Genomic DNA, 72,089 nt, shown 5'->3' on the forward strand with positions numbered 1-72,089 from the left:
CTTCCTCACTGGCAGAACTCAGGTGGTGAGGGTGGGCAGGTGCTTCTCCAACAGCATCACCATCAACACAGGAGCACCTCAGGGATGTGTCCTCTCGCCACTGCTCTACTCCCTCTACACTTCAGACTGTGTGGCCACCCATGGCTCCAACACCATTGTGAATTTTGCTGACGACACAGTGGTGTTGGGTGCCATCTCCAACAACGATGAGACGGCCTACATGGATGAAGTGAAGAATCTGGCATCGTGGTGCCAGGACAACCACCTCCAGCTGAATGTCAGCAAGACCAAGGAGCTGGTGGTGGACTTCAGAAGGAGTCAGCACAGAGACTACAAGCCCATTATCATCAATGGAGCTCCAGTGGAGAGGGTGCAGTCCTTCAAGTATCTTGGTGTCCACATCTCCTCAGACCTGACATGGGCTGCCCACATTCAGGTCCAGACCAAAAAGGCTAGGCAGCGCCTGTATCACCTACGACAACTGAGGAAGTTCAGGGTCTCTCCAAAGATCCTCAGGATTTTCTATACAGGCGCTGTGGAGAGCATCCTCACACAGAACATGACATCGTGGTTTGGGAACAGCTGTGTGAAGGACCAAAAAGCTCTCCAGAGAGTGATCCATACAGCAGAACGCTGCTGCAGGATTGCTCTCCCCCCGCTTCAGGACACCTACACCAGGAGATGCCGGACTAGAGCAGCGGAGATACTGAAGGACCCGTCCCATCCTGGCAACAAACTGTTCCAACTTCTGCAATCTGGTCGAAGGCTCCGCATCTTCCGGGCAAGGACAGAGAGACTCAAGAGGAGCTTCTATCCCCAAGCCATCCGGGCCCTAAACACACACACCCGCCCTCTCACATCATCTATAATTGACTGAGTCAGGACTCTTCCAGACACTAAACCAAGGCACAATGTACATTTCAATTCCTTTAATTTTAAATATGTTTATATTGTCTATCCTGTAAAATAGTCAAATGTCTATTCATATTAATGTACAGAATTCACCTGCTTGCTGCTACTGCTGCACATTCACCCAATGTATATACTATATATATATATATATATATAATGTTTTTCCTCTACACCCCCCCCCCCCCCCCCCCCCAATTTTTTTGCACATGTCGAGGAGCGTGTCAGGCTACATTTCACTGTGTGTTATACTTGTATAACTATGCATGTGACAAATAAAGAACCTTGAACCTTGAACCCTTGAACCTGTACTGCTATATAGCTGTATATAGTTGTTATTTTTTGGACCATAATGCGCACCGCATTAAGCGAAACAAAACACTTAGATAAGTCAGACTTTATTCAACTCATTCTTCTTGCTTCCTCCACTTACGTACCATTGATTCATTAATGTTAAATTCTCTCACAGCTGCTCTATTCCCATGTTGTTGCAGTATATTAATGACTAACCTCGTATTGTGGATGGATTATCTCAGTTGTTCTCCTGACTAAAGTTTGGTCCGTTTACAAGCATTGGGAACCCTCACGTTAACTTTTATCGAGTGGAAACAAGTTAGCATTAATCCTCCAGCTTCACTGTATTTGTTATGCTAACATAGCTGTGCCGCTAGCGATCACGTAGCACATCATTATATACCAGCTAGTCCAACTTCAGCAACCCTACAAATGTCACTACTGTTTAGTTTTCTGTCTTCCTTTATGTTGGAAGTGATAGCAGACTTTTTAATTTTTTTCAGAAATCTCTCTGTCAGAACATGGTCTATCATGTTTAGGTGGAAACTAGCAAGCTAACTTCCTGCTAACTTCTAACTCTGTTAAATGTAATAAATTCTGTTTTCATGGATACCTGGATGTTAAACTTAATTTTTGCACCGGGTAAAGCAGCAACGCTGATCATTTTATCAAATATGAAAGAATTTAGACATGGAAAATTTTGTCAGGCATCACACCAACTAAGCTGAGTAGGTATGCGAGTCAACACATGATGAAAAGGGCATTGGAAATATTACCAGAGGACCAAAGAACCAGCTACGTGTTGACAAGGACTCTCTAGGTTAACTCTAGGTTAACTACATGAAAGCCTACAACTCAATTCCCACACGCGGATACTGGAGTGCTTGATACAGTACAAGGCTAATAGCGGACTAATTGTCTTCATCAGGAATTCAGTGGAGAAGACAATATTGGATGCCAACTCCAAGGCAATCACACAAATCAGCATCAAATGCTGATTTGTCAGCATCAAATCAGCATCAAATGCTGATTTGTCCCTGCTGCTTAGCCCTTAATCCCCATAGCCAGCTTTTTCACTAACAGTTATTATGGATATAAATTTAGGAGTGGAGTAACAAGATGACAAAGGAAAGATGCAAATGTGCCCTGGATACAGACATAACAGCAAGATGTAAGATCCAAGCTGGGGCTACATGCATTGAAAGGCCCATCTAAGTGGCTTTAATAGTGTACAGGAACATGTGTGCCACATATGGATTTGAAGTTCCCAACTCTATATGGGAGTGGCTTCTCAACCACCGCCAATGGTGGTTGAGAAGACAGGGGTAAGGTCCTGTGGGACCTCAAGTTCCAGACAGACAAGCAGGTGCAGGCAAACTAACAAGACACTGTGGTGGCTGACAAGGAGCAGAAGACCACAGTTCTGACAGACGTGGCAATCCCAGTAGACAGAAACATCTGGAAAAGGGAGCAAGACAAAACTGAGAAGTGCCAGGAGCTGAAGGAACAATTGAAGCTGATGTGGGAGGTAAAGTCCAAGGTATTCCCAGTGGTAACAGAAGCATTAGGAACTTTACCCCAAAAGTAGAAGATTGACTCTAGCAGATTCCAGGCACAATATCAAAGGTCTCTTTCCAGAAGAGTATAGTCCTAAGAACAGCTAAACAGCCCCATTAAAAGTCTCCAGTCATAATTGTTTTTCAATATCCATCCCATGTTCTTCCTAATGTGCAATATGACAGCCTATTTAAATAGAAGTGCCTCCCATATCTCATTTCAGGAAAGCTAGGCTATGTCAGATAGTAGGAATAAATGACCTACATTTAAAGCAGAACAAAGCTTTTATATTGCGACATTAAGCATTAAACTCTACTATCACTGTTGTTTTCTTCTCAGCTTTATTTACTTTAGTTTTTGTCTCACCTTCTGCCTCTGTCGTCTGGAATCACTGACAATCCCTTCTTCTTCCCTGGTGTTCACATTCCTCATTCACTTCACTTTGCCTGCTTCTGTCTCTCTCAGAGCAAGATGTTGTGTTCTGCTCGTATTATCATCATCATGGTATTTCTTTAAGAACTAAAAAACTAAAGCTTGCTTTATAAGTTTGGATTTTCAAGTTGTTAAGTCTACAATTACTAAAGATGGAAAAAAAGACGGCAGACCATGATGATGTAAAGGTGAATTAATATGAAAGGTAAATTTGTGGTACATATATTTAGATTCTTATATACTTATTTATTGTTATATAAGTATTTTTTATGTGTGCTTTTATGGTGCAAGTGTATTTCCCAAGATTTTCTTTTTATATTTCTGTAAAAACAAATGAATATCTTTAAATGCTGTGAGCATCTCAAACTAAATTTCAGTGCCTCTGTCTTGTATTTGGATTAAGGTGGAAATGGCATGAGTGAACAAAAGGCAGGTCCTTAGCTCCATGCCCTGCTTTCTGTTCTATTGGCTAACTTCATCAGGTGGTAATCAGTGCCATCCAATCGCTTCTACCTCCCAGTGCTCTTGATTCCCAAAGGTTTAGTAATCTTCCCAGAAGAATTTAAGAAGTGGTTCATTTGCTGATATCTTTGGGTATCACAGCAGGACAAACATAGTTAGCATGTGCTTTCCATGTGTGGAACCTTCTGGCTGAGCATGCTGCCAGTTATGCTTGTTGTGCTTATTCTACTCATTGGGGAATCTTGTACAGCCTTCCTGAATTTCCCATTTGGCTTGCAGCCGTGTGTCATTTGGTGATCATACAAGTTAATAAATGCAACAGATATCTTTCAATCTTTCAGTGTGAACGCAGCAAACCAAAATCCACAGTTTAATACTCTGACAACAAAAAACACAACTTAACTGTATACCCTGAATTCCTCAGCTAACCCCTGCAGGCATGACAAATTGGAATCTCACCAATAACTTTTAATTGCAGTTTGCTTGTGAGCAAAGTGCAGTACACGCCAACTGCAAGTCGCTTACCTCCTCTTCTCTGCCTGAAGCTCTAAACCCCTCCAAAAACTGTGTAATTCTACAGCGTTAATGAGCTTGGACTTGAAATCAACACTATCCCAAAGAACAGTGCTACTGGTCCTTACTTTTAGCTTGACAGAGTAGTATTTCCTTGTTGTACAAACGGTCTGCAAAGGGACTGAAACCTTTAACATCTTATCTGCTCTAAACCTTTAAATACATTCCTTATCAAGGAAGCCTTCACTTCCACTCATCTTGGTTTGGCTAAGCAAACATGTCTTACTCAGTTATTTTGCTGCTTCCTCTTTAAGCTCCAAAGTACCTACTGTCTTTATTTTAAACCCTTAGACTTCCCAGTCTTTGACTTTTTCCTTATGGAGTACATCATTCATGTGCTATGAACACTACCGTTCAGACCAAAGAGGTTTTCACCCATCTTGACTCATTTGGTGACGTGCGAGGCCACACTCCAGTCATAGCCTGCCCTTCCCATAATTGTTAATTTAAAAAATTGAAATTATTGTGTTTAGAATGGTGTGAAAAAAATAAAGTTAAATAAATATTTTCTTGTCCATATTTCCTTTACCACACCAAAGACTTCTGATGTATTGACATAAAGGGTGGCAAATTCAAACCGCTTACTCACTGACTTCACAGTCAGTAAACAGCACCATAGCAACTTTAAAAATGAAACTAAAACATGAAGCTGTACCAAGAATGAGGGTGCAGCAAGCTTTAAAGGTAAAGCTTTCTTCTATGTCTGCACAGTTGTGCAACAATCTGAGAAGAGAGGACAGTAATGCATTTTACAGTAACCTTCATAAAGAATCCCTGCCATCTGCCATAATAAGTACAGGGTGGGCCATTTATATAGATCCACCGTAATAACATGGGAATGGTTGGTGATATTAAAGTCTTGTTTGTGGCACATTAGTATATGTGAGGGGGCAAACTCCTCAAGATGGGTGGTGACCATGGTGGCCATTTAGAAGTCGGCCATCTTGGATACAACTTTTGTTTTTTCAATAGGAAGAGTCCATGTGACACATCAAACTTATTGGTAATGTCACAAGAAAAACAATGGTGTGCTTGGTTTCAACGTAACTTTATTCTTTCATGAGTTATTTACAAGTTTCTGACCACTTATAAAATGTGTTCAATGTGCTGCCCATTGTGTTGGATTGTTAATGCAACCCTCTTCTCCCACTCTTCACACACTGATAGCCAGTGTTGGTCAAGTTACTTGAAAAAAGTAATCAGTAACTAATTACTGATTACTTCCCCAAAAAAGTAATCCCGTTACTTTACTGATTACTTATTTTCAAAAGTAATTAATTACTTAGTTACTTAGTTACTTTTTAAAAACACGATTTACAACCTGAGTAGGTGATAAAGCGATAGATCTTTCAGCCCAATTCTACTTTTTCTACATAATCCATCATACAAAATGTAATCAAATGGAAAAGTCTCTTTTTAAAACTTGTTTTATTAGTTTTAACCTTTTAACTTTGTGCATCAAGCAAAAATTTAATTATATGCAACATTCTCTGACTGGAAGAAATTTGTTTAATATTTAAACCTATTTTCTGCACATTCCAGCACATCATTTTTTTGTGTGTGTGTGTTTACACTCACTCTTTCAAATAGATGCAAGTAAAACACAGCAGAAAATAAATAAAATCAAAGACTAGCGGTCCTTTTGCTCTATTTTCACCTGTAAAGCAGGAGTAGGGTAGGCAGAGGTTTACCCTGGTGCAGGTGTGCCGCGGCGGTCAGTGGACGAATCCGCGAGTTTCTCTGTGAATTTTCCATTACGTCGTTGCGCACTCGGTGCTTGCTTGGAAGTTTAGGGGGGGTTTTTTCGCTGTAAAAAGAAGTTTTCTTCCCACGCACAATGGACGCTAATGTTTTTGTCACTTTTTATGGAATCAAACTTAAAGGAAGGTCAGTACTTCCACGCTTTAAACGCTGCACGCTCATACTCTCTCCCGCACTCGATATATGTTGATCTGCAGACAGCTGTTGTCACAAACGTCGCACTTGCTTACGTCACTGTTATGTTATGAGACATTCTCGCAAAAAAATCACGGTTTTAGTAACGCAGCGTTCCTAAGGGAAAGTAACGGTAATCTAATTACCGTTTTTGCAATAGTAATCCCTTACTTTACTCGTTACTTGAAAAAAGTAATCGGATTACAGTAACGCGTCTGCTGATAGCAACACAGCAAGAGAAAGGCCAGCACAGGCATCCAGTATCCGTAGTTTCAGGTGCTGCACATCTCGTATCTTCACACCATAGACAATTGCCTTCAGACGACCCCAAAGATAAAAGTCTAAGGGGGTCAGATCGGGAGACCTCGGGGGCCATTCAACTGGCCCACGACGACCAATCCACTTTCCAGGAAACTGTTCATCTAGGAATGCTCGGACCTGGCACCCATAATGTGGTGCTGCACCATCTTGCTGGAAAAACTCAGGGAACGTGCCAGCTTCAGTGCATAAAGAGGGAAACACATCATCATGTAGTAATTTCAAATATCCAGTGGCCTTGAGATTTCCATTGATGAAGAATGGACCCACTATCGTTGTACCCCATATACCACACCAAACCATCACTTTTGTTGTTCCAACAGTCTTGGAGGGATCCATCCAATGTGGGCTAGTGTCAGACCAATAGTGGTGGTTTTGTTTGTTAACTTCACCATTCACATAAAAGTTTGCCTCATCACTGAACAAAATCTTCTGCGTGAACTGAGGGTCCTGTTCCAATTTTTGTTTTCGTTGAGATGGTGCAGAAGCTGGAGTTTGTAAGGGTGCCATTTGTGAGTAGCAAATACCGCCGAAGGGATGTTCGACTAATGCCACTCTCCAGTGACATGCGGCGAGTGCTACGCTGTGGGCTCTTGCTGAATGAAGCTAGGACAGCCACTGATGTTTCTTCATTAGTGACCGTTTTCTTGCGTCCACATTTTGGCAAATTCAACACTGAACCATTTTCACAAAACTTAGCAAGCAGTTTGCTAACTGTAGCATGGGAGATGGGTGGTCTCGTTGGTTGTCTTGCATTGAAATCTGCTGCAATGACTCGGTTACTGCGTTCACCAGATATCAACACAATTTCGATCCGCTCCTCACGTGTTAACCTCTTCGACATGTCAATGGCTGTAAACAAAGAGAAACTTGTAAATAACTCATGAAAGAATAAAGTTACGTTAAAACCAAGCACACCATTGTTTTTCTTGTGACATTACCAATAAGTTTGATGTGTCACATGGCTCTCTTCCTATTGAAAAAATAAAAGTTGTATCCAAGATGGCTGACTTCTAAATGGTCACCACCCATCTTGAGGAGTTTGCCCCCTCACATATACTAATGTGCCACAAACAGGACTTTAATATCACCAACCATTCCCATGTTATTACGGTGTATCCATATAAATGGCCCACCCTGTAATGAAGAGTAGTAATGAAGAGGAATCAAATACAACGACTATACTGGCACTCATAGTCATGTGATCAGTACATTGATATTCATTGTGACACTTTACAATTACTCATAATTTATGCTATCTAAAGCTCCAACAGTATAAAATTTACCTAAGACAGTTAATTCCATAATCTATGTCAAGTATTAACAAGAGGCTTGTTGAGCCTCACACACTCTACTTTGGAAAGGTGTAGAAGAAGGGTATGAGCAATCAAAACTGCTGTTTGCATAGCCCCTGCAGGTGAAACTACTGCAGATCGGGTACTGAGGACCGCGCAAAGTCACTTTGATGTGTGCCATCTGACATTTCTGACCCAGATCTAGTCATCTGTACTCTCTTTTTCAACAGCTGGACTTGTCCTTAGAGCCATAATGAGACACGGAACCTCCAAACCAAATGGCACCACAGTGAGTGTAGTGTATACTGAATAGTACTAATCGCTGTTCTGTCACACAAAAAATGCATTGAAATTGATTCACTGACACCCCCAACCTTGCAATGTTCAAGATTTTTATGGTATGCTCATATAAATTACAGAGAAACTGTTTAATCAGAGTATAGCATCAAATCATTTATCATTTTAGCATATTGATCTGGTCAGTTATGTATCAGGGGAGGATTTTAATCAGTTTCTGCTGCTGTGGTGTAAATGAAATTAACAACAGGTGCAGTAGGAGAAGCAGCAGAGACAACCCCCAAAACAGGAATGGTTTTACAGGTGGAGGATGCTGACTTTTTTCCCCTCATCATCTTTTCTGAGTGTTTTCTCACAAGTGTTGCATTCTGCTAAGGTCAGTGTCAATACTGGTAGGTTTGCTGTGTCTCCCAGCACAGTCTCAAGAGCATGGATTAGACTCCAGGAGACATGCAGTTACTCTAGCAGAGCTTGACAGGACTGTAGAAGGTCCTTAACTCATCAGCAGGACTGGTACCTGCTGTTTTGTGCAAGGAGAAAACAGCATGAGCACTGCCAGAGGTACAAAATTACCTCCAGCAGGTCACTGGTGTGAATGTCTGTGACCAAAAAAGACCAACATCCTCTGGTGGGCCTTGTGCTTACTGCCTTGCACCATGGAGCCTGATTGGCATTTGCCATAGAATATCAAAATTGCCAGGTTCCCTCTGAGCACACGTGACAGACGTGAAAGGGTCTGCAGAAGCAGTGGAGAACGTTGTGCTGCCTTGTTTAGCATGACAGGTTTAATTGTTGGCTCAGTTATGGTTTGAGGAGGCATATCCATTGAGGTCCACGCTGACCTGTACAGTCTAAATGGCACTCAATCAAAAAAAACAAACAAAAAACCCCCAAACCAAAACAAGCACAGGTTGTTGTGTGCCTTCACTATCTAGCCATCTATAACCTGTCTTCATAAAGACAAACATTAAAGCCACAGCTGGGTCAAATTTGATTCTCTGCTGTTATTTTCCATGAATGCATACACATATTACCTTTTATAGTCCTTAATAGCATGTATTTTACAGGAAATAATGGAGGTATGCTCTTTGTAAACTGCACAACCTTACACACTAAACATGCATTCTTTTCACTTGTCTCTCAAGACCACAATCAGCAGAGACATTATGTCAACACAAATACACTCAGTGTGGGGTCTGTGTTCAAAGTGTTCCACTTTGTCAAAGCCACAGGTTTTATGAAGATTAGTATACACACACATTTTGTGTCGGTAACCTAAAGCCATCACTGTCTTCTTCTGCTGTTTTATTTGTCTACATGTCTGGGAAGCTGTAGAACTCAGTATTACAGTAACTCTCTTCACCTTCTCTTCAGTGCCCTCGCTCCCTTTCCACCTTACCTCTTCTCTCCATTCTGTGCTCAATTTCCTTAGTGCCTCCTTTCTGTCATTTAGCTTTCTTCCTCCATCCTATCCCAAACTCGCTCCTTACACTACTTTCAGCTCTCCATCCTCATGCGTTTTCATGTTGTGTTTTCCCTGTCCGCCTGCAGACATCTGTCTGTGTTAATTATGTGCGTGTTTGTCATCCTATTTTGTTTAAATAAGATTGCATGTGCTGAATTCATCCCTTTCCATAAATGCATTCATCAGCACTGCTGTTTAATTTTCCATGAAGCAAAGGGTGGCATGTTACCCAGAAGGCTGTGATGAAACCACTGTCCCATCAATTACCTGTTGTTGATATTTTTCAACAGGAGAAGTGTTTGCTATTGGTGATCAGGACTGTTCGCTGATGCCCTAGCACACTCCAAACAAAAACAAACGCACTGCGCTTAAGATCTTTCTGTGTGGAGTTTGCATGTTCTCCCCGTGTTTGCGTGGGTTCTCTCCGGGTACTCCGGCTTCCTCCCACCGTCCAAAGACATGCAGCTTGTGGGGTTAGGTTAATTGAATAATCCAAATTGCCACTAGGTGTGAATGTGAGTGTGAATGGTTGTCTGTCCCTATGTGTTAGCCCTGCGACAGACTGGCGACCTGTCCAGGGTGTACCCCGCCTTTCGCCCTATGACAGCTGGGATAGGCTCCAGCGCCCCCCGCGACCCTGAAAAGGATAAGTGGAAGCGAATGGATGGATGGATGGAGTTTCAAACAATCTTAAGGACAGACAACACAAAAGCAAAGCAGGGACAGCAAGAAAAGCACCCAGACTCTAATTTCCACCGGAAGTACTGTAAATGTATGCTCCCTGAAGGAATTTCACTGTAGAACAAAACTTACATGAGTATGGATTATGTTCTTGTGGTCAAGGAAAAGAGGTTAGGATTGGGACATAGGAGGTCCTCTTGGACCGCATCCAACCTCTCTCAAAGGCTTCAGGGGGATCTACCAGGCCCAGGAGCTATTGCCAATCCTCAATGAGGCCTTCCCCAAACGCAGCCTCTGGCATAGCTTGTTGCTCCATTATAAACAAGAAGCACTCCAAGAGTGCAAACCTTACACAAGGCCGCTCACTCTGGGGTAGTGTTTACTTTTAATGGAACAGTTTTGTATTTTATATACATTAATTTTGTTTCCTTTTATAAGGCTGTAAAACAAATTGCAAACTGCAAGTTTTTGTTATTTGCTCTGTTCAATCCCATTTTAATGTATTTAACATAATCCTTTTCTTTGTATTATTATAGGGTCTTTACCTCACAATAAAAAGCACCTTGAGGCAACCAGTGTTGGCGATTTTGAGCCATATAAATAAAACTGAATTAAACTGAATTGGCAGATGTGAATTGTAAAAGTGAAGTCAGGGGTCCAAAGTAACATGATGTTTAGAATCCCCAAATATCATTCCCATATATGCCTATATGCTATCCATACAAACACTGACAGAAACCGACGCAGCAATGTATAGCCACTATGTGGCTAGTGGTAGGTTCTCATTGGGAAGAGGTCATTTTTCAGTCACTTATCACTACGGTTCACGTCTCTCAGAGGGATTTGGTAACCTTAATGTAGCTTTCTCATTGACAAGACATCGGAAAAACGTTGCTTACCTTCACTTCACTCACTCTGTTTTGCACATTATGGAACCAGCTTCCAGTTTGGATTCAGGAGACACTATCTCTACTTTTAAGATTAGGCTGAAACTTTCCTTTTTGCTAAAGCATATAGTTAGGGCTGGACCAGGTGACCCTGAATCCTCCCTTAGTTATGCTGCAATAAATGTAGGCTGCCGGGGGATTCCCATGATGCATTGAGTTTTTCCTTTCCAGTCACCTTTCTCACTCACTATGTATTAATAGACCTCTCTGCATTGAATCATATCTGTTATTAATCTCTGTCTCTCTTCCACAGCATGTCTTTCATCCTATTTTCCTTCTCTGACCCCAACCGGTCGCAGCAGATGGCCCCGCCCCTCCCTGAGCCTGATTCTGCCGGAGGTTTCTTTCTGTTAAAAGGGAGTTTTTCCTTCCCACTGTCGCCAAAGTGCTTGCTCATAGGGGGTCATATGATTGTTGGGTTTTCTCTGTATGTATTATTGTACGATCTACTGTACAATATGAAGCGCCTTGAGGCGACTGTTGTTGTGATTTGGTGCTATATAAATAAAATTGAATTGAATTGTGTCACACCAGCTAGACTTTTTTGTGAAGCAGCATCATTGCGGTTTATTATGCAGCAGTTTTTAGCAGTTTTCTGTTGAAAGGGGATATTTTCCAAGCTTGGAGGATGCCCACTCGGTGAACGACTAGCATGTCTGTTCTTTTTTTCAACTACAAATTTAAGAATTTTTACAAACTGTCCCACTCGCTTCTCACCACCAGTACTACATTCACATCCACAAATAGAAAACTGTTCTGGAAATTATCCATAATGAAACAACAACGCTAGGGAGTGACTTGTAACAGCTGTTCTCCCAAAAATAACAAAAAAAATATAAAAGACAATGTATTGCACGCCACCCTTTCCTGGCTGAGATGCTGATTCTCATTCCCACTGCTTGAAATTTGGCTATGAAATATTCCAGTGCAAGCTGGAGGCTATCACCTAGTGAAGCCAACAGAACCACATCATCTGTGAAAAACAGAGACGCAATTCTGAGACCACCCAAGTGGAAGATTTGTGCCAAATTGATATGCCTAAAAATTCTGTCCATAAAAATTATGGTCAGAATCGGTGAGAAAGGGCAGCCATGGCCGAATCCAAAACTCACTGGAACAAGTCCGAGTTATTGTTGGCAATGCGAAGCAAGCTCTTGCAATGGTTGCATAAGAACCAGACACCTCGAAGTACCTCTCATAGATACTCCAAGGGACAAGGTCTACTGCCTTCTCCAAGTCCACAAAGAGGTAAAGAGCTGGTCCAGTGTTCCATGACCTGGATGAAAACTGTGTTGTTTCTTCTCCTTGGAACTTGAAACTGATACTGCCGCTTAATTGACCCCCAAGTTTAATTGATGCTTTGATTAAAGAGTGCTCCCTTCATAAAGTGTCTACCTTACAATATAAAGTCCCTTGAAGCTACTGTTGTTGTGATTTGTGATAAATAAACTTGAATTGAAATAAATAAATTGAATTGTTGTTGGTGCAATAACGAAATAATATTACAACATTAATAATAATAATAATAATGAGCAAATGTGAACTAACATTAACACAGAGGAGAGGATGGAAACTTCCTCTCCTGCTGCAATAGTGGATAATTCGTGCAGGTCAGATGAAGATCTTTTACGACATCACAGAAAAATGTCTGAGAGACATTTCTGAAAATATCTCAAGGTTACTTTTCACTCTGTGCCTCATCTACTTCTCCTCCACTTTCACATAATTCCTCTTCAATAGATTCTACTTTCACTCAACCCTTTCTTCCTCTCACCTCCTGTCCTCACTCGTGCTTTTCCTCTTTTTCATCGGCCTCTCTTTTCTCTACTGACTCCTTTTCTACTTCTCTGCCTCTCCATCCATGTCACTCTTCCAAATCACCCAACTTTGTGCATATTTGATGATTTCACTGCCGTCCAGGATAATTATTACACAGTTTTCATGTCACGTGGGGGGCCTGTGGGACCTGCAGGAGATGTGTGTTGCCACTGTTCTGATTAAAAATTTACAGACTGCTTTACAGTGATGATGCTGAACAAAAGGGACTTCTTGTGATGTATGACTAGTGCTTAGTCATACAAAGGAAAAAAACACACACACAGTATAGTCATAATTTTGCTACAGCTCTCAATTGTGTTATAAAATCTTTAATTTTGCAGACATGTAATTGTTTTAACTTAAAATAAGTAGAGACCTCCATCCATCCATCCATCTTCATCCGCTTTGTCCGGGGCCGGGTCGCGGGGGCAGCAGCCTAAGCAAAGAGGCCCAGACCTCCCTCTCCCCAGCCACCTCCTCCAGCTTATCCGGGGGAACACCAAGGCGTTCCCAGGCCAGCCGAGAGATATAATCTCTCCAGCGTGTCCTGGGTCTGCCCTGGGGCCTCCTCCCGGTGGGACATGCCCGGAACACCTCACCCAGGAGGCGCCCAGGAGGCATCCTTGTCAGATGCCCGAACCACCTCAGCTGGCTCCTTTCGATGTGGAGCAGCAGCTGCTCTACTCTGAGCCCCTCCCGGATGGCCGAACTTCTCACCCTATCTCTAAGGGAGAGGCCAGCCACCCTTCGGAGGAAGCTCATTTCTGCCGCTTGTATCCGCGATCTCGTTCTTTCGGTCACTACCCACAGCTCGTGGCCATAGGTGAGGGTAGGGACATAGATCGACCGGTAAATTGAGAGCTTCGCTTTTACACTCAGCTCCCTCTTCACCACGACGGGCCGGTGCAGCGTCCGCATTACTGCAGCTGCAGCCCCAATCCGTCTGTCGATCTCCCTTCTCCCATCACTCGCGAACAAGACCCCGAGATACTTGAACTCCTCCACTTGTGGCAGGAACTCATCCCCGACCCGGAGTGGGCACTCCACCCTTTTCCGGCTCAGCACACCCTCACTACGCGTTTAGGTGCACCAGGTCTGTCCAGTGTCCTCCCCCGCCACCTGATCCAACTCACCACCAGGTGGTGATCAGTTGACAGCTCAGCCCCTCTCTTTACCCGAGTGTCCAGAACATATGGTCGCAGGTCTGCTGATACGATTACAAAATCGATCATTGACCTACGGCCTAGAGCGTCCTGGTGCCACGTGCACTTATGGACACTCTTATGTTCGAACAGGGTGTTCGTTATGGCCAAACTGTGGTTAGCACAGAAGTCCAATAACAGAGCACCGCTCGGGTTCAGATCAGGGAGGCCGTTCCTCCCAATCACGCCCCTCCAGGTCTCGCTGTCGTTACCCACGTGAGCATTGAAGTCTCCCAGCAGGACAACAGAGTCTCCAGGTGGAGCACCCTCCAGCACCCCCCCCCAGGGACTCTAAGAAGGCTGGGTACTCTGAACTGCCACTCGGCGCATAAGCGCAGATGACAGTCAGGACCCGTTCCCCGACCCTAAGGCGCAGGGAACAAACCCTCTCGTCCACCGGGAAAAACCCCAACGTACCGGCAGCAAGCCGAGGGGATATTAGGATACCCACCCCAGCCCGCCGCCTCTCACCAGGGGCAACTCCAGACTGAGACAGAGTCCAGCCCCTCTCCAGGAGACTGGTTCCAGAGCCCAAGCCATGTGTAGAGGTGAGCCCGACTATATAGGGCCCCGGAAACCCTATCCCGGGCAGGGTAAACTGTTCCCTCGGTGTCCTTTTCATAAGGGTCTTATGAATCGCTCTTTGTCTGGTCCCTCACCCAGGGCCAATTTGCCATGGGAGACCCTACCAGGGGGCAAAAGTCCCCAGACAACATAGCCCCTGGGATCCCTGGGACACACAAACCCCTTCACCACGATAAGGTAGCGATTCAAGGAGGGGAAAGTAGAGACCTATTTCTCCCTAATATCCTCAACAAAAATGTTGTTGCGTGACATAAAACATACACGTGGTTTAAAGAAGTTATTACATCACCTGTCATAAAAACAAAAAATATTAGGAATTGTGCTTAAAACTAAAACTGACATAGTTATGTATCGGGCAAATAACAAAGTGTTTTATGCACCAGTTTGAGCCAGCACACTGGACTAATTTTTCTCTCCAGGAATACAAATAAATGTGTTTTTACTATTTCTTCTGTTTTCTTTGTGAAGCAGAAAATAAACATAAAAAATGTCTTTGGTAATCACCAATCCTGTTACAGTAAGTAGAGCAGCTGTGTGTCATCATTTACAAGGTTATCAAATCGCAGGTTTTATTATTTATTTTCTGCTTTAATATTAAGTAAAAATTTAAACTTCAAATTTAAACTTTAACATGTTACAAATTTGCCTGTGTACAAATCAAGGGTCAAACTCCACGGCTGAAAAATGAAGACACGGTGTAAGTCTGAACATTTGCATTTCCTTAGGTGGACACTAGAGGCTAACTCAACAAATGACTTAATTCCCCCAAAATCTTATGTTAAAACACCCCAATTTATAGGAAAATAAACAGGTTTATGAAGCGGTACAAAATTGGTTTTGCTATTTATCATTTCTGTTTTTTCTCAGCAAAACAACTGTACACATTTTGATGTAACTCAGTCATTCTTAAGTCTTAACAATAGACCTACTGCTGCTTTGAGTGACAGGTGGATATGCTAGCTGTTTCCTGGAACTGGACCTCTCAATCAATGGTGCCTTTTGAACGTTTTGATGTAAATATCTAAAAAATAACTTGGATGTACAGTCACCAACCAACTCTAGAGTTTACACATAGTCCAAAAAAGAGAAAATATTCAATGAGTGGAAGTTGGAAGTGTTTTGTTGATCAGGGTCACAGATAGGCTGAAACCTATCCCAGCTGTCGCAAGTCAAGAGATGCTCTATGCACTCTCTGTACAGCTCAGCAGGGCTAACACAAAGATAACCACTAAAACACACACTTACACCAATTATCCTAACCCAATCCATGTCTTTGGATGCACTGTTCCAAAAAATAGTAATGTCAAAGTATCTTTACAGTTTTGTACTGTCTTTCTAGAATATCAATAAGTAGACTGTGATTTTACATGTCGAAGGTAACATAACATCACTGTAAATATAGTAAAACACAATTTACTTGTTTTTTAAATATATTTTTTTGTACATATGCATATTTAGATTGTAAAAATACATTCAGAAATGTATCATAATTTCACAAATATTTGTCTGTTATGTGAGAGAAGGATCTGTTAAATCCAAATGTAATACTATGGAAAAATATATAAAATGGTTGAAAATTAATGAGAATAATCAATAATTAAAGGAGTATTTGAATCATAATTTTGCTGAAAATTTCATGTCATCTAGGTCTGATTCAATAATTCAGAGGTAACAAGTGAAAATATAATTAATAGGAATGAAAACTAAAAAAAAACATATAAAACATTGCACGGACACGCTGTGCTAATTATATATTTTAAAAAATAAATGTAGAGGTAGGAATTGCAATTAATATAAATCTCAAAGTATTCACAACATTCCTGAACAGAAATAGGCCTCTGCACCTGGGGTGAGGGTGTGGCCATGAAAACAATGTGACATGCCATTGGATGTTGGGACACATAATAACATGACGCTAAGCATCGGCCAGTGAATGTGAACTAACAACCACAAGGTCGCAGGTATGGCTGTACTGTAGGAAAAAATCCTAATATAAAAATATTCTACTGTGCATTTTACAGTTTTGTTCTGTTCTTCTAGAATATCATTAAAGTTACGTAAATAGACTGTGATTAACGTTAAATCACTGTAATGTAATAAAAACATTTTCATGATTATTAAATGTATCTGTCTGTACATATGCATTTTAGATTGTTAAAATACATTCACAAATGTATCATGATTTCACAAATATCTGTCCGTTATTTGAAAGATTGAACTGTTGAATTCAAATGTAATGCTATGGAAAAGTATATAACATGATTCCTATAAGCTTGTGTTACATCACATAAGTATTATTATCTTTGCTATTTAGGGCGATCGTGGCTCAAGAGTTGGCAGCTCGCCTTGTGATCAGAAGGTTGCCGGTTCGAGCCCCGGCTCTGACACTCTCGGTATTGTGTCCGTGGTCAAGACTCTTCACCTACTAGTGATGGCCAGAGGGGCCGATGGTGCGATATGGCAGCCTCACCTCTGTCAGTCTGTCCCAGGGCATGCAATCCATTATTATTTAAACCAACTGTTAACTGTATATTTCTGTACATATACGTATTATGATTCATATTGCCACATTCATTGACCTTGTTTATAGGTAATTTCATTGTTTGATCACGTTAAAATGTTCCTAATTTAATGTCTAAAAGCACTTGGAAAAGGCAGAATCCCATGTAAAATTAGCGCAAACTCTATTTTCATTACTGAAAATAACCGTATTTTTATGGGACAGTTATTTTCTGTTATTTTACGGTCGTATTTTGGCGCCCCAGCTGCCGGAATATTACCGTTTTTTTAAGATGTTTTTTTTAACAGTGTGGTGGAATAAAGTTGGAGTACCCGGAGAGAACCTGTAAGCTACAGAAAGGCCTCAGACTGGATTGAAAACTATGGACCTTTTTGCTGTGACGTGGCGATGCCGCCATAACTAAATATGCTGTAATGTATCTCTATTTATTCATTTCTATTCATCTCCTAGTTTTTTTAATGTGTTATTATTATTTCCTAAACAACCCGATGTTATTGGTCTGGTCCCTTAGGATGAGGAGGATGTACACAAACTCCTTGAAGACAAAATTACGCTTAGTTAGCTTGCTGGCTAAAGCTGAAGATAATTTATCTGTTCTGGGGTTAAAATAATCTTGAGCGATATTATCCGTCTTTGCCAAAATGGAGAGCAAAACAGGTATAGCACCAGTTACTGGGTGGGGCAGGGCATTGTCAATGGTTGGTTGAATTAAATTACAAAGTAATAGTGTAGTCTACAGCCTATTTGGTTACAGTCAAACATCCACTGAGATCCTTTGGTGTCATTGCTGGCAATGCAGGGTAGCATCTTGTCGAATGAGGTTGAATCTATGCAGGTGCAAGTTTGAGTAACTTTGTAGTAGACTGGTGGACACAGAAACTACAACAAGCCTTTAAGTAGAATGCCTTATCCTACAGACACTGAAGCTAGGAGATAGCCAAGGCCTAATCCAACTCTGAGTTTTATTATTTTCCTCATTTAAGAATTATTTTTTATTTACATTATGCTGATCTCTACAAATGCATAGCAAAAATGCTGAAAGTTATCATATTATACTGATAATATTATACCGTGTTCACTCAAGGTAAACATGACAATGATATAACAATAATATGTGCAGTATATGAACAAAACTACTGGGCCACCGACACATCACACCTACAGCAGCTGTTCAACAGTGCCATCAATGAAGCTCCTGGCACACAGTTTTTGAATTGATGTTTGGCGGTTTGGTGTGTGTGCTACAGCACTCTGTAACTTGGTATTTCATTTCATTTTATTCATTTATAAAGCACATTTAATAACAACAGAGCGTTGACCAAAGTGCTGTACAACATAACAATTAAAGTTAGTGGTCTGCCACTTCATGGGTGAGCTCCTGTGGTTCCAAAAGGTTCCACTTTGAAATAATAGCACTTACAGTTGATCATTCTATATCTACGAGGGAAGAAACTGACTTGTTATAGAGCTGGCACGCTAATGCTGTACCACGCTCAAATTCAGTGAGCTCTGTAGAATGGCCCATTTGTTTCTTTAGAAATGTTTGTAAAGGCAGACTGCATGGCTAGATGTTTGGTGATTTCTTTTTTTAGATTTACTTATAGGCTTGTTGCCTTTATTTGATAGGTCAGCAGTGGAGAAAAGAGGGGGAGAAAGAGCAGGAGAACACACAGCGAAGGCCCACAGGTCAACTTCAAACTGCATTTTAGCCACAGGACATATGAGTGATGCTAAGCCAGTAAGCTAAACTGGCAGCTCTGGTGATTTATTTCATAAATCTGTGGCAGTGGTACTGAAAACACCTGAATTTCAAGATTAAGCATTGTGTCCCGATATCGTTATCCATGGTGTCAGGAGCCTATCCCAGCTGCCACAGGATGAGAAGCGGGGTACACCTTGGACAGGCGGCCAACAATAATTCTCCTGTGAGGACTAACAGGACTTTGTCCTCTTTAGCAAAGTCTGATGTGTTTTAGAATTAAATAAAGTGCTTGAAACTGACTCTTACAAGAAGCTGAGTCAGATTTTTTAGGAACTTGCAAATAAAAGTTTGACACACTAATGTTGCCCAAATTACAATGATTTACCAGTTTTTATAGACTATAAAACAATCTGAATGAAATTTTCTGTCTAAAACTTGTACTGTTACTCAGACTGCAGTTTAATCTTAGTTTTAGGCTTTGAAGAATTTGACCAATAAAAGCCAGAACTACATACAGACAAACTGAAAGAGAGCATTAATCACACGCGCGGCACGCACACACTCACACGCTCCTAATTCTGTGTCCTAATTCATGTCAGTAGGCTTGCTTCGCTGACAGACAGTGGCCGCATGCATGCATGCAGGTCTTTGCTCTTTGCTGCTGCATGCGCCAAGAGCCATCTGTCCTGTAACAGAAAGAGCGGCGTAGATTATGTTGTCCAGAGAGAGAGAGAGAGAGAGAGAGAGAGAGAGAGAGAGAGAGTGTGAGAGAGAGAGAGAGAGAGAGAGAGAGAGAGAGAGAGAGCGAGTGTGAGTGTGTTTTTGTGTGTGTGTGTGTGTGTGTGTGTGTGTGTGTGTGTGTGTGTGTGTGAGAGAGAGAGAGAGAGAGAGAGAGAGAGAGAGAGAGAGCATTACGCACACCCTGATCTTGTCCACACAGAACTAGTGTGGCGCACAGACAAGCGGCAGCCCTCACAAAGTGGGAAGTTTTCGCCGAAGGATTCAGTGTAAAAATTAATCACCTTCATGTCGACTCTGTTGGATACTAACCCGCCGATGCTATGGTTACCTTTATTACGGTAGGAACAACTGATTTCATTTAACTGGGAACTTAGTGGAGTATTTTTGTCGCTGCAAAACTCTTTGGTTCTTTGACACCAGGTATAAGCCAAAGTGTGCGACTTGCTCAACATTATTTAAACGATGGTAACAGACTCAGATGCTCAGAGCTGCTGGATTTACAACTTGTACAAATGGCTTTAAAAAGTTTCAGAAATCCTGAATTTGGTAGAGAATCGCGTCTAAATATGTGCTGAAGATTTCGTATTTAGTTTAAAAAAAACTGTGTTATTTTGTGTTCACCGACTATTTCACCTTCTAACTTTAAGCTTTGGTCAGTAAAACCAAGTAAAAAGGGAAACTACCCAGAATGGACAAAGTAACGTATGTTGCACGTTTTCCTCGGAGTTTGGAACAGGTAGACTTGAAGGTTGGCTATTTACAAAGTTGGTTTACGCATACAAATGTTTGGAACTCCTGTTGTTTAGTCACACGCGGGAGTTTTACCAGCGGATCTGGCCGAATGCGCACGAGAACGATGTGCCTCTGGATTACCCACGCGCTAATTGCTCCTCAGATCGCGGTTAGTGGCTGTGAAAGTTGATGTGTCACGGATGACTCCTACAATAAAGGTGGCCTGTGCGCACTGCTCTCCCTCTTTGCTTGTTGCTCGTTCCGTGTGTGTGCGTGCCCGTTGTTTGTATACGCATGCAGACTAAAACCTGTTAGACCTAAGAAGAAAAAAAAAAGAAAAGAAAAAGTGAGAGCTCTCCGGGCGCAAAGATACCCTCTCCAGAATCTTCATACGTACTGAACTTCAGTACTTTAAATTAGTATTTTGTTAAAAATGCGCATGCAAGAAACATTCCCAACTCGTTTAAAATGAATGTGAAAACATACTTAAAATATTTGAATTGGGGTTGGAGTAGGTGCACGTGGGTACATTGTATAACCTTGTTCCCTTCCATCAAACCACCTCAGACTTCAGATTTCATTGTTGGCAGGTGTTAAATGAGTCGCATAATCCTCCCAGAAATACTGATGCTGTTAGCGGGTGCGTGGACTAACATGATGGCCCGATGAGGCGCGTGTATTGTAGGATCTGTGGTCTGGGCAGCTTTGTGTAATGGCGCGCATCTGTGGGCGTATTCAGCCTTTTTGGTGGATGAGTCCCTGCTGCTGCTTCTCGTACACTTTTCTGAGTACGTGCGTGCGTCGAAGTGTGTATGCACGCCAAGAGGCCGCCGGAGCAGCTGTTGCGGTGGCGGATTTGAGCCTTTCCTGACATCCAGACACACAGCAGGACTGGGAAATTAGGACACATGGAAGGAGGCGAGAGAGGGAGACACCGGCTCAATTCCGTAACTTTATGGGCACTTGAGTCAATGATGGCCTCCCAGGAATCCTGAGAGAAGCTGCTGCTCCAGCTGTGAGCTGTTGCGTGCGGGCATGCCATGCAGCTGCAGTTTAACAGCGTTCATTTTGTGCTTTACTGCAGGAAGAATGGAGAAAAAATAAGGAGTTAGGGTTGTGAACAGCGTAGGGGCGGTGCTCAGTGTAAGAACATGAAGTACAGTAGATATGGTTAAAAACACTATACTTTTATTGTGGATAGTTTAACTTTTTTCTCTTGTTTATGCATCTCATCTCATAACTTGTTTGTATAGTTTTTGTTCTACTTTCATTTCTTGTGGCAGTTTTTCTTTTAAATCACCTTGGTTTAAATTCCAAGAGTAGCTTGAGAAAACATGTCGGGAAATTATGAATGCGCAGCTATCAAAGGACTGCCGCCAAAAACACAACAACCAAAGATCAAAATCAGAGCGAGCTTATTTCAACAGAAACAAACGTAATGAGGCATAAAATCAACTTTAACGAATGTGCAGAGTGAAAATGGCAGAGATCGTGCCAAGAAGTTTGGAGGTGTAAAAATGTGCGACTGTAACTATACAACACCAAAAAGTGTGCTTAGTACATTTTTCCTCACCAGATAGAAACTTAAATAAAGAAACAGATGAAATCACTGTTCTGTTTAATTGGTCTCTTGTTGACCAATGGAGTTGGATTGGAGCATCAGCCAGGAAAAGGCAGTCTGGGTGGGTCACCAGTGTTATCCCATCACAGATGTTTTGTGACATTTCCAGATGGACTGACCAGAAGCTGTAGTGTCCCCGAACCCCCTTCTTCTTCTGGAAATCTGTTCCCCTCAACATGTGATGTTTTTTCACCTCTCCTGCAGGATTATGTATAATTCACTTTACAACTGGCATTTTTCTACATATCCAGAAACTGTACAATTAAATCTTTCCAAAAATGGCAAATTAGTTTTATTAGATCACAGAAAACAAAAAATCCAACAGATGTATGAGGGAAGGATAAAGCGAAAATGTATATATCAAAAAATGCAACCCTCTCAGGCTCAAATTAAACTTTTTGTTGCTAATGCACAACCAAGTCCTGCAGTGGTACTTCTGAGTAAAAAAACACTCATAAAATATGTATGTGGGGTTGTTAGTTTTTAACTCTTGCAAATCGACAACGCCTGCCTTGAGAGGGTTAACAACTTTTACCATGGAAATGAAAGTAGTACATTATCTTTTAAATGCAAGCAGGCTTTTACAGAATCAGTGTTGGGATATATTTAGTGGGACAAACCCAGAGAATCAATCTTGGATCCCATTCTCAGCTTTTTGTGGCTGTAACAAATTTCAAATTCATTTAGAGTTATGCAGAAATCACTACCGACAAGTCCTGTGCTATTAACATACTTTGGCTAAAAAACAAATTATTTAAAAACATGTATAGTGTGCTCATTTGGTATATTTTCCTGAAATAAACTTGTTTTAATTCAGTTATTATTAACTAACAGTGATGAGGGTATTCTTTCAGGATGGGCCTACTGCTCGTACTCAGCTTAAGGTCCATGCAAAATTCACAAAGGGTGATGGGCAGCAGGAAAAAAAAAATCATTATATTCATCATGTTTCTTTTCAGTACGTTCACATGTGAGCTGAGTGCTCTGGCTGAGAGCACAGAAGCCAAAATGCCTTAATGTTCAAATATTCTTGTTGTGAAGTTAGTTAGTTTAAAGCAGTGGTTTTTAAACTGTGGGTCCCACTAGTGGGACATAGATGACCAAAAAGGAATATCAACAGGTATCTGCTTCTGTACTCGGATACGCCACTTTTCTGATATCTAGCATTGGAAAATGTGCTAATTACCAATATATTCACAAAGGCATTTATGTGTGCAGCACAACCTCCCACACTGAGGGGGAAAAACAATTAAACAATTAAATCATGAGGGTACAAAGCCTGTAATATGCGATGGTGCCTGTGGAAAAACTAGCAAAAGTCGGCTAGCTTATCTAGCATGGGACAGCTTCCTATCTTAGAACTTTGTGGGATTATGGAAATGGAGATTTCTACACTAGCGCTTTGTTCTCCAGTACTCAACTTCTACCACACAATAGGAGGCCATTACGACATACGCTTCGTCAGTGTCTGTGTACAACTAAAAACTCAAACTCAAACACAAATAGGAAAATGGCACCACCTTATGGAGCTGTTCAGCAACTGCATTTTACAAGTTAATTATTAATTGAGATAAATTCCAAATTCCAAATAAATCCGATAGTTGAAACAACAAATAAAGTCACAAAAAATCATGCAAAGTCCTTGCTCAGGTTTCTGACCGTGTTTTCCAGTTTCTGGTTCTGTACTAAAAAAAAAACATCTGAAAAGGTTCTGTTTGGTCTGTTTGAGCCTGTTACTGTTTGTAAATTAAACTTTCAAAATAAAAAAAGATGCAACAAGAAGCTGCAAATTAAAACAAATGAAAAATATTCAGAAATTATGAATTTAATTTCTCATTTATTTTCATTACATCGTGTTCTGCAATCATCTTTTCTACATTTTTGGTCAACCATTGAAACTTTAATGCAGTATTATGGACTTGGATTAAACAGAAAGTTGGCAGAACATGTTCAATCTAGCATTACTATTCCATAAAATAGTTGGAGAAGTGAAAGTGAAGAAATGTCACCTTCACAAGGACCAGTAGTAACTTTTCTGGTCCCAGAGGTCCATCTATAATGCCGACATCCCCAAAAGCCCTCGACTATGTTTGGTTTGAGATGCTTTTTGAGTGTTTTGTAATTAAAGTCAAGTACTCGAGACTTCAAGCACTTTTCTTAAAAGATTTCTGGTCATCAACATGCAGTTAAAGCCTAAATGTCAAGCAAATGAATCAAGAGCAGTCTTAATACCAAAAGGGTGAGGAAAGCAAAGTATTAGTGGGTTTACCACGATCTTTAATTTCCCTCCTGTCTTCCCTTGGTCTTTGGTGTGGACCAAGCTGATTCTTTCATCCTATGGTCACAGATTCTCAGCCTCGCCTGCTCTGACATGGTTTACACATTTAGCAGAGTGTTTACGCTGCACATTTTTATGACTAGTTAGAGCAAAACATACTGTAAGGATGGGGATTAGGCAGCTCTGCTCTGTAGAACAGAAACGACACAAAGCAGGGGAGTTGCAGACGCATGCACGTATACATCCTCCACAATTCATTTAAGATGTTCATTACTTTGACCTGTAACCTTGAGTCTTGCTGTGATATAAAAGGCTCTAAATGGAAATCCTCATTAGCACAATTCTGTTTGCTTGTCTATTTTTTTTTCTTCATTTTCTTTAACGGTAATTCCCACAATTCCCAGAGAGTCAGAGTAGATAGAGATCATGAGGTTTCAAGGTGAGGCTTGGCCTTCCTTGCAGTGCAGTCATATGACAGTCCAGCTGTCCTCTTTCTGTTAGTTTTGAGACGGTAATCTTCCTCCCTGTCTCAACGATTTTCTTTATCTCCCTCACCTCCACTGTCTAGATCGTTATGTCCTTCATTCTTCACTCTTTACGTCTCCTTCCCAGACAGTTTTCTTTCCACTCACACTATTCCAAATTAAGAGGGAAACTCTGTGATGAATTCCCATAAAAAGCTTTTTAAGTGGTTATTTATGTATATACATAAAACCTGCCTGGCTAAACATAAGAGAGCCAGTATTCGGCTTTGCTGTCTTATGACCTTTCAAAATGTCAGTTTTTCCAGAACAAATTAATATCTATTTAATGGAGTTAAAACAGTAGCAGAAGTACCTAAATACCTCACTTTTTTGTCACTAAATTTAGAGACTGTGGCTGACTGAAAGCACTAAATGAAATCCTTTCAAACATCTCCTAACGCTCCTAATCTGACCTTGCACACAGAACATTTATGGGAAGTAGGTAACTAATCACAACGACTGCTTCCCGTTGGACTTGCAAGGCGAATTATTTAACTTGTTTATTTATTTCTGGCTATGCAAATTTGAGACATAAATCTGATACACAATCTTAGCTAATATAGCTTAGCTCCTCTCTGGAGGTCAATGCCAGCACCAGGGTGACTAGATCCCCAAAAAACAAATGTGGGCCAAAAACTGTTTCTGTGGAACAATGTGGGGCCTGTTACTAATGCTGGGAGGTAGTCTGAAATTTTCTTATCTAACTTAGAAATAAAAATAGAACTAAACTGTGCAGACGCACATCACACAGAGCCAGTCAAAATGTGGGACATCGACTCAGTTTGTGGGACAGGGGCAAAAGGCCGTATAGTCCCACATAAAGAGGGACATCAGGTCACCCTAGTCAGCACTGAGAGGTAACATTTGCATCCATATTTTTTTAATTTTTGTTTAACTTTTAGTGTTCCTTATTAAACAGAAAAGATTATGAGCTTTTCAAGTAAAAATTCATATCATGTGGAGATATGCTCTGCTGAATATCTTAGATTTACCAGGAGCACAGATATATCGGCATCTGTAGTAAAAGTACTCAATAGGGGATGCAGGGGTCGGATTGAGGGGCAACCACAGACAAGCCTGGCTACAAAACACAACCATTAGTTAACCAGTGACTTTTTTTAAATGCCAGATTGTTTTATGAAACCATTTGTCTGTGTTGTTTATCTCACAGGGTCAAAATAAATAAATAAGACAAAAAAAAATGAACTAAACTAAAAATAACAATTCTATGCTATATTCCATATCTTTTGTATTTAGCTACTCGACTATTCCCTTCGTCAAAAGGAGTCTGACGGTCAGATGGTGTCTAAAAAGATTATGTACACGTTTTCATTATTTTTGGTCACACTAATCCAATTTGCAACCTGATTTCATTTAGTTGTTATATCAGATTAAGATCTGGGGTCTTTCACCATTAAGATGATTATGGTTTCCCCGCTAAAACTATAAAACTGCAGGCAAAGTCAGGTCACATTCTCTTCCAATCTGTCAGTTTCAGCAGAGATTTATAGCACCCAAGTGGCCCATGCGTAATCTATGGTGCTTCTCACATCTGCTAAATTAACAGTCATTATTTGATTTGCCAAGACATGACATGGAGGTGCTGCTTTTACTACAGATTATGTTGTCTTTCATTTCTTAACGTCACTTCCATGAAAAATGACTCCCTTGGAGGAAGAGTTTTGTGTTTTTCTCTACTTTTTAGCAGCAGCGGGATCCCACTCAACTTTAATGTTTCATTGAAAAAATGAAAAAAAAGCACACATGTCCAATGTGTCTAAGATGATGCGCAATCTTCTTTTTCTCCGTATAGAATGAAATGCCTATAGGTGACGTCTGTGAGGACTGATGTGGCCACCTTTGATATTTGAGCTGGCAGTTGTTCAGGTGGCCTCGGGGAGAAACCTGCTGCCTGGTGTTTTTAACACAGACTCATAGTCATTGTACACAAACTCAGTTCCCTATACATGTCCCCTCATATGGTTTAATTCTAAACCAAACATAATACTAATCCCAACTAATGTTTATCTCAAAGCCCAGAAACCCCAAATTTGGGGTAATCATCAAAGAAATGTTTCCAGTGGTGTGAAACACATTGGCACTAACACTAACATGTTTTGCCATCTTTCTTTCTTTCTTTTTTTTTAAATTCTAGGTAGCCATCATTAGTGTATGACATAATATGGGTTTTGTCACATTTAAGCTAAAACTAAGTAACAGACGAACAAAAAGGTAGAAATTAAGTCAGCAAAATTTATGCACAGAATTCTGTGGTGGTCTATACCAAAACAGTAAGCCTTAATGTTAGTCAAATAACCCATTAAAATGCTCCTGAAGGTATCAACACTACGAACAATTAGTGAAGAGGTCTAATTCAATGTCTGAGGCCTAGCAGACGTTGGCCTGGCTTCCAGCTGCCTGTGACAGGACTCCCATAATCAGTTTGGCCACACCTCTAACTCAGTAATCTAGGTGGATGACTTAAAAACATCCAACTTCCTCAGAGTTAAAGTGAAGCTGTTCATAGAGGCTGAAAATGAATACTGTCTCAAGTGGCTCAAGAGGAACTGGAGTTTTTACCACTTCCACAGTGGCTTCATTTTTCAGCATTCTTCAGCCGTCCCTGGATTCCATTGTTGGCCTATCCATGCTTTTATCACTCAGGAATAAAGGACTGATTTTACTGATCTCTCTGTTGCATTAGTGACATTGGCTGGGGGCAAACACACCCTGTGGATACATTTCTGACTGTATGCTAAATTAGCAATTCAAGTTCCTGTTTACAGGGTACTCCTGAATGTACAGGCAACTATGATTTGATTACTTGATAGGGAAGAAAAAACAAAAGCATAATCATTCTCAGCCAAGTACTGAACTATGTTTTGTTTCTGTGATTTCCAAGTGAAGTGCATTTTTGATGCAAACTATAACTTACACTGAATGCGATGTGTTTCCTGTCTGTGTGTCAAGATTTGACTGAGTTATGATGAATGAGCGAGAAGAAGAAGCTTGGATTTATGACTTGGGTTTACCACACACATTATGTTTGACTCCCCAGTATAACTGGTCAGTAGGTTCATATTTGTGTAGCATTAAATCCATCATTCAAACATCTGAGTGAAGTAACAATAATCAAAGAACACTTTAAGTGAAAGGAGGCTTGTATAAATGTGGGGTGGTAATGCACTGGAAAGGCTGTTTGAATGATGTGTTTATGTGGCAGTTGGAAACATGAGAGCAATGCACGCTAACCCTATCACTAGACAAGGACGCTACAATTGGACTATTCTTCAAAAATCTGCATTAAATATTTATGAAATATACGGAGCTTGGAACTATGGTGCAGTGTGTATTAAATCAGAATGAAACCAGCTTCCATACCCTTGTCTTCCACCGTATTACTTCCACTGATGGCTGGCCTCTTATGGTCCAATGTAGTCATAATTCTAGTACTAGTTGCACAGGCTTTGCATGCTATAAAGGTGACTCACTCTTCGTCTGTGCTTTGCCTGGTGGTTTGCCTGACAGTAAGTTTATTTCCTGAGAGTCCTGTGCAGTATTGGGGAGTAACAGAATACATGTAACAGAAACAGGAGGTGGAAGCATGTAAATATAATAATAACCACTGCAGCCAAAAAGAGTGCCTGATGAGCCCAGTTGTAAGTGAGCTATTAAGACTCAACTTTACGCTGTGTTTGTGTTTTCCTCCGAAACAAAAAGTTCCGTTGAAGCAGCCTTTCAATCCCTCTCTCTGTCTCTCATTAGAAAAGTTGACCCAGACAACAAAGTAAAGCTAGTTTTCGGCTATGAGCCCGACACGAACCCGATGTATTAGCCAGAGGTCCCTTTATATACGCACGGAATAGTTTTCTATAGGAGATCGCTGCAAAAAGTGCAGCCTTACCTAATGTCCACACTACTGTTACTCATTTATATTAAAATTTAAACATCTAGTTGGTATTGGTATGGCAAGTAACCTTTAGTAATAGTAATAAATCACACAGCAATAGTACATTCATGTAGTTGTAAAAAGCATGATAATACACTCAACAAAAATATAAACGCAACACCTTTGTTACTGCTCCCATTCCCCATGGGATGGACGTAGAGACCTAAAATTCATTCCAGATACACAATATAACCATCCCTCCCAAACAGTGGTCACAAATCAGTCCAAATGTGTGGTAGTGGGCACATCTGCTATATTGAGATAATCCATCCCACCTCACAGGTGTGCCACATCAGGATGCTGATCTGACATCATGAGTAGTGCACAGGTGTACCTCAGACTGCCCACAACAAAAGGCCACCCTGGAATGTGCAGTTTTGTCTCACAGCAAAATGCCACAGATGCCACAAGCAATGAGGGAGCGTGCAATTGGCATGCTGACAGCAGGAATGTCAACCAGATCTGTCGCCCGTGCATTGAATGTTCATTTCTCAACCATAAGCCGTCTCCACAGGCGTTTCAGAGAATATGGCAGCACATCCAACTGGCCTCACAACCGCAGACCTCGTGTAACCACACCAGCCCAGGACCTCCACATCCAGCAGGTTCACCTCCAAGATCGTCTGAGACCAGCCACCCAGACAGCTGCTGGAACAATTGGTTTGCACAACCAAACAATTTCTGCACAAACTGTCAGAAACCGTCTCAGGGACGCTCAACTGCATGCCCATCGTCCTCATCGGGGTCTTCACCTGACTCCAGCTCGTCGCCGTAACAGACTTGTGTGGGCAAATGCTCACATTCGATGGCGTCTGGCACGTTGGAGAGGTGTGCGCTTCACGGATGAATCATGGTTCACATTGTTCAGGGCAGTTGGCAGCTGAGTTGGCAGCTCCCAGTTCTTGCATGGCCAGCATACTCACCGGACATGTCACCCATTGAGCATGTTCGGGATGTGCTTGACCAGCGTATACGACAGCGTGTACCAGTTCCCACGAATATCCAACAACCTCGCACAGCCATTGAAGTGGAGTGGACCAACATTCCACAGGCCACAATTGACAATCTGATAGACTCCATGCGACGATGTGTTGCACTGCATGAGGCAAATGGTGGTCACACCAGATACTGACCGGTTCTGGGTCCCCAGACCCCCAATAGCGCAAAAAACTGCACATTCCAGGGTGGCCTTTTGTTGTGGGCAGTCTGAGGTACACCTGTGCACTACTCATGATGTCAGATCAGCATCCTGATGTGGCACACCTGTGAGGTGGGATGGATTATCTCAATATAGCAGATGTGCCCACTACCACACATTTGGACTGATTTGTGACCACTGTTTGGGAGGGATGGTTATATTGTGTATCTGGAATGAATTTTAGGTCTCTACGTCCATCCCATGGGGAATGGGAGCAGTAACAAAGGTGTTGCGTTTATATTTTTGTTGAGTGTATATTAAGTAATCCAAAGTATTCAGAATACGTTACTCTCATTGAGTAAAGTAATGGAATACATTACAAAATACATTTTGGGGCATGTATTCTGTAATCGGTAGTGGAATACATTTTAAAAGTAACCTTCCCAACCCTGGTCCTGTGTTCCTTTTCAAGACTGACTGGATGCTTAATCTGTAATCTGCACTATATCTGCTGCAAGTATTTGAGGCCTTTAATCTCACTTGTATTTCTATTCCGAGACCATTTAGTGATTTTACAAGCTACTTCACTTTTCAGTTGTTTCAGTTTAAGATCTGAAACACAACATGACCTGAACTGATTCTGCAATACTATTCCTTTTTTCACATTTAAACATGAACAGTCTGAGTTATGTCTGGATAATGAAAGATAAACACATTAAAGGCGTTGCACTTACTCATTTCAGTTTTTGGGTTTAGTAAAACCAAAGGGAAAGACAGCCCAGCTGATATAGCGTATATCATTTGGTATCTAATATCATGACTTCTTGCTGCAAGCATGTGGAAGGACAATAGTGGTTAATTTGCCTGCATCTAATAAGCATTGCAAAACTAATGATAAAGCAGAGGTTAGGCAATGCCTGACTTCCTCGAGAAACATGTTGCAAGTGATGTGGTGTGCTGCAACCCAGCAGTCAATAGATGTGTGAAGGCAAATTAAAAACTTCATGGGATATTCAAATGACTCAAATCTTTCAAATGATAAAAAACAGTCATTTGTCATAGTGTTTTCCCTGAGTGTAAAGGTCTTTATATGACTCTCAAACTATTTTTCTTAATGCCAGTAACATGTACAATTAGTGGCACTATGCTTTTTGCATGTGACCATATTTGACAGGAGTTATCATTTAAACACCACTGTTGGGTGTAACACGTTACAAAGTAACACATTACTGTAGCACGTTCTAGAGATGAGATATAGACATTGCATTTATTTTTTATTACACATTAAGGTTAAGAGCAGATGGCAAATGCAAAGTGTGTCCAGGACAGAAACAGCGTCATTATACCGCTAACGCAACTTCAACTCTTTGCTGAGACCTGTACAGACAGGATGCTAATGCTAATCTAGCCCAAAGACAAGCGTGAGTCTTAAACTGAAGAGGTAACAAAGGCAGTGATCAGTGGTCAGGCTTGCAGACTCTGTTTGGGCTGGTTTTCATCTTTGCTTTGTGTCATCAAGTTCTTGTTCATATGTAAAAACTAAAAGAAAGATCATATGTGTGTCCTTATTAGGATAGGGATTAGTGTTGGTTTGTGGGATTGTAGCCCCAGGGTTATATTGTTAACTGGTTATTATGAGATACTGCGTTTTGGGCTAATGTACAGAACAACAAGAAAACAGTGTAACGAGTAGTGTAACAAATTATTTTCTCTGGAGAGTAATTAACTAATGTGCCTCATTACTAATGTGTAATACAGTACTTTTTTTGAACAATGATCCCAGCACTGATTAACATGAGCCAAGCCTGGTTTTTGCAAGCTCCATCCATAAACATCATGGGTGAAATGCACGCACACACACACAAAGACCATGCGGTAAACGTGCTTTCTAACACTGCTAAGATGAGAATTAATGCAAATAAATGGTGAGTAACTCACTTTTGAAACCAGGTTCCCGTAATCTCTGAAGGAAATGCAGCTTGTTTGTCTTTTTGGCACTTCTACACTGGCTTCATCTTTCTGCCCCAGTGGTTTCCTCTTGCAAGAATCACACCAAAAATCAGTTGGCAGCAGCAGTGTTTTCCCCCTGGTACAGTATTACCATTGTGCTTACAAAAATGTAGTTTATCTCAGTTATTTGCATTTGGAACGTGATAACTAATGTGACAGAACCACAAGGTAGAATGTGTTAGATTTGGCAGCATGCAAAATTCAATCAGCTCAGACCAAGAGAGAAGAGAAAAATGAGTAAGGCTTACTCTTATTTTACATAAATCTGATAGTTTTTTAAAAATATATATAGTGTTTGAAATGTTTTGTATTAAAACAATTAACTGGAACAAGCAAATGATGAAATTTTCCACTGTAACATTTCTAAAAATAAGTTATTACTGTTGTTGTCAATGAATTTTCCTACCGAGCTGAATATTTCAGTGGGTAGTCTGAGTGTGTGTTATATATCCAGAGCATCAAACACTATCATTTTATCAAATGTCATTGGCACAAGGTGTTGTTTGGTGTTCTGGTCATATCGTAATTGGACACCAACGGATAATGATTCTGTTTTAAAGAAACATTCACAGCAAAGTCACTGTCAGAAGTTTCTTTTTTAAACATTCATTTTTCTGTTTTGCTTTACTTCATCTTTTCTGTTGCTCTCAGTTAGGTTTCTGAATTAAATTATGTGGTTTGATTTATGTAAAAATACATTTCACTTACACATCCTCAGTAAGCACTGATAACAGTCCCGAAGTGGTAATGGCACCAAGAGAGTACTTTTGACTGCTCAAGGCATCTGTTTCAAATGCTTATCTACTCCTATTGGTGCTATCAGAATACCGCTATATTGAAAAATTATCCTAACGGGTTACGAAGTGTGTTGCAATGTGACACTCAGGAGTCCTGAAGAAGCATCCATATGTGGTGACTTGGGAATACAAACAGGTTGAGGAGACCAAGGTTAGAATTTTTTTCGCATTCACCAAAAACCACATGGTTTGCAGAATACGTTTACATTGCATGTAAATGTGACTTTTTTCCCTAAACCACATTTAGGCAACTGCTTTGCCATTCTTAGTGGTGTTCAGGTTGTGTGTCAGGTTTCAGCTCATCAGCACTTTTCATTCAGCACAATTTTTTTGGCAGAATGAAAGAATTCAAAAATAAAGAAAGAAAATAACGCGATGAGCAATTAGAAATTCTACAGTCCGGTTAGTTTGCCAAACCACACCAAATCCACAGCCAAAATACTGACAGGAGGTAGTTAATAATTCAGTATGTGGTGGTTTCTGCTGTCCAAGAACAACGGCAGTCTTATTTGGGCAAGAATAATTAGGCATGTGTCTTTAACATTTCAAATCCTTTGAGCTAATATTACTTTGTTGGAAACTGTAACCTCTTGGAATACAAATAAAATGATTTTTTCTGTTTTTTGTAAAGGGGTTTAGGAATGCTTGTGTTCAAAGTGCCTGACAGCAGAATAAGCACCAGCACCCAGGGTGGAACAAACACATGATGAATGACTATACTTACGATGACCTCTAATGACAGCATTCAAACCCTTAACTTTACATTTACCAAAGTTTAATCAGAACTCTGTAATCTGTACACAAAACTAGTGAGTCTGAGAGAAATGTGTCATCTGTGGCATTTATTTCCTCAGAAGTTACATAGCCTTGGATCACGTCTAACAAATCAATAAACACATTCACACAAGCCTGCATTGGTCTTTCAAAGAAATAGGGCAAAAACTAATGACTGTAAAACACAGTTATCAATTTAGTTATCAGTCTGGCTTTAACTCCTGCCAATTTTCCTTTAACCACGGGACACACAGCCAGCAAAACACTCCTATTTGGATCTCAAGTCAGATGACAAATAGTGCCTGCGAGAACAAAACAGCAAAGCAGGTTCTATTGTGACTAAACTCACCATGGCTTTTGTCAGTTTGTTGTTGATTTTGCTGGCATGCTTGAAGAAATTTAGAACAGCTCACCAAGAGGAAGGCCGATCATGTGCGCCGAATGTGACACACTGCCTTAATGACTTATCTGATTGTCGTCTGTCCAATTTATCATGGTTTGAGAGCTACTTAATGATAATTACACAAAAGGCAGAGAAGTATAGATGCAAATCGTAATCTGACTTGGCAACACTAATCCGACTCACATGGTGAAAAGGAGGAAAAAAAGGAGATGATTTTAAAACTGTGATGTCACTTAAAGTTAAAGACTGATAGTTGTGCCTTTTACGTCTTTGAAACAAGTGGACAAAAAGATGGGAATTAGAAAATCACAGTATGACCAGAAGAGACAGAACAGAGAGAGGTTGAAGGCATCAAGCTCAATCGACAGCCATATGTAAAAGTAAGAAAACAGCAGACATAGATTAAGGAGCAAAAGAGGGAATGCACTTGCATTTGGCATCTCAAAACACTTAACGATCATCCAAAATTGAACAGGAAGCCTTGGCCCAAATATTGTCTGTTGGAGGGCCCTAAATAACAATAATGATAACTTGCCATCATCTTCAGTGTCTAGCAGGCTATAAATCACAAACTAACACAAAAGTGCCAATTACACCTGTAACTGCTGCTTGTTCCAGGGCAAGTCCCAGACCAATTTAGGGCAAAGAAGAGGACACGTCTGCTTTCGATTAGGGTTCAAACTGGCATATCAGATGAGTCTGCGTGCTTGAGCAGGCTGAGACATCCTGTAGTGCAACGATGCCAAAACTCCAATTGCCCATCTTACACGAACTGTAGAAAAACCATAGAGGCATCACAAAACTTGCACTTTTGCAGATCAGGACAAGTCCTTTTGTTTGAGGAATTCCAAGATGACGTGATATCAGCCAAAGTGCTTGACACACGAGACAGCTTTTCAGATACAATTGCAGACATATAAAAAAGGCAGAGACATGAAGGCCACTGAAGACACAGTTGGCCAAACAGACAACTAGTAATCCAATCACACTGAGAGAAGTCCACAATGGACTTTCACAGCAGGTAGACTAGAAGCAAAGGTTACTATCTTGGATTACTCTATTCTTGACATTATCATTACATTTGTTCAGTACAAAGGGGGGAATGAATCAAATATGTTGATTGTGTTGGTAGTCTGGATTATGCTCTAAGTAAAGCTTTAGTGCTATAAATCTTTAAAAGCCTTATTTTAGGGGAAATCATGCAGTTGTTTTTTCATCTTGGTGACCAGTGAAATGAAACCAGTGGCTCTGCCACACCTTTCCTATAGATGTTCTTACTCTGACCCAGAGACATTAAAAAGGCAAGACTTGCTTCCAGTTAGACTCGGATAAGATGCAAGAAATCAGGAAATCACAGTGATGTTAAAAGATGGAGATTAGGGGCCACAAGAGATGGAGAGGAGAGAGGTTGAACTCATCAGTCTCAATCAGCAGCCAGTAGACAGACTTCTTGATCTAACCAAGATAATTTTACAACCATTACAGCTTGTTGGCAGTCAGCTGTGCAATCTGTGCACTCCTACATCTAAATGACAACAAACATTAACAAAAATGGCTTGTGGTTTGGGTATAAACTGTATATTGAAAAATGGACAAAGCTTTCAGTTTCTAGTTTACACACCAGACTCGTAAAATTCGTACAAATATTTAGTGCGTTAGAGATCTATCTTAATGCAGGGGTTTACAGCGACCACATAATTTTGTAGCATTTTATTTATTTTTGGATCAAGATTTTTCGCAAATGCAAATAAACAGATCTGACCAATCGGACCACTGAGTTTGACAATTGCGCTCGTAGCTCAAAACACACACTGGTTCTGAATAATGATATGAAAATAGTAAAATAATTGTATTTTATGTCGGACACACAGCTAGAGGCTGCTCAGGCTCACTTGGCTGGGATACAGCTTCAACTCCTGGATGAAATTCTCCCTGCTGCTGCCTTCTTGCGACAACTGGAAGAATTCAGGACCTCAGTTTCTCCCTTTTCTTGCTTACAAATATCAGGATCACCGCATCATCAGTTGCTGCCGACAATTATACCCAACCCGCTAGGGTTTGATTGTGTTGATTCTTCGGTTTCTCAGTCTGAGCCGCCCTCTTGCTTGTTACGTTTGTTAAAAAAAAAAAGCTATAATGGGAACACCCAAAATACTCAGCTTGAAGCTCTGAGATGGTACTTCACTAACTTGAGGGTGATGTCACAGCGGCCATGTCTTTTATACACAGGTTTGATCAACAAAACAACTCATCTGCCACTCATACGGTTCGCTTGTCATTGTTAGGAACCGTATGCACATAGCTGCACATTTAACCTGTTTTGCTGGTAGTCTCTCTCGCCAACCATTAATCCAGGGAATACTTCCATTATACACTGCAGTTTCCTGACTATCAATCTACTGCATACACATACAGTATTTTTCTCAGTGATCAGATCACACAGTTCTCAGCTGTCAGGCTACTCCTGTGCTCAGTCTTTGTTCACTCTTCTCCTGCGGCTTGATGCCAGGCATGCGGAGAAGCTGCGGATTTAGGTAAGTGTTGGATATGAAATCTACTTAAATGTAACTCTGGAGTCCTTTCAACAAACAAATGTGTCACAAAGTGCTCAAGAGGCAAAAGGAAAAAAAGCAGAAAATTGATTTTTAAAAAATAGGTCAGGTGTAGAAGAGACCAGAAACACTGCTCAGTCCGTGAGTGCGTTTGGCTGTGTGTAATTCCAGCCAAAGTGGACTTCATCAGATGTAAGACACAATGAAAAACCACATCAAGGTAGAAGAGGATTTTTCCTTCCTTTACTCTTTGGGTAAACCACAGAAATCCAACTCTGACCATCCCTGTTGTGTCTGCATGGCCTGTTGTGTAAAAAAAAAGAGATGGCTAGAGGCTCTCTCGTTCCATTTGTTCCTCTCTCTTTCACACAAGGACTAAACTGTCAACACTGCAGCACTCGTTTATTCAATGGGGTAGGGAGGGGCAAACGTACCACTGAGGGTGAGGAGTTTGCAGGTTTGCTTTGCTACCCAAACACTCCAACAGCTGCTCTCAATCTTTATTTTTAAGTTTGAAAGCTCTGATAAACCGAAGCATACTTTAGTTACACAGCGCTGTGTAATGGTGAAACTCTCATTCTGGGAGTGCATAGTAACATTCTGTTTCAGTGCTCCACTCACATTTATCTGACATTTAATGCAGTCTTAATGCTTCACTTGGCAGGGCTCTAACAGGACATCATCAGTTTTACAGGTTTACCTATTTAAAGCTCGCTGTTACAAACTAGACAGGATTTAAAAGACCTGTAGGTTCACCTGATGGACATAATAAAAGATGACAGGGATTTGCATTTTGGGGATTGTGGGATCTCGCCACACTTAGGACTAAATAGCAGGTCGTGTAAGTGCCTACATTTTCACATTAATGTCCTACAACCCTGCAACTTTCTGGAAGTGCAATAATAAATCAGTGCTGAACAATCTAGCTAAATCACAAATAAGATGTGCAGCTGAAGAAGTAGCCACAGGAGCACTTTTAAAGTTTAAAACTGTCAATACATCCTAACACTTATCTGGGTTTGGTTTGTGGCCGGCACATCTGCCTACCTCTTCCAGCTCATCTGAGGGGATGCCAAGTCAGCCAACATATATAATCTTTCCAGTGAATCCTGGATCTCTGCCTGGGCCTTCTTCCATACCCCCCAAAAAACCTTACCTAGGAGGTGTCCAACCACCAAGCAAAACCTCAACTGGCTTCTTTTGTTGTGGAGGAGCAGTGGCTCTACTCTGAGCACCTCTTAAATGCCCGAGCTCCTCACCCTATCTCTAAGGACGAGTCCAGCCACCTTTTGAAGGAACTCATTTCTGTCATTGCATCCATGACCTCATTCTTTCGGTCACTACCCAGACCTCGTGGCCATAGGTGAGGATGAGAAATGCTGATTGACCAGTAAACTGACACCTTCACTTCTCTGCTCCACTGTCGCTTCACCACAACAGATAGATTCAGCTAACCACTTTCATTTGTGTCATTTTCTCTATGTACAGCAGTGAAACTCATGTGTACTCTCTAATGGTTTTAGGTGTTTCTTGGGTGATTTTCCTTTTTTAAATTTGTAACCAGGTCACTCTGGCACTTCTTCTCATCCAGGGGAACAATCTGTCAACAGCTTGAATACTTTATTGCAGATTTCAGCCAATGCATTGACTTACTGACAGACAGCCCAGCAATGACGGGTTTTCCAGGATGTCTGCTGTTCATCCAGCAGTTCTAACAAGAGAATTTAAAAAACAATGAAAGTATAATTTACATATTAAATTACATTTATAGCTTGTCTGTGAAAAAAATCTAAGACCAAAGACTAGTAGGGTTTCCTTGCCCCACAGTCTCCATGCAGTCGTCTGTTTCGGTAGAGTCACAGCCAAGCTTTTATTGCTATCAACATCTAATCATGACAATTTCAGAAACAGTTCTAGCTGTTTTCTTCTTGACCCTTTTTGAACAGAAAGTGGGAAAAAATATAGCCAACAAAAAAGAAAAAGACACAAACTGTTTAGATATATTTACATTTCAGGAAACACATTTTTGTTTAGATACGTCCAAACCAGAGATCCCACAGTAACTTTGACCCGCCTTTCTATTTTCTGCGTCAAATGGTTGAGATCTTGTTTTGAGATCTATTCCCATGCATCATGCATGCAAATTGTATATATCACAGATGCAGCATGATTGTCCTCTGAGTTATGACGAATTCATTGGCACGCTCAGAAAGTCAAGCTTTGAAAAATAAGGTTAATATTCATTGACCTAAACCACAATCTCTTTTACAAACCTGCCCAAACAATGGAAAAAGAGCAGGAGAAGTCAAAGGAAATACTATGTTTGCCCTTATTTTCTGTTATATAGAACACACAGTTACAATAGTGGATGCTCATATTAAACATGACAAAAGTTTTAAATAAGACTTTCAGTGTAAGTCTGAGTAATCCCCAGAAAAGCTCAGGATCAGTTTTTTCTACTCTTCACTCTGTATGCCGGTGAAAGCTGATATCCATCATATGGCCCTTTCTCCTCTCCTTTAGTTTGTTTAAGGAGAGGAGAGTGTGCTGTTTCAGACAGGCAGTGAACTGAGGAGTTGCACCAAGTCTTAGTGTAAGATAAGCAAGCTATTCAAGACCCAAAGATCTCTTTTAAGCCTAAAAATTAATATAAAGAAAATTAAAAGTATTTTTTCTAAACATGTTGCAGTTCTACCTACCTCGGCCACTACCTCTTAACGTCAAGGTTATGCTTGACGGTCGGGACTGTGATGTTGTAACAGACCTGTAACCATTTACACTGGCAGTTGAGGTGCATTCGTGCACTCCTAGGCAATTTAGCTCAGATGTAAACATCACTGCGGTGCTGAAATGGAAATGTCAGCACTGCGAGAAATCATAACATGAAAAGAAAACACTAGTGGGGTTTTCTGTGGAAAATCTTATCTCTTTCAAGGGTAACAGCAGCCTCCCTCAGTGCCGCATGGGAATCCCATGTTTGCAAACACTGACCCGTTCGCACACCTGTGCCTGGAGCCTGGCCATGCTGCAGCAGGTTACCGAAATTGGAAGGTGCACAACAAGCGTAAAGAACACCAGAGCACATGCTCGCAAAGCATGTGCTCCAGCAGCTGTCATGTCATTTTTGGCCCCCAAGGCAAGCTGCAAGCACTGAAACGACTCTGTTTTGTGCCTTTATTGTATGAATAAGTGCAAAATCCACAACAAACAGTTTACTACATTGCTGTGTGGTTAGAAAATCACGAGCAATAGTCTGTCTTTCTCCTGTCTGTGGTTTATTTTCTCGAGGTGTGTGTTCAAGCTTGTTTTTTCCTCTGAAAGGTAAAGGAATGCCTACCTGTAGGTATGTACATGTACTCTGAGTTAGAATTCACACCCGACCTGTGTGTGCGCAGACAGCAGACTTTCCTAAACACACAACACTTTGACCTCAAAATGTTTTGAAGCTTTCCACTCCCTCTCTTTCACACAGAGCTTTTATAACCACACACACACACACACACACACACACACACACACACACACACACACACACACACACACACTGACATCACTTTCCCTCTCTTGAACACACACAAATACATGCTACAGCGGCCGCGTCGCTTGCTTTTGCATCCACGCACGGGTACAAACTAGTATTCTTAGGAAATAATCATTGTGAATGCGGATGACTCACCTGGCTCATGGCAACAAAACATTCAGAGGGTAATTCACTGTTATGATTGGAATTCTGCCCTTCCCTGCACTTACCATAACAGCTCAGATGCTTGAAAGAGAGCGAGGTGGGAGGTGGCAGAACGTAAAGGGCAAAGGCAGATCCTCACAGCATAAATGAGTGTGCGATCTTAAATTCGCTTTGTTTGCACAGGTAGAATGTACTGAGAATTATGACAATATAGGAAGTTTTTAAAAAAGCCCAAATAAAAAAGATAGAAACTATTTAAATATATTTACATTTCAGGAAATACATTTTTGCTCAGATACGTCGGCACCAGAGATCCTGGCGCGACCTCAACACGTCTTTCTGTTTTCTGTTATCAAATGGCTGAGTTGGAAATCTATTTTTCAAGATCTTGTTTTGCGATCAGTTTTGGAATATAACAAACCCCCCAAGCCTTGATCATCACAGGCTTGAACCACAGCTTTTAGCGTATCACGGGTAATGCTTGAAAATTGTGGGACATTTCAGGTATTCTCTTATCACTACTCCACTTGCTGTTTCTCTGGCTGTTTAGCATTTTCCTTACTTTTGCCATGCTAGCAGGCCAGATGGTAGGGAATATGAGTTTTTAAAATAAAAGTCCTGGTGTATTAGTTGGAACATTCTACCAAACATTCCACACGTTATTCGTGTTTTATTTAAACTTTTTTTGCTTAGGCTTTCGGAGCTCCAGATTACTCTTTGAGCCTTTTGTCATAAATAGCTCAGTGATTACACAGAGCTTTTTATAGCATATCTGCACCTATGTAACAAATGGGAATGGGATTTTCTCATCCCCCTCCATGTCCACACTACATTTTGTTAAGTTTCTCTGCGCTGATGAACGCAGAGATGAATAAACACTTGAATGGAAGTTGAGCGGCAGACTGGACTGGATGCCTCTGTCACTCTGTGTGTGTGTGTGTGTGTGTGTGTGTGTGTGTGTGTGTGTGTGTGTGTGTGTGTGTGTGTGTGTGTGTGTGTGTGTGTGTGTGTGTCCTGCAACATCTGGAGTCAATTGGACAGCATTAGGGCTCAGACATTGCTGGGTGAAAATCCCTCTAGAGGATTTGCTGGTTTGGCACACTGCTCCACTAAGTCCCATCAATAAGTGTCCCTGATTGGAGCCCCAAAGGTGAAAAAGTTCTACTAAACGCATTAAGGGGGTTTATTTTAGCTAACAGTTTGCAATGATAATCAAAATGGACTTGGGACAATACAGCACTAATGTGGAAAAATGATAGTTATCCCTTTTGACTCATTTCATTTTTCTGCATAAAGAAGCTGAAGCTGTTTACATCAAAGTTCCAAGAAGCTAAAGTTGAATTCAGACAACTTCAGGTAGTGATGTTTGCATTACTGTTAGAACCTATTCTTAGATCTGACGACAAGTAGGCAGGACTAACTGGTTAGCCTAAGGTTAAGCTTATTTCTGGTTTTATTTTACTAACTTTTGTTCGTGCACTTCTGCAGCTAGTTCAGGTGTGTTTATATCAAGTGTAACTGCACCAAGAAAATTACTTCGCGATGCAAAGGGACTGCTCATGTCTTGTTTTCTCAACTATTGGCTCGCTCAGTACCTGTGTGAAGTGGAAGAATGATGTTCCTTGTATTTCATTAGCTCTGCGGTCTGCCGCTGTAGTTTTCCTATTGAGTTGTGAAGAAAAAAACAAGTGTAAATCCAACAAATCCTACTGCTGCTTTTGTACTGTTGGTCGAATGGCTTTTTGCTTTCCTCACTATCATGCAGGTCCTTAACTTATCAGTGGCTCAATAAGATATTTTTAGAATGTCTACAGTTGTGCTCCTTTAGTCCGTCTGACTGTATTTTTGGATTTACACACTTATACAATGAACTATATCGCTCATTTCCAGCACCGTAGTTTTTATTCTTGGACTTCAATAGAGTAACATTGTCACAGTTCAAAATAATCTTTCTCTAATACTGGGCTTCAGTGCTTCCCCTTACAGTGGTTCATCCACTATCTCAAATAAGCTGCTTTTTCCTTCCTGGTTTTTTGTCTTTCAGCCAGCTTTATTTTGATTGGCTGCCACTTCTAAACAATAGGTTTGAACAGTAAGTGGGTGGGACATCTGAGCTCGCAGCGCTGTTTGCTTTAGATTGGCAGACTCCATTCTCACTGACATTACACAGAGCAAAGAGAAGAAGAAACTATCTGAATATGGGACTTTTGGCTCAGAGGGGTACATGCAGTTCTCATTCTCATGTTTTTTTATTATATGCTTAATTTGATCATCCACAGTATATTTGCAAAAGTGTATCCATCCATCCATCCATATTCTTCTGCTTATTCATTCCGGTTATAAGGTTCACAGGAAGCAAAGGTTTAGAAAGAAAATGTGTTAAAATAGAAGAGGTCCAATTTAATAGAACATTTATACCTTTAACAAATCAGTTATGTCTAGCATCCAATACTTACTGTCATGATAAGTAATTCTACTTTCCACTACATTTTGCAAAAATAATGTGTCCGTTTGTGAGCCGTTTGATGTTGCAAGCAGCTGGCTGTAAGCACCTTCATACGGATAAAAATTTAATAAAAGAAAAATATTCATAAGAACAAACCACACACAACAAAAACAGTAACGGCAGAAGTTGGCTGAGCCGCTGTGCAATGCATATAGCTCTACTTCACAAATAACACAGTTGTAGGTCCTTTTAGTAATCTAGTTGCTTTGTTGACAGTATTTGTTGTGTAACAGAAACTAAAGAACAACTGAGCACATAGAGACATTGCATCCACCTGAAAATGCAGTGAGAAAGGACATCAAATATAATTTGGCATTAATTAGGTGTGAGGATACTAAACACCATGCTGGTTTTATGTGCGACATAGGTGCAAAAACCCTGATTGGAGGTTCTGGTCAGGACATTGGTGTTTCCCCAAGTCCTCATTTTACTCTACGACTCTCAGTAAAGAGCTTTTCTTTGCTACCCTGTTACTTCTCCACAAACAGCAGTTAATCACTAATTAGTTTAAAGCTGGCGTCCTTACAGTTTTAGCCTGTCAGCCAAAGCACAAGTTTAATCACTTGAGTGGATCAGTCGATGGATCTATAGCAAGATAGTCGAGTCTATACAGGCAAAAGTATTCAAACGGCCAATTAAATCAAGCTTCATAAGAGGCTGAAAGTTCAGTGCGTGACTGATATTTTCTCTTGTATTCCATTCTGCCTGGAGAAAAAACGTTTCAGTCTTAAATGCTTGAAAGTTGACTGAAAGTGGAAAATAAAACCATAAGAGAGTAAATTACTGTCAGAAAAATATCTGCTGTCATGCCTCAAAATATGCAGTGAAATGCTTTTGGTCTTTGTTGTGTGTGAAGTTAAATTTGACCCAATATGCAAATGTTTATGGGTTTATGATTTTCTGTCCTCTGGTAGCATTTTAAAACAGTTCAGGCATTCCTTCTTAAGCATCAGTGTCAGCCGATCACTAAGCAGATCACCCTTCAGTTCGGAGGTTACACAGTGGAGTGCCTCTCAGTGTCCTTTTCACCACATCTTCTCAAAAATCCTTAATCTTCTCCCACAACTCTGCCTTAGCCTCCTATCACTGCTCAGCCATGATCATTTTTCAGTCGCTCCCCTTCCTACTCCCGCTCCCAGTTTGTATTGAAAATGACAATATGCGATGACCCTTTGAGCTCCTTGCTGTCATTTTGAAATCAGTCTTTGCGCCCTACTTTCCTTTTCTGTCCTATTTTCCGGAATCCTGGGACATGGGACAGGTAGACAAATCGTCTTGTGCTTTTTTGGGCACATAAGCACACATCCACATACATACACTATTTAGAAAAATGAAGGGAACGTGTGATCATCACAGTATAATGGAAATTCAAACTCCAGGGATCCCAGTCTGTCTAATTTGGAAGCATAAACCACTGTGAATCTGTTTCTCCTGCTTTGATGAAAGTGGCAACAGGTGCACTGGAAAGGTAGTGACCTCAGACCACCACTCTCTCCTCATCCATTCAGATTGATTTTTGCTAGTGTCCTTAGCTAGTGTTTGTATTGGTTCCTCTGACATGGCATATCAATATATACTATGGCTCTGAGCACAGCCTCAAGAGTGTTGAAGAGATACCAGGACACTGGACATTACCTGGGCATGGAAGTCATCCCATCAGCAGGACTGGTAGCTGCTCCCTTGTTAATCACACATGCCCTCATTTTTAATACAAACTGGGAACAGATGTCACAAGGGGAGTATCTCCTCCTGGTAGCTTCTCCACAGAAGGAGCACTGCCCTGCAAAATGACCTCCAGCAGGCTACTCATGACCAAACTGTCAGAAACAGTTCCTGGAAAACACAGGTGGGACCTGTGCTCACAGGAATGAATGTGAAGCAGTGGAAATGAAAAGAAAGGCCTCTCGTATACAAGTCCTCTGGTTGTGTTAAAAACCTGTATCAGAATTTGTTAAAGATTGTGTTAGATTTTACTGATGTTGGTGCATTTTGATGATCTTATTTTTAGATTAGTTTAAATTATTTGCTTTTAATGTATTTGCTCGGTTTCTATTGTTGGAAAACAAGGCACATTAGAGTGAAGTTTTTGGGCTGGGAAGTCAAAACAGCATGCTAAAAGAAGCTAAATGGCATCTTTAATTTTTCCGTCTCTCTCTTTGCTCATCCTTCTGTTGGGACAATTCTAGCTTTATTTTTTGTGTGAATTAGACATATTGCGATCTCTGCAACAGTAGCATCAGTAGCTTAGGTGAAGATAACTGTATTATACAGGGAGTGCAGAATTATTAGGCAAATGAGTATTTTGTCCACATCATCCTCGTCATGCATGTTGTCTTACTCCAAGCTGTATAGGCTCGAAAGCCTACTACCAATTAAGCATATTAGGTGATGTGCATCTCTGTAATGAGAAGGGGTGTGGTCTAATGACATCAACACCCTATATCAGGTGTGCATAATTATTAGGCAACGTCCTTTCCTTTGGCAAAATGGGTCAAAAGAAGGACTTGACAGGCACAGAAAAGTCAAAAATAGTGAGATATCTTGCAGAGGAATGCAGCAGTCTCAAAATTGCAAAGCTTCTGAAGCGTGATCATCGAACAATCAAGCGTTTCATTCAAAATAGTCAACAGGGTCGCAAGAAGCGTGTGGAAAAACCAAGGCGCAAAATAACTGCCCATGAACTGAGAAAAGTCAAGCGTGCAGCTGCCAAGATGCCACTTGCCACCAGTTTGGCCATATTTCAGAGCTGCAACATCACTGGAGTGCCCAAAAGCACAAGGTGTGCAATACTCAGAGACATGGCCAAGGTAAGAAAGGCTGAAAGACGACCACCACTGAACAAGACACACAAGCTGAAACGTCAAGACTGGGCCAAGAAATATCTCAAGACTGGTTTTTCTAAGGTTTTATGGACTGATGAAATGAGAGTGAGTCTTGATGGGCCAGATGGATGGGCCCGTGGTTGGATTGGTAAAGGGCAGAGCTCCAGTCCGACTCAGACGCCAGCAAGGTGGAGGTGGAGTACTGGTTTGGGCTGGTATCATCAAAGATGAGCTTGTGGGGCCTTTTCGGGTTGAGGATGGAGTCAAGCTCAACTCCCAGTCCTACTGCCAGTTTCTGGAAGACACCTTCTTCAAGCAGTGGTACAGGAAGAAGTCTGCATCCTTCAAGAAAAACATGATTTTCATGCAGGACAATGCTCCATCACACGCGTCCAAGTACTCCACAGCGTGGCTGGCAAGAAAGGGTATAAAAGAAGAAAAACTAATGACATGGCCTCCTTGTTCACCTGATCTGAACCCCATTGAGAACCTGTGGTCCATCATCAAATGTGAGATTTACAAGGAGGGAAAACAGTACACCTCTCTGAACAGTGTCTGGGAGGCTGTGGTTGCTGCTGCACGCAATGTTGATGGTGAACAGATCAAAACACTGACAGAATCCATGGATGGCAGGCTTTTGAGTGTCCTTGCAAAGAAAGGTGGCTATATTGGTCGCTGATTTGTTTTTGTTTTGTTTTTGAATGTCAGAAATGTATATTTGTGAATGTGGAGATGTTATATTGGTGTCACTGGTAAAAATAAATAATTGAAATGGGTATATATTTGCTTTTTGTTAAGTTGCCTAATAATTATGCACAGAGTCACCTGCACACACAGATATCCCCCTAAAATAGCTAAAACTGAAAACAAACTAAAAACTACTTCCAAAAACATTCAGCTTTGATATTAATGACTCTTTTGGGTTCATTGAGAACATGGTTGCTGTTCAATAATAAAATTATTCCTCAAAAATACTACTTGCCTAATAATTCTGCACTCCCTGTATTTAGTTTGTAGTGTTTTCAGACCTCATGTCACAATAATCACAATAAATGTTCAGGGATGTGGTTTATATGTGTAAATGCTTTTCAAAGGCTGTGTTTCATTACAGAATATTAGTTTTCAGTCTTTTCCAGCAGTGAGGTAAGTTTTGTGTTTCATTAAATAAATTTGCAGTTCGTCACGGTCCATGTCCTTCATGAACCTCAATGTAACCACACACACACACACGAAACACCAATGAACACATACTAGAGACCATGGAGAAGACAAACACACTGACAGTTTTGTGTTGGACGATCGTGTACACACACGCAGTGTATTTATGTCTGTGGTTAACTTGGCACAATTACTGGCAAACAGTAGACTTGGATAGAGGAGGTGCACATAAACAGGCTTCACTGTCATTTGCCAGTGAGCAACAAAGAGGTGCATGGACACTTTAGATGCATCTATTAAGATAACTGGTGACACTTTTTGAATGTTGTACTTGTTTTGCAAAACCTTTCATTAGAAAATCAAAATGAAAAAAAGAGAAATCTGAAATCTGAAAACAAGCTGATAAAAACTCTTCAAATTCAATATTAGAAGTGAGAGAGTAGCACTGGAGCTTTATCTTTGCTCTTCACTCCGTGTGTTGTTTCCACACTCAAAAACAAAAGCTGAACAGACCACCTTGTATGCACAATCACAGTCCGCTTCTGTGTACACTGAATTCTTCCAGCCCTCAGACTTTTGTCCAGGCCAAAAAGGAAGTGCTGCCATATTTCACAGTCAGTGGTGAGCTGAGCAAAATTCAGTAGCAGATAAAAATGTTGGTGAACATTAAGTTACAGGACATGTAGGTGAAGGTAACACGTGAGACAATCTAAACACAGAATGTAACATTTCATTAACAAGGGGATGATGAAATGAACATAAAACATTTGGATTCATAAAACATATAGACGTTAATAATGGCTGTATGTGTGATGTTTGTGCAATGTTTTGTTCAGGTTGGCCCACTTATTAAGGAGACGATAGGGGAAGATTTTGCATTAATCTAGGCAAATATAAAAAATTTGTGTTTTGCCTGGTTTTTATCGTCTCACTGAAATTATGCAACTGTACTTCCCTGATGGCAAGTTTCTTATCTGATTCATCAAGTATCTGCAATAATACAAAGCACCGGGCAAGAATTATCATTGCCTGATGCAACAAAACGCCATATTTATGAGAGTCTATTACCCATCACAACCATTGCGACACAGTCACACATCAACACACGAAACCTGTGTGTGGTCTTACTAAGATGCTGCCAGCCTGAGGCTGTCTGAATCAAAGGTGTGACAATTTCAAAAGCCATGGGCTTGCACTGTCAGACTGTCTGCAATCATGCATCTTTTGCAAAATCTCATGTACCTGTCAAGATTTCTAAAGTTTGTGCATGAACATATAAGCATGTTTTTCTGTGTGCAGCATCTTCCTGTTTCAACACAAGCTTGTTCCAGATTAACAGCTTCAGTGAGCGTGAAGAGCAGGTGAAACAAAGTTCTTGGCAATTTCACTCACTGTGTTTTCTACGGGAATGATTAGCTTAGATATTTAAGACACATCAATCTATGGGCTTAAAGTGCCAAAACTTTTACATTAGGTATAGATCATTCACGATATTTCTTGCTCGTCTAAAATTCCTTGCTAAAGTGAGTGTTTGTCACTTGGCTATGTTTGCTAAAAAAAACCTTTTCCTTACCATAGAAACAGTTCTGTGATCACCTGCCGCTGTTTTCTTCCTTGAATGCTTACTCTTTTTAATATTGCCAAGCTAAGCAGCATATTTCTTTTTGTCACAATGTACTAAATCATTTTATGATTAATTTATTTTGTTTTTATAATCCAAGGATGTTTTCCACTTGCGCTAAGGTCTCCTTTAACCATGAAGTGGTTAAAATCCACCTACTCAGATTTATTCAGATAAATCTAATTTTCTAATTTTCTCTAGATTTGGACATGAAGTCCCTACAGACGTCTTGTATAATTGTTAAGGTTTTTTTCTTGAAAAGTTTCTGAATTATTTGTTTGTATAAGTCTTGTGATATAAGTGATGTCTTGTGATTTCTGTGTGTGTAACAGGTCATTACATTCTTCTATCACTGCTATAAAGAGAGAAGACATAGGTATTTAGATAGCAAACAGAAACCTCATACAACATGGTAGGAAGCGACATCAATCACACAATCCCGGAGCTAAACTTACAGTCGCTCTAAAAGCTACTTTTAACAGCTCATTTGTTGCAAAGTAGCACCGCCTGTTTTATTTCACATCAGAAACCCTTCCTGATGCAACCCCAGGGAATTTGTTTCTCTGGCTAGAATCAAACCAGCAACCTACATAGCCACTGCAATACAAGGGCAAGAGTCCCAAAATATTCTAATTTCATTGAAAGCAAAAGTTCAACTTTATTTTGTTATACAGTTATACAGATATAAAATAATGTTTTGCACCATAAAAGCTGCTCCCAAAGAACACAGTACATGTCTCAGCATGGTATGCAGTCTGTCCTTAAGCTTTTCGGGAAAATGGCACCAAATGACCAGAATCTGAAAGTCGCATCCTTAAGAAATAGGAAAAGATTCAGGACCGACCTGACACAGAACATGTGACTCTTCAGCTTGTCTATCACTAAAGCCTCATCAGAAATGCTCTCAGTAGAAGGGTGGCTGACTTTTGTACAATACTGTATGTGTGAGGGCAACTAATACTCACACTAATACCTCATACGACAGAGAACCTATAGAGAACTCACTATCAATTGCATATCTACTTGGCAGTCAGGGAAGAATAATAAATCATTCTATCTGATACACACAAAAAACTACTCACATTTTTTGGCTTTCTCCAAAATCAATAAATCTTTTAAAAAAAATCTCTTGTCATTTCACATACTTTAAACCCACAACCCCACCCCATTTTTCTTTAAAGGACGTTAAAGCTCACATTTGTAGATTTGTCTTCATCAAGCTCTTACCTGTCAAAACTTTGACTTACGTGTCAATGACCGCAAGAAGCAGAATAAAAAGCTTGTGGAATAAAGCAGTGGTATTCTGCAGTATGCTGATGATGTACTTGGCTCACACGAGAGCGAGCCGCTCTGAATGCAAAGGGTAAGTTGCTTCTTCAGGTGAAAGAGTTCAAGATTTGCTTGAACTGATGTAGCATCTGAAATGATGCCCCTTTATCCAGCCTGTTTAGGTGGATAAATTGGCGTCATTTCTGTTAAGAGGGACTGTAGTATAATAGGGGATCTTAAGGCTAATCTAACAATTTACTGCTCAGGCACTCAGTTATGGTCATGAGCTGTATAAATAAAAGGGTGAGACAGCAATAAAACAGGCTGAAATATAGGCCGAAGTTCTTCACAGGGTGTCCAACATATACTATTTCTCCAACAATGTCTATAGAAAATGTTTTGAATTCCTTCTGTAAGAATCCTTAAATCTAAGATCTTACCTTCTATAGACCAGCGAACTTTCTCTGGTGTGTTGTCTTTTTGTCTGTGGTGTTCATTTTTAACCTTGAATTACACATGTCTGCTGTTAATGTCAGGTCTGCTAGCTACTTTTGCATACAGTGGGGCAAAAAAGTATTTAGTCAGCCACCAATTGTGCAAGTTCCCCCACTTAAAATGATGACAGAGGTCAGTAATTTGCACCAGAGGTACACTTCAACTGTGAGAGACAGAATGTGAAAAAAAAATCCATGAATCCACATGGTAGGATTTGTAAAGAATTTATTCGTAAATCAGGGTGGAAAATAAGTATTTGGTCAATAACAAAAATACAACTCAATACTTTGTAACATAACCTTTGTTGGCAATAACAGAGGTCAAACGTTTACTATAGGTCTTTACCAGGTTTGCACACACAGTAGCTGGTATTTTGGCCCATTCCTCCATGCAGATCTTCTCGAGAGCAGTGATGCTTTGGGGCTGTCGCCGAGCAACATGGACTTTCAACTCCCGCCACAGATTTTCTATGGGGTTGAGGTCTGGAGACTGGCTAGGCCACTCCAGGACTTTCAAATGCTTCTTACGGAGCCACTCCTTTGTTGCCCGGGCGGTGTGTTTTGGATCATTGTCATGTTGGAAGACCCAGCCTCGTTTCATCTTCAAAGTTCTCACTGATGGAAGGAGGTTTTGGCTCAAAATCTCACGATACATGGCCCCATTCATTCTGTCCTTAACACGGATCAGTCGTCCTGTCCCCTTGGCAGAAAAACAGCCCCATAGCATGATGTTTCCACCCCCATGCTTCACAGTAGGTATGGTGTTCTTGGGATGCAACTCAGTATTCTTCTTCCTCCAAACACGACGAGTTGAGTTTATACCAAAAAGTTCTACTTTGGTTTCATCTGACCACATGACATTCTCCCAATCCTCTGCTGTATCATCCATGTGCTCTCTGGCAAACTTCAGACGGGCCTGGACATGCACTGGCTTCAGCAGCGGAACACGTCTGGCACTGCGGGATTTGATTCCCTGCCGTTGTAGTGTGTTACTGATGGTGACCTTTGTTACTTTGGTCCCAGCTCTCTGCAGGTCATTCACCAGGTCCCCCCGTGTGGTTCTGGGATCTTTGCTCACCGTTCTCATGATCATTTTGACCCCACGGGATGAGATCTTGCGTGGAGCCCCAGATCGAGGGAGATTATCAGTGGTCCTGTATGTCTTCCATTTTCTGATGATTGCTCCCACAGTTGATTTTTTCACACCAAGCTGCTTGCCTATTGTAGATTCACTCTTCCCAGTCTGGTGCAGGTCTACAATACTTTTCCTGGTGTCCTTCGAAAGCTCTTTGGTCTTGGCCATGGCGGAGTTTGGAGTCTGACTGTTTGAGGCTGTGGACAGGTGTCTTTTATACAGATGATGAGTTCACACAGGTGCCATTCATACAGGTAACGAGTGGGGGACAGAAAAGCTTCTTACAGAAGACGTTACAGGTCTGTGAGAGCCAGAGACTTTCCTTGTTTGAGGTGACCAAATACTTATTTGCCACCCTGATTTACGAATAAATTCTTTACAAATCCTACCATGTGGATTCATGGATTTTTTTTTTTTCACATTCTGTCTCTCACAGTTGAAGTGTACCTCTGGTGCAAATTACTGACCTCTGTCATCATTTTAAGTGGGGGAACTTGCACAATCGGTGGCTGACTAAATACTTTTTTGCCCCACTGTATAGGGATACTGTATGTACTGCGTATAAAATCACAAATCTCCATGATGACTAAACAATTCTCGAGCTGTTAGACGTCTACTGTGTACTTCAACACAAGCCTCAATGGTGTTTTGTTTCATTTCTTCTCATTTGTTACACCCTTTCTTACTTCGCAGCCTAGAGGTTATGACAACTAAATACAAAACAAGCTGATAATCATTTGTTAATTTACTCAGAACAAACTCAGATTTTAAACCGTACTTGATCAACATCCGTTCAGTAACTGTGACATTGGCCTCATGAGTTTATCCTGCCTCAATTCAGACCCTGCTGACTTGGCATACTGTGATTATAAAAGCTTTAAAAGGACATTTGGAAAGAACTACTGCACAGACTGGCCTAACAACTATGAGCACTTCCTTTGTCCATCTTTAGAAAGAGGAACCAATCGAAATAAAGCCAGCTGTATCATGTTTGTTGGATTCTGAACCTGTCTGCAAACCGAAGTTTAATGCCTTTTATAATATATTTTGATCATGAACTTTTAAACAAAATAATCCAGCACCAAAAGCAATATCCTGTTTTTCCATTTTGTTTGTGTCTAAAGCAGATTTTTAAAAACACATTAATTTATTTTATGGTTCCATTTATCACTGAGACTGATTTTTGGCTCAAGCATTATCCTAGAATACTTATTTAGGATAAGTGGCCTGGTTCACAGACAACAGAACATTTAGCCAATATTCATTTTAAATTAATGTGAATCACATGGGGTTTTTGTGGTTGTGCAGGGCAACAAGGCCCCAAAATCCTGCATTCCTGCTTTAACCAGTTCTCTGACTATATTCAGGGCACAGTACCATCTGAATGTCACATGAAAAATGTATTTTTGTTGAGCAATTATCCATTTGAGTGTGAAGTACAGTGCTCAAAGGCACGCGGAGAATTTCTTGTAAACATGCTACGTAGAAGCGATTCTTGTTTAAGGGGTGAAGGTTGGGCTAAGAAAAACTGCAAGTTTACAAAAAGATCCTCATGATAATCTCACCCTAAAACAGACTGGTAATGAGCGATGGCTTTGTCACAGTGACACAGAAGCTCTGGTGACATGTAGATGAATGTGAGGGTTCCTCAGAAACTTCCCCGAGGGCTTAGCTATTTCTTCTTGTCCTAACATGCTTCGTTAATAATTTAGAGCATGTCACAGTGCAGTAACTTAGTGGTAACCAGCTCACAGTGAGTCAATAGTTTGGCGATTATGCCCGCCAGCTGAATGATTGCATCCCTGGGTTCTCACCTTCTTAGCAACTCGGGCAAAAAAATTAATTCACAAGAAAACCTTCAGTTTGGTCAAACTGCAATATATGAGCAGTAGTGCTTTGATACAATAAAGGAAAACTGAGTGGAAATTGGCATATTAACCCGTTCTCAAAACTCTATGGGAAAATTCGTCATCACGTCACACGTAGGCTATTCTAAACTAGTAACCAAAATTGATGGCCTATTTGAGTTTTTCATACACTCCTTAACTCGCTCATCATTCCGGTCACTACATCGGTCCTATGTCACATGCCAACATATATCAATTTCCTGTCCTCTGTGAAAACAGACAGGCACCAATGTTTTCGGTAATCTATACGAGGACGTGAAAGTACAGTGACCCTGAAAATTCAAATGCGTCATATAATACTGTTTAGTGTTAGCTTGTCACATCTGCAGCTTGTCCGGTATGTTACTGTTTCCCCCAAAACACTTCCATTGTGTTCCAAGACACACAAGCTGAAACGTCAAGACTGGGCCAAGAAATCTCTCAAGACTGGTTTTTCTAAGGTTTTATGGACTGATGAAATGAGAGTGAGTCTTGATGGGTCAGATGGATGGGCCCGTAGCTGGATTGGTAAAGGGCAGAGAGCTCCAGTCCGACTCAGACGCCAGCAAGGTGGAGGTGGAGTACTGGTTTGGGCTGGTATCATCAAAGATGAGCTTGTGGGGCCTTTTCGGGTTGAGGATGGAGTCAAGCTCAACTCCCAGTCCTACTGCCAGTTTCTGGAAGACACCTTCTTCAAGCAGTGGTACAGGAAGAAGTCTGCATCCTTCAAGAAAAACATGATTTTCATGCAGGACAATGCTCCATCACACGCGTCCAAGTACTCCACAGCGTGGCTGGCAAGAAAGGGTATAAAAGAAGAAAAACTAATGACATGGCCTCCTTGTTCACCTGATCTGAACCCCATTGAGAACCTGTGGTCCATCATCAAATGTGAGATTTACAAGGAGGGAAAACAGTACACCTCTCTGAACAGTGTCTGGGAGGCTGTGGTTGCTGCTGCACGCAATGTTGATGGTGAACAGACCAAAACACTGACAGAATCCATGGATGGCAGGCTTTTGAGTGTCCTTGCAAAGAAAGGTGGCTATATTGGTCGCTGATTTGTTTATGTTTTGTTTTTGAATGTCAGAAATGTATATTTGTGAATGTGGAGATGTTATATTGGTTTCACTGGTAAAAATAAATAATTGAAATGGGTATATATTTGTTTTTTGTTAAGTTGCCTAATAATTATGCACAGTAATAGTCACCTGCACACACAGATATCCCCCTAAAATAGCTAAAACTGAAAACAAACTAAAAACTACTTCCAAAAACATTCAGCTTTGATATTAATGAGTTTTTTGGGTTCATTGAGAACATGGTTGTTATTCAATAATAAAATTATTCCTCAAAAATACAACTTGCCTAACAATTCTGCACTCCCTGTAGAGGAGCACAGAGCAGACACACAGTCTCCATATCAGTCCAGCAGCTGAAAAAGTGGTCACTCACTGACAGCACCTCATTAAAGCAGCCTCATTTACTAGAGTCAGGGCTTTTATGGTAGTCATTATGAGAGCAGGGGTAAGATTAATTTCTCACGTTCATTTTTATTTTTTTTATGCACAAGTGTTTACAGGCCAGTCACACAGAGTTTTGGTCTAATGAAAAGTGGAAGAAAAACTCAAAGGTTAAGTGAATGGCATCTTAAGGAAGTGATGTCAAATACCAAATTGCTGAGGTTTTGACTTGTATAAACAGTTTCATTTAAAAAAAAAAAAAAAAAAAGGACGCCAGCAAATATTACTGTATAGAGTATCCAGATGTGTTATTAAATGGTGTTATCTTTTGGGGGGGGGTCTTTGCAAGCTCTGGATCTGCAAGCCACCATACAACCCACATCACCCCCAGCTTCTCCTTTTCATGCTGCTGTAAACAGAGCCATACCACTAACATAAATTACTACAGGTGGAAATAATAATCTTCTTGTAATGATAGTCGTTTTAGCTGTTTCAGTTTGCTACAGCATTAAGAAGTGGGAGACTGATGGGAAAAGGCTGAACAGCTTCTTAGAAATATACATGTTCTATTTTGGAGCCATAGCTCAAGGCTGTGCAAGAGCTAAAGGTTTCTTTGAATAAAGACTCTACTTAATTCATTAAGGAGCATTTCAGATATGTTCCGGGGACACAGGAATATTGTGATGAAGCTCTAATAAAAAGTGTTTGCTGTTAAAAACAAATATGATCATCTTTGTCCCCACATGACTGTCATCTGTGTGTGAGTTTGCAGCAGCATTGCAGTGATACTTTTGAATGGGCCTGCAAACAACTGCGATGTAGTAAGAACAAAGAAATGTGTGTGTCAGTCCACGTGCTTGTCTTTTCTGAGCCAGTGATTACAAGGTGACATTGCTGTGCGTCTTCCTCCCCACCTTCCAACAGCTACATGAACTGGGCAAAATATTGCTGATGGGAACATGTCAACTCTTTTTGTTTGGGTCCACCTGTCAGCTAATTACTCTCTATTCTTTCCTTTTCCTCTTCTCCTCTCCCTCTAAGACATTGCAATATTAGCTGATGGCTTAGTGAACATGCTTGTGTCCTTTCGGCAGCACTTGCATATATAAAGAAATATCTAGACATGTCCTTCAAAGTTTTGCTTAATCTTAAAGATATTAATCGCATTCTCACAATCACACTGTAGCTGATGAGCATGCAGCAAGTTAGTTTAATTGCTCTTTCTTCAGCCACTCACTACACACAACTTTGGTATTTATGGTCATTCCAAAATATGACTTTTCGGAAAATGTTAAATTTTAAATTCTCTCTTTAAAAGTTTTTTGTTGTTGTTGTTGTTTTTAAGTTTGATGGATCCATGACTTTACAAAGCAGAGCTGGGGAAATGAAAAGCTGAAACGTGTTAGCTTAAATTTTGCCCAACTGCTAACGACTGTGGCTGTAGTAGAGCGCTGTTCATATGAGGAACTTTATTAATACGTGTAAGGGTCTTTCAGCTTTGTTTGTAGAGAAAGTCATGTGGTGATGAAAAATCTGCTTTTGGTGCAAATGCATAAATTTACACACGAATTTTAAAAATATATAGTCCACAGTCGTAGTTAATAAAGAAAGACTCCAAGAGATGACAGAAAACAGAGTTCTGTCTTTTTATAATTTGACAATGAAAGGCAACATCATGACTAAGTTCACTTGTTTCTTACAGCCAAGCCCTCTGTCACATAGGCCTAACCCATAATTAAGTATAATGCTAAACAATTTGACCTTAAGGATCTCTGTAATTAGTCATCGCTCGTTAGTATATGACAGTGATGCAAGACTGTTTAATAAGCAGCAGCGTGTTTTCTCCTGGTAAAATGTTAACCATCCAATTACAAAACTGCCTCTCCACCAAATAACATCTAAACTAAATTTTATTCTACATTTCTGCAAAGCAACTGATAGTTTCATGTTTTCTTTACATGATCGTTATCATTAGTTTAATGTGTTTATAAAGGACAAAGACACTTTTTGGGGACACAACCATGAATGCATGTATGGGAGTGAGGTTTTTATTATGCAAATGAATGTTACAGGCATTTTTTATGTCAAAGGACAATTATGGGACTTCTAAAAAAACATGTTATACATGCTGCGGCGTGTTATTTCCCGTAATGTGCTCAGTTAGAGACACGTACATACATGCACACTGGCTGTTATTTACACTGTTGAAATGTTCAAGTTTTCAGAAACATTTTTAACTAGTTAACATTAGTCTGAAGTCCTAACATTCCCCCAAAGAAAACTACGCACCCTTTCCCTTGGTGCATGTTGTCCATGGAGACTTTTATAACCCCTGCCCATTTGGAGCTAGGAATAGCCCCCAGCGGTGGTTTTTAAAGATTTTGTCCTTCTCTTAATGGCTGAGGTTCATGAGGTAGAGCAGGTCATCTGTTAAGAAGGTCAGTGCTTCAATCCTTGACTGCTCCAATCTACATGCCAAAGTATCCTTGGACAACATACTGAAACCTTAGTTATTGCCAATGTGTTCACCATAATGTGAATTTTAAAAAGCAGAACTCAGATTTGGAAAAAAGTGCATGGGTTAATGAGACATCGTAGAAAGCACCGTGAGTGCTCGAGTAGAAAAGCATTATATAAGAACCAGTCAATTTGCTAGTGTTACTATTAAGGTCTTAAACCTGTCAAAGTGTGAATTGGTTTTCAAAAGGCATCATGGCAAAACTGGCTCTGTATAAATAGGAAAGAGGTTGTCGTTAGCTGTAGGGTATAACTTGACAAGCTTTGTAGAAAAGCTTTTATTATGATTTCTAACCCAAGTTTTAAACGCAGGTAAACATTAGTGATAACCCTTATAGCAGACAAGTCTGGCCCGGATCTGGTGTCAAGCTGACACTGTTGGCTGACTTCTGGCATGGTAAGTGGTATGTCATCCAGATGGGCCAGGTCTGGCGTAGGTGGCACTGTTTATGTGATGACATGCCACATCTGTCCCGATTGTGGTTTGATTTATGCGGCCCAGGCTCATAGAAAACAGGTCTGGCCTGGATCCGGCATCAAGCTGGCACTTCTGACTGACTGGTGTCATGGCAGGGTGTATGTCAACCAGATGTGGGCCAGGTCTGGCAATGATGGCAATATTTATGTTATTTATGTTAGTGGTTTGATACCTGGCTCCTCCACTCTGTATGAATGTTGTTAGGAAGCACTCAGTTTAAAGAAAGTGTGTGATTGGGTGAATGTGGCATGCTGTATAGAGCACTTTGAGTAATCTGCTAGAGTAGAAAAGTGCTATGTGAGATTCACTGTCTGAACAGAGTTTTGTCATGTTACTTTTGCACTATTATGTTGTTATTACATGGCTTGTTTAAGGTACACATTAGGCTGACATCTGGGGCCAGAGCTGAAACTGTTCTGGGCCAGCGCAGGGCCAACAGTGTGTCTGCAACTGGCTTTGTGCTGGCCCATGTGTGGGCCACCTCTGGCAAACCAGATCTGGGCCACCAAAGGGCCATCATTCTTTGCGGTATGTGGGCCATGTGTAAGCACATTGTGTGGGCCAGATCCGGGCCACACCAATTTTGCTATGTGGGATATATTTCTGTTTGACTATCTTTTCACTCTGAAAAGGAATAAAACTTCAAATCAATCAAGTCCTGAGTTTTAGGAGGACAGAACTTTCATTTATAGTATCTTCTTCTTCTTTTTCTGTCATTGCAGATCTTACAGGTGAATCTAGTGATGTCCATCCTGCTGTATGTGATGGTCCTCGTGTACCTCTATGGTATTCAGGCAACCAACATGGGTAGCAGTCAACAGCAGCAGCAGCCAAGTCCAGACCCTTTAAACTCTCTCATAATCCAGCTACTTCAGGCTGACCTAACAAGGGGGAAGACCAGAGGGAACCAGAGCGAGCAGGGGAAAAGCAGAGACACTGAGCCGCGGGACACTCTGCCTCCCGTCAAGATTGAAAACTTTCCTTTGGAGGACAAAGGAGATGCAGAGGAGTGGCTAGAAACGCGTCACAGTGATGATTTTCTGATGGATCAGCCGGTGATGCTGTTGAACTTGGACATCCTTAGGCAACACAAGCGCTATAACTCACCGCGAGTGCTACTGAGCGACCGGCCTCCACTGCAGCCACCGCCATTGTACCTTTCTGATAATTTTGTGAGCAGTGTACCGGTCTTAGGGGCAGCAGGAAACAAGACACGAAAGAAGCGTCACACTGAGCACAAGAGCTACCGGGGGGAATATTCGGTTTGTGACAGTGTGAGCGACTGGGTGATGAATAAAACGTTAGCATACGACATCAAGGGACAGCGCGTGACTGTTCTGGCCAAGTTTAAAACCAGTGCCACAAAAGACATCAGACAGTTCTTTTATGAGACACACTGTCGGACCTCCAAGCCTGTCAAGGATGGCTGCAGGGGCATTGACGACAAGAACTGGAACTCACAGTGCAAGACGGCGCAGTCGTATGTTCGAGCACTGACACAGTTTCAAGATCAAGTGAGCTGGAGGTGGATACGCATAAACACTTCCTGTGTCTGTGCATTGTCAAAGAAACGTCGCAGGACGTAAGAGACTTGTTGGGAATTCTACTTCCTGTATAGGATTTTATTTCCTGCTCACAGTGCTTCCCATCACAGGATTATGTGTCATGCCGGTGACCAGCAAAAATCTGCTATAAAGTGATGCTTCTACTGAAGAATCTTAGGTCCATTTAAATGATATTTCAACATTAATGTGCTGCTCTAAATCCAAACGCTGGTGCAGCACTGAGGAACTCACTTAAGGGGATGGGTGGGGGTGTGGGGAGGGAGGCAATAAGTGTGTGAGAGAGAACTGTATATATAAATTATTTAAATTATAAAAAATGCATGTAGTTTATACATGTTTATCTATCTATATATGATCTATGACTATATTTGTGTTATTTATTGAAATAAGTCTTCTTCAAAAGGATAAAATGTTTATAAAAAGGAACAAAACAATCTAGGAACTCATTCAGAGACTGTAATACTGAGATGGGCTGCAAAGGTGCTTCACAGTAAGACTTTATGTGTGCCTTGACCAGTGTGGCTCCAGAGCTGAGCAATAGGACGTGGTAACTCACAGACAGCATTTGCTGCAAATGGTTTGGTGAGTGAACCTAAAAAAATGACAGAACAGCAGGGACCTACTGACCAATATGGAGCCCAAATTCTGACCGATTTGACATTTGTGATCATAGACATGTACACTGCATTCACAATTGACACTACTTTTATGATGTAATGCACAGCAAGCCCATTCTTTCATATGGGAGACAATTTTGACCAATAAAAAAAACTTCTTGTGGAACCTGCTGGCAGTGACTGGAGATTCAAGATTCACAGACCACCTTGGCTTTGTTCACCAATTTTTAATCTCAACTGGTATCTTGAGCTGTTTTTGTTTCTTCCTTTTAATAAAAATGTATATTTCTTAAAGTTGGAACATTTTCATTATTTAAATGCTAATATGAAACGCTTCCAGTTTTTCTGACTTATACCATTATTTACCTCTTTACAACAAATGCAGCCAATTCCAAACTGTTAGTTGTAAACCCACAGAGCTAACAAGAGTCTATAATTATCCAAATAAACATTTCCTTAATTACTTCAATTTAGGGGGGAAATTGAGTTTATTTATTAGCATTTATGCATTATATGTAATGTCTCTAAAATTTGATAAAAATAAAAAGATTCAGTGTTATAGTTATTCAGTTCACCTTATAATGCCAATCATCTCATAACATAACCCTGCAATATTAAGAGAAACTCTATGAGTTTGGTGATTGTGGGGAGGAAGAACACCCTCTTAAGAAGAGAAGCCAGAAAAGAAATAAAACGTGGCAAAAGTCTTTATTTTGTCATCTTTTACACTTACATGAGAGTCAGAAAACTGAAGTTCAGACTAAACAGACTGTTATGTTTATTCACTAATGATTGAAGATAGAGCATTTGTATTTTTCACATTTTAAAAAAATGTTTTGTTACAACGACAAAACCAACAATGGATTGATTCCAGTAAAAGGAAATGTCTGTGTCGCCAAACCAGTTACGGCTCCCCTGGATCTTTATCAGATTGTTACATTGAGTAACATTGTTGAGTACAGCTGAAACTATGGTGAACCACTGTTACAGACAATTATTCAGCCTTTTTATAAAAGAAAAATTACAACATATTTTTAGGACACACTTTAAGGATGATTGTCTTAAGTTAGCTATTGAGTGTCACAAACTGGAACCTAAAACACATGTATGGTTAGCTTTTGTATTGTCTTAATAAAAGCAAGCCTATAGATTTTTACTATCCTTGTCTTTATATCAGAGCTAGTTTGCAAATTTTCCAGTTCAATGGATATTTTACTCTACTACAGTAACTTGAAATGACTCGAATTTCAAAACGATCAGCATTTTTAATATATAAATTTAAATTAAATTGTATGAAAAAGAACAAAAAAACAATTATTTTATCCAAAAACAGATCTTTTTTTTTTTTTTAGTTCTAACCTAACTAACCTCAACTAATTTATTTTTAATGCCAGATTCTAAACAAGTTATTGGTAATGCCTAAACGTTTTGTTGTTGTTGTTGTTGTTGTTGTTTTTTAAGCATTTGATTAAAAATGATACAAAGGATATGTTAAAATGATCTGACATGTATGACACAAATTTTGGTGTCTGTGTATCTAAACTGCAAAATGACTGACCAATCCCTCCAAACTGAAAAATATGCATTTTGTGTAATTAGACACAAATCAGTGCACACAAGACAGACTAATGTCGAGAGAGGGGGAAAGAAAGGGGTTTAGTAAAGGTTTAATAAATGGTTATTGCTTTCACTAATGACATGTTTTACATTTCCTTTGCAGCAGAGAGAGAGAACAAAGGTATCAAAGCTTCATCTGGTGGGGTCAATGTTCAGATTTTAACAATATGGACATTAAAAGTTTAAAAAAATGTATCTGTTTACTTTAAGCCGTTTTACTCAAATTGCAGAACAAAATTTATAAGGTAGTCAAAATTATTTGTTAAAGAACTGAAACAAAAAAAGATGCAGGTCCAAATATCTAAAGAATCAACTTAAGTGTCACAATGGATGAAATCGTAATGATATGACAAATGCAGGATAAAATTATCTGATACTTATCACCATATGATATCATCTATAGTATTCAGAGGCTGGAAAAACAGTCATTGCAGAGGCTGTATTAAGGGGCAAAAACTTAAGATCAAAATATTTTAAGTCATTATTTCCTTAGACTAAACATAGGGTAATTATAGGAACAGTTGATACAAACAATCTGCAGCCTTGATGCTGAAAATAATAAACAGGAGATCAGTACAGACAGAATGGCACCAAAACAAGGGCATGAAAAAATCAAATCAAGCAACGCTACAGAAACAGACCGGAGGCAATGTGATTATCAAAAATGTGACTCAGTCATTATCAAATTCTTGTGCGGTCACTGCAGACAGGAACGTGTATACTAAAGCTAAAAGTATGTTGTGTGAAATCATAATGATTCAGATGATAAGAAAGAGATTCCACCTCAAGAAGCATACGCTGTGAGAGTACAGGGTGGGCTATTTATTATGTTACGTTGAAACCAAGCACACCATTGTTTTTCTTGTGACATTACCAATAAGTTTGATGTGTCACATGGCCCTCTTCCTATTGAAAAAACAAAAGTTGAATCCAAGATGGCCGACTTCTAAATGGCCACCATGGTCACCACCCATCTAGAGGAGTTTGCCTCCTCACATATACTAATGTGCCAAAAACAGGACTTTAATATCACCAACCATTCCCATGTTATTATGGTGTATCCATATAAATGGCCCATCCTGTACATTACCTGTGGCTTGGACTCATTTTCTAGAGTAAACAATTCTGTAATGAAGCAATCCAACAGCTAAAGGGTCACAGCTGTTGATGCTAGGCTAAAAACTAGATGCTGCATACATTTTGTTTTTAAAGGTTTTTCTGTGGGACATGTAATATTACAATCTGATGTTTGAAACATAATTAAAGTGTAAGAGCCTTTTGCTGAAGATGCAATTGCACTTTAATGGTAAGGAAAGAGAAATGAGTGGTACAAAAATGTAAGAGATACCAATACAAAAACATGCCCACAAGCAGAAAGAAAGAAACACAAAGACGATAAGCAACATTTCTTTTAATGTTGTGATGAATAAAATGATTAAGCAGACTCCGTATAACAAAACAAAAAGGGTGGTAACTGATAATGCTGCATATATAGTGCACAGCGTATTCCAAAACTCCAAAAGAGAGCAGGGCAGAAAATCAACTAGGTGTGAAGACAAAGACAGGAAATAAAAACCAAAAAAAGTAACTTGAGAAAAACAGATATCAAAATAAAACAGGAAACAGTCAAAAGACAACCAAACAGCAAGACATGAAGACCAGCACTATAAACATGATGAAGAAATGATAAAAGAGAGACAGGAGCCCACAAGTTCTGGTGTTCTCTAAAGTTAACTGAAATAAATATATATATTATATTAGTGGATTAATATTGCACTTGCTGTCACTATTCTCATAACTGGCAAATGACGGATTATGATACACATAATACCCACTAATGCTGCCCTTCGAATTTCACATTGAAACTACAAAACTTTTCCTTCATTTGATATTTGTTCCAAGTATTGATAGGTGATACTGAGCTTGTACTGATGCTGAACATTCATCAAAAATAATTGACAGGCTAATATCATTACTTGAACTAATTATACATAATGTGGTCAATTTGAAATAAATGACTTGGAAAATGTACTGGTAGGTTTTAAAAGTCACAGATAACATAAGAAACACTACTATCAATTACCTTGACTGACCTTGATTTTTGCCCAAAAGGCACAGAAATTCAACTGAATATCATTCATTCAGCTCAACTTTATTTGATTCTAAAGGGCTTCTGGTGTTATAAATTGAAACTGTGTGAGTCATTATCAGATGTTTTCTGCAGCCAACTCCAGCACTGGTGGTGTGACTGTTTACTTCTGGTGACACTGGGTGTGTAGTGGGCTTTATGTAAAGGAAAAGAAAGGGTAATGAGATTAGAGTATTGAGAAAATTTACTTCCTATATCATTATTTCACCCCATCAAAACAAAGCGTGTGGTTGCTTAAACCCACCGTACTCTTAACACAAATACAGTACTGTGTTGTATTTTGCTTCCAAAGCGCAAGAATTTTGTGTACTTTTTTAAAGTGCTGTTGAGTATTAGTCCTCCAGGTTTTTGATCATTTTTATTTGGACACTTTGACTGTCTTTTTCACTCATTTTCTGTCTAGTCTTTATTTTTATCATTACCACACTCAAGGGATGAACCAGTGTTGTGTATAGATAAAAAAAAGACAACTTAACAAAAAAGCAATTTAAATGGTATCTTTGGGCATCTCTAGTAACAAAGATGCTGTTACTAGAGATGTTAAAAACATATCATTTGTTCTATTTTTTTAGCTGAATATATTAAAAATACAAAAAGAAAACTTGGTATATTTTAGCATGGAACAAAGTGTATCCTTAAAAAAAAGTGGACACACCAAAAAGTGGCAGAGCTAAAAAACAAACAAACAAACAAACAAACAAACAAACAAACAAACAAACAAACAAACAAACAAACAAACAAACAAAACTGTAAAAATTAGGGGGGAAAAATCTGGCAAATCAATTTGTTGAGTCATTACATTTGTAAACACTGTAGTATTGCACTGTTCTTCTTGCATTAGCAATACAGTCAAGGAAGGTTTGTACAACCCTTGAACCGTTTGGGGCATCTGTCAAAGAAGCTCAAAAACCTTTAAATGGTGTGCAGACTCCGCCCACTCAGCTGCCCGCTGGTGAATTAATCAGGTGAACCTAGTCCAAATAAAGTCATGAGGTCATCCACTGCAAATCCTTTCTCTCTAAAAGTGTTCACTAAAAGTCCCAGCAGTTAGACTGCCAACGGTTACCCATCACCCTTCGGTAATTTGTTATTAATCAGTAGCAGGTGAAATAAGTGGAAAGAGGAGCGCCAGAATGTGTGACTTCTAATGACACTGGGTTTTACTGAGAGGTAAAGCTAGCTTAAGGAGATGTACATGCATGCAGAGCTGGGATCTGAGGCTGTAATCTCTTATTCTAAGAGCAGCTTACCACTTGTCAGGCTGCAGAGTAGAGCCGATCAGCAACACCTTGGTGCTTTTGTTCCTTGCCTTAGAGTCAGAGCTATAAGTACATCACCAACTTGACTAATCTGTGATGTCACAACAACGTACATCTAAGGATAATATTAGTAGGAGAACTTGGCAAAGGTAGCTGTAAGAGCAGCCAACATGATTACGTATTTGGAAGTACTAAGGAACCGCTAAGCAGTATCTGTTGCAAGTCGTAACACCTGTGTCTACTGAGGATAAATAAAAGTTTACATGCATTTTTTCCCACCCTGCAAGCTGTGATATTTTTCTCACAGAAAGAAAACCAGCATTTCAGGTGATTGCCACACTTATTGGAGAAAAGCAAGTAATGTAGTATTATTCCAAGATGGCGCCGGTGTACATGGCTTGCCGTCCTCGGCTATATCTGCTTCGCTGCTTTTTACCCTCTCTATGCTCTTTATGGACCTTGGCATTGTATCTTTTTATCCTTTTAGTTGTATGCTCATCTAATGGCTGTGCACTGATTACATACGACAGGAAAACACTTTTAAATCTAAGACTCTCTCATTCCTCTCGGCCTGATCCTTGCTGGAACCTGGGTGACGCCACCGCGCCCCGACCGGACCTTCCGACTGGACCCTCCGACCGGACCCTCCGACCGGACCCTCCGACCGGACCCTCCGACCGGCTTCCTCCACCTACCTATTCTGAATCTACACAAGAAACGCTATAGGAAACGCGGTAGAAGGAGCGGCAGTCGCGTTCGCCTCAGGGTCTACTTTAAAGCCAGAGCCACAGACATCGCTCCGACACGGCGTTTGCCGAAGCAACCTAAGTGTCCTATGACGCACCACCCGTGGCGACTTAGCCCCTAGGATACGGATGGTATTGCTTAATGTCAGGTCGCTGGTCAATAAGACCTTTCTCTTAAATGACTTCCTCTCCAATAATGGGATTGATGCTTTATTCCTGACTGAAACCTGGAGAGTTTATCCCTTTTACCGAATTTCTTCCATCGGACTGTGTCGCTTTTAGCTCACCAAGGTTTACTGGTAGGGGTGGCAGTGTAGCCTCGGTCTTTAAAAATTCTTATGCAGTTCGGCAGCTACCCTCACCTACCTACTCTAGCTTTGAAGTCCAATTATTGGAGATGACTGCATCCACGACCACATATTTGCTATATTTAGGTGGTTTATCGACCACCTAAATATAGCAAATATTTTATCACGGACTTTGCTGATCTCCTAGGCTCCTTTCTTTTTAAGTATGGTTGTGTTCTCATTGCCGGTGATTTTAACATACACACTTGCTGTAAGGATGACCCATTTGCTAAAGACTTCCTTACTTTAACGGACTCTTTTAACCTGGCTCAGTGGGTTAATGACCGAACGCATGTTAAAGGACATACTTTGGACTTGGTTTTCTCATATGGTCTGGACATATGCTCTTGATCTTGATTCAATTCAATTCAATTTTATTTATATAGTGCCAAATCACAACATATGTCGCCTCAAGGCACTTCATAGATACAGAGAAAAACCCAACAATCATATGACCCCCTGAAGGCGGTCGCACTTTTCTCCTCTCCTCCTCTCCCTTAGCTTCCCTGCTTAGCCTCTTATGTCCTTGTCTAGTCTCGTGTTTTTTTGTATTACTTTTCCCTGGAACACTCTCCCACAGTATGTTCTCTAAAACCTAAAAGAGGAATTATGGATTTGATCAACTGGTCCCTAAATGCAATTGACACCCCTTTCTCAACGAGAAGTTTGGGCTTGGGTGAGCCTGAGTGCTGAAGATATCTACCTATTCGGAACCATGGTAACAGGGTTCTGGCTGATCGGAGCTGGCTTGGCCCTGACTTATCGAAGAATTAAGAAAGTGGAACCGGCTGTTCAAACCCCCACAAGGCTGCCCGCTGGGATTGGAACGATGGGAAGAGGCGTGAGTTTCTCAAAATGGGCTCATTGAGTGCAGCACGGATAAGATCTTGGAAAGGCTTACGGCTGCCGTGAATACTCAGAATAAGATCTCTGAGTGCAGACTGGATACATCTTGGAAGGGCTCACTCCGAATAACATCTCTGAGCGCAAATTGGATACCATCTCGGTGAGGCACACTGTCAGAATCGGCTCTTTGAGCACAAGAATGACAACATCACAGAGCGCAAGTATGGCGAAGCTCGCGGCTCTCCAACGGGAGATTGAGAGACCAGTGTTGGACTGTAGAACTGCTTTGAAATTCATATGAGCTGTTCGCTCAAAAAAAAAAAAGCACCACCACTTCATGCGGATACCCTTTCGGCGCCAGATGCGGTCGCAAGCCTGGAGTCGAACAAAAACACCCTGATAACGTGTTGAGTCTGTTCCTTCCCATTCCATTCAAGGCCACCTGGGTTGGCTGGAAGACTGTTTACTTAGCCTAGCAGGGCGAAGGACACTGTCTCAGCTGAACTCTGGACACGCACACATACATATACACTGATATGCACACACTCATCCCCCCTCCCTTTCCAAACGCCTTCAATGCTTGTTCCCTCCTGAGCCCGTGCTGGAATGGTAGCGCTGGGCAGGATGGCTGCTGTGTTTGCTTCGGATTACTCCTCACCCCCCACCTGACCCTGTGGCTTAACACGTGTTCCATACTGTTGTGCTGTGGACATTTATGTGCTTTTTTGTGCAGAGGAGTTTTTTTGTTTCCTGTAGACGTCTCTTTTTTTTTCCTCTTGTACTTTCCCATTGTAGTGTATATTTCAGTGTTATTTTTCTGTAATGCTACCGATCTCCGACCTGTATCCCCATGTGATGTCTGTGTTGTGTGTGTAAGGTCGGGGGTGGGGGGTGGGGGGGTGTCCTATTTCATTTCACTGCAGGGCAACCTGCACGTGGCGAATAAAGCCTTGATTGATTGATTGATTGATTGACATTTGTATCAAGACATTTGTATCAAGGATATAAGTGACGCTGGGATCTTGGATCATTTCCCAGCTATATTTGATACTGGCTTATGCACTAATGAACTACATCCTGCGGCTCCCCTTCGCCCGCTGCGTGTAATTAATGTTGAAGTGATGTCAAACTTCTCTATGTCTTTCTTGGATTCTGCATCTGTCACTCTCGACTGTTGTTCTTTTCGTGTGGTTGATGACTGTGCTAATACCTTGTTATCGCTACTTTCTTCAATCCTTGATACTGTTGCCCCCATTAAGATGAAGTGCCCTAGAGCCTACTCTCAGTGTTAGCTTAGTGACACTGCGCACGCTTTACATCACGTGTGTCGGCGTGCTGAGAGAAGGTGGAAAAGAAGATAAATTTCAGGTTTCTCATGACATGCTACGGACTTAAAATTCCAAAGTGCTGCTAAAACGGCCAAAGCGTCCTTCTTGTCCAAAATCATCCTGGCCAATGACCATAACCCCCGTACCTTATTTAAAATTTTTAACTCTGTGGTTAACCCATCACCGGACATGCCATTAATTTATTCTCAGGCTATTTTCAAATTCACTTTTTAGATAAGACCACATCTCTTAAGTCCCCCCTTCCCCCTTTTTTATATCCTCTCCCCATTCCTGAATGCATTTCAACTTTCCACCAGTTTGAGCCTGTGTCACTTTTGACTCTTAAGTGGCTAGTTGTTCAAATGAATAACACCAATACTGTGCTTGACATTCTTCTATCTCGCTTAGTATCCTATTTCTTATTAACTTTTCCTTGCTCTCCGGCTGTGCTCCTTTGGCCTTTAAGCATGCTGCAGTCCACCCGATTCTTAAAAAAAGAAACTCTGACTGTTATGACCGATCTCTAAGCTTTCGTTCTTGTCCAAGATCCTGGAGAGACTAGTTCTCTCCCAGCTCCAGGCGTACTTGGACACGAACAATATTGCTTAGAAATTTCAATCTGCCTTTAAGCCATTGCATAGCACTAAAACAGCGTTGGTTAGAGTTCTTAATGATATTCTTGTAATCACTGCTACTGGATGTTCTATGGTCCTAGTTTTACTGGACCTCTCTTTGGCCTTTGATATGGTGGACCATAACATTTTATTACTAAGACTTGAGCACATTGTGGGTATTAGAGGCACTGCCCTCGACTGGTTTAAATCATATCTTGCTGATAGATCCTTTTCAGTTAACTTAGGCACCTTCTCCTCTTCCTCCGTTGTGGTGTGACTCAAGGATCAGTTTTAGGCCCATTCTCTTCTCATTGTATTTGCTCCCTCTAGGCGCAATCTTTGAAAAATACAATATCGCCTTCCACTGTTACGCCTATGACATACAGATCTATTTTGAACTTACTGACGACCTTGCTGTGTCCCTATACTACTTTCAAGAATGCATGCGGGAGGTCAAAGAATGGTTCCTGAGTAATTATCTTGTTTTAAATGATAAGAAGACTGAGATTGTGGTTTTTAACAGTAAAATCCCTCATGCCCAACTCTGTGCTGCTCTGGGTTCCTTTGCTAGCTCTTCCTGTTACTATGTCAGTAACTTGGGTGTACTGCTGGATAGCTCGCTCAAACTCGATAAGCAAGTGTCTGCTGTAATGATATCTAGCTTCCCCCAACTGCGCCTTATCTCTAAGGCTGGGCATTATGTTCCGCATGAGGACCTGGAGAAGCTTATTCACGCTTTTGTGACCTCCAGGTTGGATTATTGTAACTCCTTGTACTACGGTCTTCCCTCTTCTCTTCTTCTTAGACTGCAAACAGTCCAAAATGCAGCAGCCCGCCTCTTGACTGGTACCAGGAAATTTTGCCCTATTACTCCTGTTCTAGCTAGCTTGCATTGGCTGCCCATAAAGTACCATATTCAATTTAAAATATTACTCCTTACATTCAAAACTATTAATAAATTAGCGCCAAGTTATCTTAGTGAACTTCTCAAACCACATGCTCCTGCTAGAACACTTAGATCTGCCACTCAACTACTTCTGACCCAACCTAGATCTCAGCTGAAGTCCCGGGGTGACCGTGCGTTTGCTCTGGCTGCCCCGGTACTGTGGAATAACCTTCCTCTCGACATCCGTGCATCTGATTCCATTGCACTGTTCAAATCATGACTAAAAACCCACTTATTCAATCTTGCCTTTCCTTCTAGTTAATATTTCTTTTATGATTTTATATCATGCACTTTTATGCTCATTTAATTTCTTCTTTGCTCTGTACCTGTTGCTTTCCTATGTATCAGTGACAGCTACCTGCTTGCATACCTAGTACTTGCTTTGGTCCTATTTCTATTATCTTCCTTCTATTCTCTATGTTACTTGTTAAGCGCCTTGGAATACCCTTGGTTTTTAAGTGTGCTTTATAAATAAAGTTTATTATTATTATTATTATTATTATTATTATTATTATACCTACTTGGCTTGGGTGTAAGGGTTTTAACTTATATCCTTCTTACTTGCTTGACTAACAAGAAAGGCAGTGGATTATAGCAGGAAATAGGATTCTTTTACACAGACTTGGCGTGGGTGTAAAGCTGGTTTACTGAACTACAAGAGGTTTTCTCTTCTTGTAGTTCAGTAAACTACAAGAAGAGGCGATTGTGGCTCAAGAGTTGGGAGTTCGCCTTGTAGTTCTCCTTGTAATCGGAAGGTTGCCGGTTCGAGCCCCGGGTTGGACAGTCTCGGTCGTTGTGTCCTTGGGCAAGACACTTCACCCGTTGCCTACTGGTGGTGGTCAGAGGGCCCGGTGGCACCAGTGTTCGGCAGCCTCGCCTCTGTCAGTGCGCCCCAGGGTGGCTGTGGCTACAATGTAGCTTGCCATCACCAGTGTGTGAATGTGTGTGTGAATGGGTGGATGACTGGATATGTAAAGCGCTTTGGGGTCCTTAGGGACTAGTAAAGCGCTATATAAATACAGGCCATTTACCATTCTCTGTCCGGAATTGATACTCCTGTGTGTGTTGGGCGATGAGGATTTGCAGGAAGGGGTGTTCAAGGTGAAGCTATCCACAATGATTGGTGTGTGAAATCAAAATTCTGAACTTAGGCACTGAAAAGCTACTCCGGGGTTTTCATTCAATCCTGGCACCTGGTGAGAACCTGAAGGTGTTTGCAGGTGGCAACAAGATCTGGTAACTGTCAGTCCAACTGGAGCTCACACATTACAGCTAAAAAGTAGGAAATTGCTTCAGAGCCAAGAACAGTTTTGAGTGTTGACAACTTCTCAAACATTTTAAAACAAACAAAATGAAACGGAACTTTTTCAGAGGTGGTTTAGCTGGAATCTGCAGCATGGCCCGAGGCCTGTAGATCTGATGATTATCAGCATGTGCACAATAAATATATTATATAAGGGCGACCGTGGCTCAGGGGTTGGGACGCATACCCGTAACCGGAAGGTCGCCGGTTCAATCCCTGGGCTCTCTGTCCTGGTCGTTGTGTTCTTGGGCAAGACACTTTACCTTACTGCCTACTGGTGTTGGCCAGAGGGGCCGATGGCGCGATATGGCAGCCATGCAAACAGTGTTGGTGTTTGGGCTAGTCAAGAGAAACTCTGTAAACCTGAGCAAAACAACGGAAATCAGAAAAACACAGCAAAAGCTGAATTATATATATCACAAAACAGAAGTGTTTTTATGGAAACAGTAATATGACAGAACAGAAGTGACAAGCTAATATTATTTATAATATTAAATGAATTATGCGTTTAAAACAGCCGGCATTTTTATTTTTGTCATTATTATTATTATTATTATTATTATTATTATTATTATTATTATATTTTATTTTAAATAAGCGTTTGTAGGGTTTTTCTATTTGCTGGTGTTTTATTAAGTTGCAGTCCATTTGACCTCAGGATTAAAGAGTACTTCAGAGCAGCAGATCATACCCAAAGCTAGTTTTTTGTTCAACGTCAGGCATTCCATAAAACGGCTTTGAGGGATCTACTAATACTAGGTTTTTTAAACTCCTTGCATTTCAAGACAAATGGCCTTATATGGTCCTCAAGGAGGCCCACTCACATTATCACCAAAATAGGTATGTTCTACAGTATCATTTAAATGTGAGTCATTGTTGAACTGCATATTAATGGTGCAATATGCCACTCAATGTGCTGGAATTTGGGTTAAGATTGTTTAAGAGCTTTGGATAGGAACATGTAGGTAGGGATCCAGTGAATTTAGCAAAATTTTAAAGCAAACAATTCACTCACAGGTCCTGCAAAAGATGCTGTTAAAAGTGTAGCGCTTTGACTTGTTTACCTAAAAAGTAATGGTTAGAACACAAAGGCATCATAAAATCTGCAAACTGATGCCATCACCCTGAACAAAGACAGAAGCATTTTATGAAGTGGAAGTATAGACAGTACTTTACCCATAATCTGTTTTCCTCTTTTTTAGCACA

At 40.6% G+C, this 72,089-nt stretch overlaps 1 protein-coding gene across 1 annotated transcript; it reads left to right on the top strand.

Annotated features, from left to right (window-relative positions):
- Positions 1–19,940: 19,940 nt before the first annotated feature.
- On the top strand, positions 19,941–59,345 carry ntf3 (neurotrophin 3). The gene is made up of 2 exons (XM_086269821.1): positions 19,941–20,072; positions 58,269–59,345. The coding sequence occupies exons 1-2, from the start codon at positions 20,055–20,057 to the stop codon at positions 59,130–59,132; spliced, it is 882 nt and encodes a 293-aa protein (XP_086125947.1). The 5' UTR covers positions 19,941–20,054; the 3' UTR covers positions 59,133–59,345.
- Positions 59,346–72,089: the final 12,744 nt, after the last annotated feature.

Source organism: Aulonocara sp. 'chitande type north' Nkhata Bay, linkage group LG17, assembly GCF_057382095.1.
Source record: "Aulonocara sp. 'chitande type north' Nkhata Bay isolate Kocher_YH1m ecotype deep benthic linkage group LG17, A_spYH_male_GT1.1, whole genome shotgun sequence".
Taxonomy (NCBI): domain Eukaryota; kingdom Metazoa; phylum Chordata; class Actinopteri; order Cichliformes; family Cichlidae; genus Aulonocara; species Aulonocara sp. 'chitande type north' Nkhata Bay.